This window comes from Equus caballus, chromosome 1 (genome assembly GCF_041296265.1).
Source record: "Equus caballus isolate H_3958 breed thoroughbred chromosome 1, TB-T2T, whole genome shotgun sequence".
NCBI classification, from domain to species: Eukaryota; Metazoa; Chordata; class Mammalia; order Perissodactyla; family Equidae; genus Equus; species Equus caballus.
In genome coordinates, this window is record NC_091684.1 from 188584942 (window position 1) to 188645889 (window position 60948).

At 39.6% G+C, this 60948-nt stretch overlaps 1 long non-coding RNA gene across 1 annotated transcript; it reads right to left on the bottom strand.

The window, feature by feature from the left end:
- Positions 1-19218: 19218 nt before the first annotated feature.
- Positions 19219-57385, bottom strand: LOC138925189 (uncharacterized). The gene is made up of 3 exons (XR_011441072.1): positions 56883-57385; positions 19797-19936; positions 19219-19415 (listed from the first exon to the last, which is right to left on the bottom strand). It is a non-coding gene; the product is annotated as an uncharacterized lncRNA (long non-coding RNA).
- Positions 57386-60948: the final 3563 nt, after the last annotated feature.

Consider the following 60948-nt stretch of genomic DNA (forward strand, 5'->3'; position numbering starts at 1 on the left):
CATTGTCTAAAAATGTAAATGAATTCAAGAAGGGTTTAAGTCAATGATTATGCTTAATCAGCTTTCATTTCTGCAATCTCCCAATAGTTTAGATATATTCTCTAGTCTTTTGAAATGACATTAATGTGCCCTCCCACAGAAGTGCCTTAGTCCCACGATTAGAACACAGGATCGGCTATGGGGTGTAAAACAATTTGCTGCTTGCTATGCTCTTATGGCTCCTTCATTTTGTAATAAACCAGTTTGGTAAAGCTTGTGCTTTACAAAAATCACTTGAAATAGTCTCATAAATTAGGAAGGTCAGGGTACTCTAAACTTTCAACATAATATTCCATTTATAATTCTAATGTCATGGAAAAGCACTTCAAAAATGCCTTAATACACCCGTAATAAAGTACAAGGAGAAAGCCACTGCAAATTAAGCTTGGAAATGAGGGATAAAAGACCCGTGTTCAGAAGGTTTGAGGGCCACAAGGGTAACATCTGAAAGACTTGGGGCGAGACTTCATTTCATTTTTCCCAACAGTTCAGTATAAGAGATGATAGTAAAAGTAATCCGAGTGAGGCTTTGAACAAGCAGAAAAAGGAACCACACAAGCAAAAAGAGGAAGAGAGAACAAGGCTCAAACCCAACTTCTCAATTATAGGCAATTCAACCCTTCCTTGGTCCTTACATGAGAAGTGGAATTTGTTCTGATAGAACAGGGAAAGATAAGAAAAGGGAAAATGGGGAACTAGAAAGAAAGATAAGCTAACGGCAATAACGAAAATTAATCATAACATCTGGGAAAATTTAGACAACCTTTATGGGAGCAGAGACACAAATTCCACTGAGACTAATTACTGTATTTTCAACTTTGACTTTACATGGAATATGAATCTAGAGAGTGAAATACATGTTTACCTTTAATGAAATCACGTTTAGGTAATAATGCATTGCTGTCTCGCAGATGGGTTGAAAAAGTTTTCCATTACTGACAATTTTGCCAGTACTCGGCACTTTCATCAATCACTGCCATACTTACTAATCTGAAGTTTAGGACTAATGCTAAAATAATTTACATTTTTATTAAAATACTCACTTTCCTAGAGAATTATTTCTCTCCCAGTAGTATCTATCATGCCCTGAAAAAGAAATGGGAAGCAAGACTTTACATGTTAGCTCAATACTTGCAAAATCCAGGCTTCCCTCCCTCGCTCCTTCTCTCCTCCACCCAAGTACAATTCTCCAGGTCAGAGTGGAACCAGCTCGTTTCTGGCATGTCTAGCCTTTAGATGAGAGATGCAGACATAACAACCAAAGAATAAGTCTAAAGTCGATGGTAGTTTTTATCCTTAGTAGTTGGATGATATTGAATTTCCTAATTTTCTACTGAGCCTTGAGAAAAAAAATGGCCAACCATTCTGGAAAAATATTGATGTTTACAAAATATACCCTTCGAATATCTGATCTGAAGATAAAAGTGTATTTTTAAATCAAGGAAAATTTTCAAAATGAGTATGATTCTATATCTTGGGGACTGACTTTTAAACCTAATAATTGCTTACACATAAAACTTAATCTATGACATTAAATACCAACTGTATAATTCAATTAACTTGATTTTCCCATTATAATCATCTGAAAAAGTTTATTATTTCACATTTTACAGTGAATAAATTCTTCTATTCTTATGAGCAACCATCCCAAAATATAGTAAATATCACCAGCCATTTAAATAAAATTCCCTAAGGAAGCTCACACATTGGGAGTGATGTCTCAACACTTGATGTATTAGCAGGTTGTAGTGAGCAAATACCCTCAATACTAATAAACACCTCAGATCATTACGTGGAGAGGGATTCTGATGATAACATCAATGTTGTAACTATATCACTTACTCCATCTGTACTAACTCGTTTCATGGATGCCTCATTACTTCCTTTTCCCCAATTACTCATTAAGAGGGGACATCATGCACTTACTGTGATGAAAAAAATAGGTCACAAATAAATGAAAGTCAAAGACTTGTAATGGGAAGAAAAACTCTCCTGGGAATGTTAGTGTTAATTTTCACTTGATAAAAAAAAAATGTAGTATAATTTTCACCTGAAAAGAAATTTTGCCTTGAGAATAATACATTTGAATTACATGGAGTTTTTGTCCCTTGGAGTTCAGAGCTCCTCATTATCTAGAGAGAGATGACTAAACTATAGAATAATAAGCTGATATACATGAAAGGAAATGCTGATATGTTTGATTTAATCAAAAGATTATAAAACATGATCAGATCTTTCAGACAAGAAAAATGACTCCTTTGAAATTGGACATCAAACAAAAATCATACAATGGAATTGCATTATAACTACATAATCTTTTTAAATATCCACTCCTTCACTCAACAGATATTGGCTCACCAAATATTTACTGAGCCCCACCAGGTGCTAGATACTGTACCAGGCACTGGGAATAGGTAGATAAATTAAGACAGTCTCTGCCCTCATGATGCTTAGAATCTATAGAGGAAAAGGTAAGTAGACAGATTCTGGAATCCTGAGAGAGAAGGACTCTGATAAGGTGTACTTTCCAAGATAGTCTCTAATCACTGTTATAATAGAGATGTTGACTTAGTCCATTCGAGCTGCTGTACAAAATACTACAGACTGGGTGGCTTATAAGCAACAGAAATTTATTGTTCACAGTTCTGGAGGCTGGAAGTCTGAGACCAAGGTGCCAGCATGTTCAAGTGAGGGCCCTCTTCTGGCTTGCAGACTTTTAGTTGTATCCTCACGTGGTGGAAGGGTCAAGGGAGCTCTCTGAGTCTTTTTTATAAGATCACTAGTCCCATTTATGAGGGCTCCACCCTCATGACCTAATAACATCCCAAAGGCCCCACCTACTAATACCATCACCTTTGGGGGTTAGGATTTCAGCGTATGAATTGGGGTGGGGGGCAGGGGGGCGGGCCACAAACATTCAGACTATAGCAAGTGTGTTGCCATCTCTTTTAACAAAGTATAAGACTTTTCCTAAAAGCTCTGTTGGATAATGATCTCATCTTGGAGATGAGGAAAGAAAAGCAAAGTGTCAGTCTATCTTTTGAAAATTTTCTCACCACATACTATTAATATCACTTGTTTTGAAAAAGAAATAAAAGATATGTTGATGTTCTGTGAATCTGATAACATTGAAGCTGATGAACAAGACCTGACAAAAAATAGTTTTGATAACCAGACTCTATCTCCTTAAGCAATTAACTTCCTTCTTCTGTGCCTTAAAGAGAAATGAGGATAAGAAATAAGTCCACCCCATTCTACCCTACAGCTGAAGAGTAAATGGCCTTGAGGTCAGAAGGACCAGTCAGGAGTTAGCATGAGTGTGAGCACGGAGGAGGGGGATGGACAGCTCTATGAAGAAGGCTGAGTCCTGACCACAGAGATATGTAACCTCTCCCATTCAGATTATTTCTAATTATTTCTTCTCTAATATTCCCCAAATTGGACTTTAGGGAGAAGAGAGACAGAGATTACACACCTGAGTCTGCCTCATCTAAGATGCTTTTATCTTGTGGGGGAAAATGCTCCGGGTGTCCCTCAAAGTTTATGGTCCTGATCAGGAGGGGCAAATAGGAGGCGGGTTCTCCATACCACCAAGTCAACTAGTTGTTTTGCAACTTTGTCAAGCACCTGGTGGAAAGATTGCTCATTTTGGTCAAAACACGTAGTAAATGAGTTAAGTAACTTAGAAAAAACTTGGCCAGAAGCCATTCTGCAACAAGCACTTAGCACATTGCAAATGTGTTCCTCCTTACTGGAAGCCAGGCTCTCAGAGGACAGGGACCTCTTTCATCATTATGTCTGCAGTGTTTGGTCCCAGCATTTTCCCCCGCATGAGATGCTTCTGTACTCGGTTAGTGTTGAATGACTGAATGAGTGAAAGGTTCTCTGAGGTATTCATAGTAAAGTCAAATATTGGCTTCTGGCTTCCTTATTTTACTTTTAAGTGTAAATATATAGAATTAATAAAATAAAGAGCAACTCCACTCTTTACAGCAGAAATGGGCAGGACAGAATCACTTCTGACCCAACTAATCATGCTATCATGGAATGGTCTTAGGGTTCCTGTGCACTTCTCCAGGTGGTGACACCCACTCACCATATACCACGTTGCAGGTTTCGTGAATGGCATCAACTATTTCCATAAGGTTTAGTCAAAAAAGAAGAATTGGTGATCTTCTCTTTGCTATTGATATAACATATGGATAAGATCATACACCCTGTCTCAAGTTATGGCTTCTGGACATATTCTGATGGACTGACACTAAATCAATAGGACCATGGCCAGAATGTGGCCAACATGGAAAATTCACTCCTACTCCAACCGTCTCAATTTTTTCATTTTTCCTCTAAGATCCATGGTGAGCTGTGAAATTCCAGTGTTCCCACACTCCATTACAAAGGCAATCTGATTGGGGTGTCTTACTCATCTTGTATCTCCTCTTCTAACTTCTAACCCTAATCCCATTCCAGGACGTGGACATCACTCATATTCACCCAGATAAGAAATTGGGTTAACCACAGTTCACTTTTTTTCCTTCAAAATGTTGTCTTTTAAACCTTGGAACAAGAAATCTATATTTTATTTTATTATTCAGCATGGCTTCCAGTAGTTTCCATTCTGAATTCTACATTACAAGTAAATCAATTCTAATTTTCTCAAAACTAAAATTACTTAAGAAAAATTTCAGTGATAGCAAAGATTGATCCAGCATGAAAACCGAAACAATTTAAAATTCATTACTTGATCTGTTCCCTCACCCATTCAATATTAGAAATAAAATAACTCTTCATGCCCTCTCAAATTCTATGCCACTGAAATTGAGTTGCTTCATAATTCTTTTACACCAAAGACTCCTTTTTTCCAAACGCAAATATGCAAGACAGAAATAGTTTCTCAAACAACACAATTATGTTAAATAATTATTTAATAACTGTGTAATTCAAAGTCTCTCAACTTTCAGTCAATATAATTTATTTGGTGAAACAATAAATTTTTTTTAATGATCTTTCATCTGGCCATATTGACAAGTAGGATCTTTTTTTTTTTTTCGTCCCCAAAGCCTGAGCACATAGTTGTATATTTTAGCTGTACGTCCTTCTAGTTCTTCTATGTGAGCCACTGCACAGCATGGCTACTGACAGACAAGTGGTATGGTTCTGCACCTGGGAACTGAACCCAGGCCGCCAAAGTGGAGCACACCGAACTTTAACCTCTAGGCCATCAGGGCTGACTCGACGCAATGAATTTTTTATGTTCAGTCTAAAATACTCAAAAATTTTCAACATAGCTTAAGCTTCTTTTATACATGGTACTTTGAACTCATCTGTTATAATTAGATGGGGGGGGTCTTTAAAATACATTAAATTTAGCATAATCTTTCTTTCTAAATTTTTTTAATTCTAATAATTGCAGATATATTATCTAATGTGCATGTTCATGTACATATTAAATATCTATTTGGGGCCAGCCCAGTGGCACAGCAGTTAAGTGTGCACATTCCGCTTTGGCAGCCTGGGGTTCACTGGTTCAGATCCCAGGTGTGGACATGGCACTGCTTGGGAAGCCATGCTGCGGTAGGCGTTCCACATATAAAGCAGAGGAAGATGGGCACACATGTTAGCTCAGGGCCAATCTTCCTCAACAAAAAGAGGAGGATTGGCAGTAGCTGTTAGCTCAGGGCTGATCTTCCTCAAAAATAAATAAATAAATAGATAGATAGATAGATATCTCTTTGACACAAATGGGGCAATTATTATAACCCCATTTCATTGATGGAGAAAGTGAAACACAAATGAGTTGTACAAATCAGTATAAGATAGAAGTAATGGGATCTGGGTTTCCCAGTTCCTAATTAAGCGCAGCTCTTCTGATTATTAACTTTTAAAGATTCAGATTCTAAAATGAATTATGTGAATACATCTTCAAAGTCAAAATTTGTCTCAGCTATCAGTCACTTGAAGTTCAAAGATGTTGGTAATTTTCATGTTCACACTGGTTCAGTTGCTATAGAGATCAAGTTTAGAGCACTGTGAATTCAAGTCATTTAAAAGCACACTGATGCTGCTGACCAATACGGATAAACGAGAAACTGTGGGTGTAGCAGTAAGCAAGGATGATGAGTACAGAATGGGAAATACTGAGTGTGGGACTCAGAGAGAGATTTTCAGGTAGTTATTCAGTAGGCAGTTATACATATGGACTCTTATGATGCACCAGTCAATTAGAAAGGCACTTGGGACACAGACACAAATCCCAGCAGGGAAACAGAGGAAGAAGTAGGTATTAATACTGTCAGGGTCCAGTTAGGGCATAGAAACCACACTAGTTATTTTTAATAGAGAGAATTTATTATAGATAATTGTTAGCCACACCTTGACTAGCTGAAAAGGCAGAGGGAGAACTCTAGGGTACCACAGAGGTAACAACTGTCCGAAGCCACTACCCCCTAGAGTTGGAGAAACAAAGGGAAGAGGATGAGATTATTAAAATTTAGAAGTTTGGAGAGGGGATCTTGTGAGCCTGGGACCCAGACCGCTGAGGATGAGGCGCTGCTGGCCTGATGCTGGGGTTTCTGAGGGTTGGAAGAGACTGATCCTGGCAGTGTTAGTGAGACTCCAAACTGGATTCAGCTGCTGCTATTGGACCCAACTGTGGCTGCCAGAGTAAAGTGAGGCAAGGGTGACGCTGACAAAATTAGGAAGCCGGGGCGAACGGACAGAAAGGAGCAAGTCCTTCTCCTTCCACCAGCTGTGCAGTCTCCCTGGCGCCCTCTGTTGGCAGAGCCCAACACGGAGACTGCTGACCAAGCAGAAACGCGGTTTGCAGCGTCTCAGCCTCAGCACCACAGAGGAAGATATAGAAGGATGAGCGGTTTGGAGCTGAGAGGCAATAGCTTGATAAGTGACACGTAATGGTCTATTCCAACTGGGAGGAAGAGGTTCAAAAATGTTTTGATAGATGAAGTTGAATTGAGTCATAGATGCTGCCCTTTATTGAACAATGACAATGTGTCAAGCATGGTATCAAGCACTTAAAGTCGGTTAGCTCATGTAATTTAACCCTCACAACAACCATTTGAAGTTGATATTATTACTCCCAGTTTACAGATAAGAAAACTGAGGTTCACGAAATTTAAGTGAATCTACCAAAGCTATATAGTCAGCCATTCCTCTGGTCTAAACATTTGTTTTCCTTTACAACTTGAAGGAGAGGTTTCCAAACAGTGGTCTGTGGACCCTGCAAGCTCCAAGGTTACCTGAGGGGCCTCAGTGGGAGGGCAATCAGGCGAGGGTGGCCCCACCCCTGCTTCCAGCCGCAGCCGCTCTACTTGTACCTACTTCACAAATGAAGGAGGAGCAGAGGGAGTGTGGAAGCCAGGCAAGAGTTCACTTGGAAGAACGGAGTTTGCTGCTGGAAAGGCTTGACAACCTCTTCCTTAAAAGCAGGTTGGTATCTTTTTTCCCCTCTCAAGTTCTTCCTGAACAATTGCTGCCTGCTTAGTTTACCATCGCCTCTCTCTCATTCAAGTTGGACTCTCAGATTAACGGTGAGAATTGCTTTCTTAACATCATGTTGGTCCCATCTAATTGCTCCTTTCCTACATTGATGGCTCCTGCTAAGAAAAGAGGCTTTAAATTCATGGCAGAGTTTGACAGCCTCAATAGTGCTTGGCCCTCTGTGTTCTATCTCCCTACTCAAGACTGAAACCCAGATGTTGCCTTCTCTCCCAGCCAGATCCAATGTCACCTGCTCATTACCTCTCTCAGCTGATGTATGACTTCTTCATTTTATAACCCAGCCTTCTGCCACGTCTCTGTAGCTTCTTAAAGGAAACTATCTTTTCTCTAGACAGTCTAAAATCATAATATATATGTAACAATTTTAAAAGGGAGCCCCACAAAGAAGTCTACTGAAACCCTATTCGGTCTGCTCCTCCCCCAGCAAGACAGGAAAGTCAGACTGTAGCGCAGAGAGAGCCATGGAGAAGGTAGTGTGTCTTCATTTCAAAGGAGAACTTTGTGTTCCGTCAAATCCAGTCATTAAATGAGGGATTACTAAAAAGTAGCTGTCCTTGACCTAGAATTTGTAAATCTTTTCATTTATAAAAGTTAATTTTATTTCAACTGAGTCTATTCATTATGTGGGTGCTATCAATGATATCTTTTGGAAATGAGGTGGGGTATAAAGACCATAAAATTTGAGTCATAGTTGTAATTAGTTATTAATATGCACATAAAGAAAATCTTTGTGCATCTTAAGCTTCGTCAAAGAATTTCTGCAAGTATATCAAAGAGACATAGCATGACATTGGGTAAAGATGCAAATTAATTTTAAGCCATGTGGAGCCATTAAGAATGAAGATGAACATGCCATAGAGAGTTAAGGGCAATTAAAAACACTTAGGGCCTTTTAATTTGTACAAAACAAACTATAACACTTTATCATTATAAAGCATCTAGCCTTCCTAATATTTAAATGCTCACGTAAGAGTTAGAGAGAATACCCTAAACCAAAGGAAAATAATTCCTTAGAGTTACTGTGTGTGGCTTTATCATTTCCAAAATACTTGTCCTGATCACTCATTTGAGCTAGAGAACAATTCTTTACCCAGGAGAGGTAACTGTATCCTCAATTTACGACACCCAGAGATATTTGATGATAAGCCCAAGGTCACACAGAAAGGTAAAGAATGACACGTAGGTCTTCTGACTTCCACTGCATCCCACACAGCATCCAGCAAGGCAAGTGGATGTAGGAATGTGACTGTACCTGCACATTAGTGTAAATACACACTCCTGTGTGCACACACAGGCTGTCCTTATAGCTTACGTCTAAAATGACCAGGAAAATTTAAATTCACTCCCAAAAATGGCATTTGGAACAGCTTGATTATGTGAAACCATAAACTCCCATAGCTAAACGTAATGTTATATATGCATTTATCACATTCTGCCAGGTATTATTGTATTTTTGTACATCTCAATTTCACTATTAAACCACAAACTCTTTGAAAGACAGGACCATACTTTATATTAAGGTTTTTCTGTCCTCAGAAAATTTAGCAAAATGCCTTATACAAAGTATGTATTTAATATGTGAGGTGAATTATAACTCAGTATAACTATACCACATCTTTTCAGAATAAAAGAAATTTAACCATTTTTACAGAGTAGTCAACGGAGGCAAAGCCTTTGTGTGAATTAACCGAGACAAGTTAGTGTCAGAGTCAGAACTAAACTCCAAAATCTAGACAACATAACAATGAGTTTTGAGATTTAGAAGCCTTTTCATAGGTTTCTGTTTTACCTGTTACTTCTGTTTTAGTAGCTCTTGCTGTAATCAAACCTACGGTCAGAATCCTAAATCAATGCACATCCAGCTTACTGACATGTATGTATGGAGCCACTGCTAGATTCTTAATAAAACATATTGTGTGAATGAATGAAGGACGCCATCAGCAAGCAGCCCAGCGACACCAGAGAGATGCTGATCTGTGTGGCTCAGGCTCCAGGCATGGATTTCCACACAGAGCCAGATTATCAATGGCTCCTCCAGCTCCTTCAGGTCTGCCCACTGATCCGAAAAGTGGGCAAATGACATGCCACACCACTTACGTCTACATTGGCCCGCAAAAGAGAGCCACTGAGGCTGGAGTGAATTGAGGTCTTATTTTTATAGCAAAGTCGAAGCTCAGAGCATCAGCTTCATTTGCCTGACAGCCAGTGTAGAGAAGAAACATTCCCTTATTCTAGATATCTCCTTGTAATTCCACTTTCATTTCCCCAGTATGAGATCAGTAAGCATCTGAAGCTGTCATGGCCAGGCCAAAACTGAATGAATGAGCATTCGACCCAGAGACAAATATGTGTACACAGAATACATCCCTGGACTTTACAGTATAAAATGTTTTTCATATTATATTCTCCAATTACATTCAAACCCTGTAGTTAAGAGCTTTTCATTAATTAGAAATTTCATTTAAAGAAGAGGAAAGAGTAGCTTGACTTTATTTCTGAACACGTAAACATAAAAACCATCTCTACTTTTTAAATCCCCTATTGGAATTTTCCAAAAAGTTCTTTGGTTTTAATTTATCCTGGGCCTTTCCATTTTTTAACCTAACACTCAGGAACCACTGCAGGCTGTGTGCCCTACACGAAACCACCCTCAGTGTTTCTCCGCAGCTCTCCTGACGACAAGTTTATCAGTGTGTATTTGAGTAATAAACTAACAGAGAGGTTAAGGAACTAACATAATATCCGTAAATGAATTCTTCTCAAAAGCAAATGTGAGCAAATGCCACTTCACTGCACACATTACCTCCTTATCAAAATTATGTCAAGGACAGTTTTTAAAACCATCCAAGATCTTCTCAGAGTTCAGTTCGAGCCATTTGAACTGCAGTGTCATTCCACATCCTCTGCTGTGCTCACTTTGTCTCATGTCACATCAGAAGATGTTTTGAAAGAACCGCAGTTTTCAGATATTTTCCTACCAAGCACAGCATGTTAAAATAAACTGAATACGAGGGAGAATGCAAATAATCTAAAAATTTGGGAGCGAACCACACATAAGTATTACAATCTCAGTGCTCTCCTGAGCATTTACAGACTTGTCCTCAATGCTGGGTTTGTCTCTGTTATACCTAATAAAAATTTACTTATTAACATCAATATAGTCCTATACTATCCCATAAAGACTTTTTTTTTCTCCAAAAGGAAACTTTGAAACACAGGAAAGAAAAACATGACTATTAGGTAATATAACAGATGGCAGAGTGACATTCTAGCCCAGCATAGCTGTGAGTAATGTAGGTGCAAACACCCATTCAATAGAAAAATCTCTACAGCACCAAATAGAAATCCTGACCAAATCTTGGGTTGTTACGACAAGTCTTCATTATTTTTACAACCCCAGAAAATGGTATCCATTTGGAATCTCATGGTTCAGCCATACCCAATGGTGGAATAAAGATAGATACCCCTAAACAAAATATTTACACTATAATGGGCGTCTTCTCTGAAAATGGCCTCTCTGAGCCCTGACAGCTCTATTTCCACCACACAACTGTGCAATCAGGGTTGGTCAGACTAAGGATGGATGTTGAACCCAGTTAGTATAATCAGATTTCTTCAACTGAAAATTTTGAATTGGAATCAAATAGCCAGTCAGCAACATGCCCACCTGGGCACTCTGGAGCACCTCAGAAAATGAGTCAGTGGTGGGGCTGAGGGTTGGGGGGTGGATGGAAAACAGAGAAGGGAGGTGGCAGCTTCCCAGTCCTTCCAGCTCCTTTTTGGAGTCCCTGCTGCTTTCCTGCTCCAGTGGTATGTTCCTGTCTCCTCGTAATAAATTCCCCTGTGTTGCTTAATTCTCCTTGAGTTGGCTGGAGACCTAAAACCCAGAGCCTTAAGTAATCATCCACCCATAAATTAAATTAGTTACTCCTATATTTTTATTTACGCATCCATAAGTCTACAGCTTATCTCCTCACCCAAAGTACAAGCTCCCTGAGGGCAAAGACTATTCTTCATCCTCCTTGTGCACACTCACCACACACACAGTATACTAATATAGTGAATACAGTAAGCTGACTTTAAATACTTGCTCATTACTTATGGCTCTACGATGACATCATTTTCCCTTTTTATTCAAGAATGCTATTGTTTATAATTATGATCCATTGTATGACCTACACACAAGTACATATGTTGTTTTTGAAGTGTTTCCTCAGTATTTGCAAACACCAGGAATTAACCTCCTGGCTCTATTTCCCAACTTTGGGATGACAGATTGTGTTACGTGCTGTTCCTTCTATTACTACTGCAACTAGTCCATGTTAAAATGCAAACTCAGAAAAGCAAACAGCAGCTCTTGGGAGAATAGCTACACCGCCCAGAAGGGCAGTCAGATCCCCTCCCCCTGGGAGAAAGTTTGTGTCACCAGATGAGAGAGAGTTGAACTAGGTGAACCCGTTGCTGAGGAGAAGGTGGTGGGAAAGAAAAGGGCAATTTTAGCGAGCCCCCCCCCCCCCCGCCGCCACCTACCTTTCTGAAAGTGTCTTTCTAGCCTGTAGCCATCACCTCTTCTGTTAGAATTGTCTGTCTGAGCTATTTGGGATGGACCCCTGACAGTTCCACTTGCATTATTTAACCCAAGAGTGACCAGGAGCAGGTCTTTGCTTATTCATTTGAGGGACCTCATATTCGTACCTTCCTATTCCCAATAACAAGAGTCAATGTTGTTGGTACTTTCCCCTTCAATCAGGCAGCAATCTCCTGGTAGTACTCTTTAGTTTACCTCATTTCTTTTCAATTTGTCCTCCATAAACTACCAGTTCTAAAGTCAGGTGTTTCTGCATCACTCCTTTACTCAAAAATCAATATGGTTCTCAGAGGCCAAAACTGATCCCATTAAACCTAATTTCCTACTATGCCCATTCATCCATCCAACAATACGTATCAATCACCTGCAAGGGCAGGCACTTGCTAAGTGAACACAGTGAGGAACACGGCAAGGTAAACAGGGTGCAGTTCCAGGGTGAAAAGTGGCATAATAGAGACGTATATATGGTGCTAAGAAAGCATACAGAAGACATACCAAATCCAGTCTGGATGGGTTTATCAGAAAGGGTTTCCTGGAAGAAATGATACCAAAAAATGAAATCTAAAGGGCAAGCAGTTATTAGGAAGGTGAAGACAAGAGGGAAGGGGCCTCGGGAGAGCAAGAGGTACGGAGATGAACAAAGGGGAGCATTCCAGGCAGCAAGAAATATTTGCATGGGCCAGTAAGCACGTGATGGCAGTGGAGATGCAGCAAGGTGGATGAAGACAGGTAGAATCAATAGGACTTGGTAACAGATCAGATGTGGGAGGTGAGGGGAGAAGGAGGTACCAAAACTGACTGCTAGATATCCAGCATGAGCAATTGTGTGGACAGGAGTGCCCGGTAATGAGATGAATAAAAGTGTTTGTTGAGAAGATCATAAAGCCTAAAGAAACATTTGTCCAATCAGCATCTTTGGTACAGTTAAGAACATTTTAAAAGTGGAGCTCTTGAGAAAAATGCATCAATATATTTATGAAAGGATATGCACCAAATAGTTAACAGTCGCCAATTCAGTATGGTAGTATTATTACTTATCTATATGTTCTAAATGTTTTAGTATGAACACATATTGCTTTATAACAGGAAAAATACAGGGGTATTTTAAACAAAGTATTATAAAAATCTTAAAACACACATATATGTTGTAATAAGGCTTATATCATCCTTATATGAGATAGGACAACAAGGCAACATTGCAGCAAAACATAAGAATTTTTATATTTTCCTGGGACCAACATGATCTCTATTTCTTCTTTAAAAAAATAAAAGAATTGCATATTTGTAAAAACACAAATGAGGTAGCACCATCTGGTATTCCGCTCGAACTCATCTGGTGAAGTGCAGCAAAGTCATATTTCCAGGCTCACATTATCCGCTCATCTGTTCCCTCCGGTGTTAACTTCCTCTGCACTGAAGGAAGCCATGAGCCAGGCTGATGCTCACGACCCAACACAGCCCGTCAAGAGTGCTGAGAAATGAAGGCAAAATTATTCCTCACAAAGATCATGAACTTAATTATTTGAATTTGTTCACTTCCTCCCCGGGCTTTCTGGCTCACATCAGTCAAGTTATTTTACCATTTGAGGAATGAACGCATTTTTTTATTTTTTCATTATTTTTTGCCTTTATCTCAAAGAGCTTGAGGAAACTACAGGCTATTAATTCCCCTTTAGAAATGAAGAAAACACTATATACTCAACTCACAATATTCAGTACTTTGAAAAACTGTGTTTTTAATAATCCAATATCAGAGAATGGCTATGGGGAAGAGATAATGACCATCAGCTGATTACTCATTTTGGCATCCATGGCAAAAACAGACTCCCTGTTCACCAAACAGGTTTCATCTTCTTTCTGGATGCACAACTATGCTGGGTACAGCGACGAGGCTATGTGGATGAGGATCAAGGCAGTGGAGAGGGAGAAAAGTGATGGATTTAAGGTTATGTAGAATTATTAGGACTCACTAACAGATTGGATGTGGGAGGTGAGGAAAGAAGGAGGTATCAAAAATGACTACTTGATGTATAGCATGAGCAGCTGCGTGGACAAGAGTATCTTCTAATGACACAGAGAAAATTGTTAGACCGATGAGGGGATCATAAAATATAAAGGAAAACTTCAGTCAGTATGACACCTTGGCAGGGGTGAAAACAATGGAATGTGAATAGAAATTGTGTTTGCCACTTACTACCCTGGTCCATAAAACCCACACTACCATCCTTCATTCTTACTGCACCCACTGGCTAAATGCAGCAGACTCTAAGGCCCCAGTACCTTGGGGAGCCAGAAAAAGAAAGGAGATGGGTCCCTGAATGACCACATGGAAGGTGGATCGGTTTCCTCAGCTGCTGTAACAAATTATCACAAATTTAGTGGCTTCAAAGAGTGCAAATTCATTCTCCTACATTTCTGGAGTCAAAAACCCTAAAATGAATCAGCAGGGCAGCATTCCCTCTGAAGGTTCAAAGGGAGAATCTGTTCCCTTGCCTTTTCTAGCTTCTAGAGGCCACCCGCAAGGCTCATGGACCCATCCCCCATCTTCAGAACCAGCAGCACAGTATCTTTCAATCTCTCTCTTGGTCCCTCTGTTTCTGTCATCACATGCCTTCTCTGTCCGTCCTGCCTCCCTCTTTTCCTTTTAACAAGCCCTGTGATTACACTGGGCCCACCGAGATAATGCAGGATAATCTTCTCTTCTCAAGATCCTTTACTAAATAACATCGTCAAAGTCCCTTTTGCCATGTAAGGTAACATACTCACAGGCTCTTGGGGATTAGGATATGGACATCTTTGGGGTATCGTAGGCATTATTTTGTCTACCCCAGAAAGTATTTTGGATTCACATGAGTGAGAGAAAAACTTGCATTCTGTTAGTCCACTAACTTCAGGGGGTTTGTTTCTTACTAGCTGATATTACTTTAATGAATGGTATATACAAATCCAACAATAATCATCTTCCCCAGCTGGACTGTAGTCAGGACAGCAACCACACTTTACTCCATTTTGTTACTTACAAATTGCCCTACGCATCACATGTAATAATACTACTCATAATATTACACATAATGTGTAATAATACTCTGAAAGTGTTTACTAATGATGATAAGGGCATCATGTTAATGATAGCTAGAAATAGACTAGGAGTAGGTCAAAATTTTACTTTAACAAATGGCTTCAACCTTTACTCATCTTAAAACTTTAATCAAAACTTTTAACACCTAAGGGAAAATTGGCTAATTTATGTCTTACCTTTCTTTGCCTGAATTATTTCTGGTAAAGGTGTTGCCAAGAAATGAAATGGCACAAAAAGAAAAAAGGACATACAAGGATACAGGTGAGACCGACAACTCATGGACAAGGTCTAAGTAATCATATGCTTAAGGTTTTTCTCCCTTTCATGAAATGTAGGACTGTGGAATTATTACTTTGTAGTCAAGTCAAGCTTAACGTTCACAGAGTTTACTTTCTTAAACTTTCTATTGTAGTCATGATTGGATTATCATCAAATGTTGTTTTTATGAGAAGAAAACCAAAAGATGAGGTAGGGTCATGTTTCCGCCAGACGTTCATCACCAGCAAATTCCTCATTACTCTAATGACTGTTCACTGGGAAAAAATTGTAATGTGCTTTCTTGTTTTCCAATTTAGAAAAAGAATCAGACTTTAATGTGAATGCATTTTTAACATTTTTCCGTGCTTTAGGGAAGCTGCTTTTAGGAGGGAAAAGTAATGAATGTTTTTAATCATACTAAAATGGTTTGCCCAGAGTCTGTGGTTTAATTCAACCTTTTAAAGACAACAAAATAGAAAAGACAGAGCACATTTATCAGCGAGGGCTCCTCCCTTCTCAACATGGCTACCTACTATTTAAACATATTTGGAAGATAAAGCTCATTTAGGGCAGTAGGAACAAACAAGCCTGCCTGGTTAATTTCCACAAGCTTTTTTTTCCAGATAGATCTGTACGGATCGTTGCCCCTCTTCTGAGAACGCCTGACTCCATCCCTCCAAGCGTTCCCATCCTCAAGACACGCCTCGCCTGTTCCACAGACACAGTCCCTTCCCCTTCTCCCTAGCTTGTTCTTATGTGCCCTTCAGGTTTTCAATAAACTTTTAATGTCATCGATGAAAATGTCACTGCTGAGAAGATTTACGTCTCATTGTTCTACACGGGCCTTTAACGGCAAAGTCAACAACCTGCTTCCGACAAGCTTGTCCTCATATTGAAACCAAACAGAAATCAAAGAATAATTTCTGTCCCGTTCTTTTTCCTTGATTTGAATCATAGTCTCAGAGATTCCATCTAAACATGTCCCTAAGGATGCACCGATCACCTCACCATCTTCTCATCTCCTCACTGCTTTCGAACGTGCCGCAACCAACTCTCAATGCTACTCTGATAATGCCTTACCCCGCTCAGTCTAGAAGATAGCAGGTGATTTCTTCTAGGGAGAGGGGATTTGAAGGGGAGACGGATTTGAAGACTATAATAGGGAGAGTGATAAAGGTTTTTACACACAATAAGAATTGATGTGTAAATATTGACTGGTTCTTGGGAAGGGGAGAATGGATACAGAAATAAACCATCTGAGAGAAGGGTTTTTCCCCCTGCATACATCTATCACCACCACAAGGGATCTGTACAGCTTAGCAATTGATATCCATAACCTTAATGAACTTCCCAGAAAATGATATATTTCATTATTATCATGTGTTTGACCACTAAACATGCTTCAGAATATATGTAAGCAGTTACATTATACCACACTTCCAAGTTTTAAAAAATCTCACAAACTAGATTCTGGCAAACGAAATGGAAGCCTGATGTAATCAACTGCGTAATTTGTACAAAATCCACCTGCCTCAATCCTAGTAATTTTGAGTAGCCCATTCACCTCTCCGTCACTTCTTTTCATTCTCAGCAGCCTCTGTTTTCTGGCCTATTTCATGAAAAGGAAAGGAACTGTGCAAATGTCCTAGACAGTCGTTGGAGGCACTGGTGGATACAGGCCAATGAGTCCCTCTTGGGCACCATCCAGTTCCGCCTGGCTCACAAGTTTTGGGTCCCCTCTGGGCAGTATTGGCTGTTTTCTCTGCACTCTGCGATCATGTGACAAGGTAGCTGCAATACCTGGCAAAAATTTAAACGTGGCAGCTATGAAGTAGCTCCCTTACAATTTTGAGAAATACTCTTTAGACCCCCTCTTTTTCTCATTGCATCTGTTAACTTCCCCCTCTCAAGAACTACCCCCAAGAATGCACAACAATAGACTTTATTCTAAAGACTTCAGAATTCTTCCCTAAAAGGTGTGATTTAAGGACTAAAAATATTACTATCCAAACTAATTAGAGGGAGTCATGGTCTAATTCAGTTCCATGATGTGAAGCTGTACTGAGTTGGTTTTATTGGAAACACGCAGTCTATTATATTCCAAATTCAATTGCACAATTCCACAGCAAAGAACTGGGTAATCCGTATAGCTCTTCAATTTTCTTGCTAAGATTCAAAGTTTTGCTTATTTCAGGTTACGAAATATGAATTATTTCAGTGAATCAACCTCTAATTTCAAGGAGATTTGAGGAACAACTCTTTAATTAGTCTTTATCATGCCCGCTTAAACCTTGCCAGCCGTCTCTCCCCTGAAAGTAAATTAAAGTGAGAGGAGAAAGAATCTGAATGACCTGCCATAACACAGCTGGCTACTTGACAGATAAGACTTCATAAGACCCATCATTCTGAAGAATGACATAATTTTAGTTCCGAGCGCTAAGCGTGCTCAGAAAAAGTTATAAGGCAGTACAAAGAGAAGTCAGAGCAATAATTTGCATCTCTGTGAATAGACTATCTAAGTAAATATTTACATCTGATAAGTAATGCAAACTCATTATTTATCATCCATTTTTAATAGTTTTCCTGCCTGGAAAAATTTCTTTATCCAGGCAGATATTCAGCTTCTCCATAATTTTTTGTTATTACCAACACAAAGCATATTAACTTTTACCACCACTATGTATTTTTTAATTATTATTATAAGTTTTCAGCCACAAGTCACAAAACAAGCACCTAAAAACCAGGCCTTATCAGTTCCAGAGTGCCAGTTTAAAAAGCAATTTTTATTTTCTTTTAACCATCAGAAAGCCTTAGCAGTAGAAAAAGACACAAAGTAAATAGACTAATATTTCTATTCTGTGACTCATCGAAGAAGCAGCTGCGGTTATGTGCTCCAAGATACCGTGCAAAGTACTTTGCATGGATTATCTGATTTAACTCTCATAAAAACTCTCTAAGGATGTTCTATATTATCTCCATTTGATCAATGAGGAAACAGAGGCACAGAGAGGTAAACTAACTTGCCCAAGCCACACAGCTAGTTAGAAACTGACCTATAGTTTAAGTCCAGATTTGTCAGACAAAGTGCTCAATGACTATGATGTGTTGTGTCTATGTGCAGACACAGGCTCACCTGCAAACTGGCATGTGACCCCCTGCTCACGTGAAGAGGCAGAGGTGGTTAGCTGTCTACGATTTGTGCCTCCACCCATGCATGATGCTGGTGAATGTCCTCTGGGGGACTATGTCTTCAATGCCCCGTCCATCTAGGTGAGGCTGTAATACAGCCAGGTTGTTACCAAGGGAACGTGGGCAGAGCTCATGTACACCACTTTCAGTTCTGGCCCATAAAAACCTCCCAAGAGATCCTCCATGCTCGCCCGCCACCCCATCTCCCGTTTGACGTCAACTAGGGTTGCCAGATAAAATGCAAGACACGCCATTAAACTCGAATCTCAGAAAAATAACAAAGAATATTTTAATGTAAGTATATCCATGCCATATTTGGGACATACTTATCATTATCTGGGCATTGGCATTCGAGTTGCCAGATTTAGCAAATAAAATGCATCAAAAATGTAAATGTCCCAAATATGGCATGGGACATACTTATACTAAGAAGTTATTTGTTATTTCTCTGAAATTCAAATGTAGCTGGCATCTGTTGGTTCCCAAAGTGGCCCCTGTACATGGAGGGCAAGGAGAGACTGAAGAAAGAGGCAGACCACTCCCGATTGGTAGGTGGCAGGTTTAATAAGCAGGGAACTTACATACGAGGCTTGTCTTGGGTGGCTGCAAGATGAGCGGATATCCACATCCACCCACCAGAATCCAAAAGCTTCTGTAGAGGCCTCAAAGGGTTCAGTCACATACACCATCTAGATGTTCTCAACAACACCTTGCTGTCTCAAGACAGCATCTTGAAAACGATTCCTTCAGTGGGAAAGGAGACAGAAGAACATTTCAAGGTCGGGAGAGGAGCTGAGGAGCCTCTGATTGCCATGGTCCAACTTGAGGGTCAACCAGCAGCCACATCCTCTCAATGACCTCCTCCAACAGGGTTCAGTATTTTAATTTGCTAAATCTGACAGCCCAAATGTCAACACCTCCAGTAACCTGAGAAGCAGCCACATGCTGTAGGTGTCAGAGCCACCAGCAACATGGGCCTCATGACTGCATCCTAGGGCACCTTCTCCTTGGAGCTTTACATGAATGAGAAGGAAAGCTCAACTGTGTTAAGACGCTGAGATTTATGAGCAAATACAATGCAAACAATACTACAATGATTTATTGTAAAAAGTGCCAAGAGCTTACCATTCAGGCCTTCCAGGGAGGCAGCACAGAGAGTGGAAATCACTTGGGTTTGCAGTCGCACCAGCATGTCCTGGGTTCAAATTTCTGCTGCATCGCCTCCTAGCTTTGTGGCTTTAATTTTCTAGCTTCAGTTTCTTCAACTAAAAAATGGTAAAGCCAATGCTTTCTTGAGAAAATATCATAAAAATTAAAGAAGATAATAAATGCAAAAACCTTAGAATAATATTTGGCATATAACAGATTACTGATTTTTATTATTAAAAATAAATAGGCTAACTTTACATTTTTAATACTTATTAAGCTGCAAATGATTCATTCTAGGTCTTTTTAATTAAAGTTCATTTTATTGTTTATAATTAGTTGTTAATTCCGTAAGACTTGGTTTTATAACTAGCTAGTTTTACCTCACTGTCTTTGAACTCAATAATTGGCTTTGCTGGTTTTTAAGCTGAGATAATCTTTTCCCTGAGTTTTCTGATTGGACTAGCACTACTAAACGGACTGGTATCTCCTCGTGTTCGCCAACACAAAGCCCAACAGGCACTCTGGACAAAATCTGAAATCTGCCCTTCCTCTTATTGCTGATCAGCGATTGATCAGCTCTCCTGGTAGAATCTGAAAGTCCCTTTCATTTGAAATGGGATAACCATCAAATCACACTATTGCTGTTAAAAGCCAGGCTGCTCACCATCACAAATGCCGAGATGAAGGGATGCTCCCCAGACATTCAGAACCTGGCCGCCCCTAAAGCACAAAATGTTGGCCCTCTTTCTGACTTAGCTTGCTATATAACAGGAAAACTGAAACCTAATTTGAAATCACTTCTTTAAAATAATATTTGTTGCAATGACATTTTAATCAAATTTTTTTAATTTTGAAAGTGATCTAATTAAGCTACACTTTCAGATATAAATTCTTCCCTTAACTCTCTTCTCAAAGAAAATACTAAAACTGGAAGTGAATCCCTGATCCCTTACTGATTTGGAGCTAATCATTTTGTGCCAGTTTCTAACCTTAGTGATAAACCCTAAAGACAACAGTTTACGTGTACGAGCCTCCTGGAGTTGTATGCAAAGCTCTGTGCTTTGTGCTTAAACGCACTTCTCTCAGATCCCAAAAGGTCTTCAGGAGCTCATATAGGTGTTCCATAGGGCTTATGTCATTGAAAGCAATAAAGGCGTGTTTCAGTTTCTACTACTTTAAAAAATCAATAAGTAAAGTATCTAATTAACATTTTCCCCTTTAAAAACAGTATTTTGAGAGCCTCCAAGTACAATTCAAGACAGTGGAGATCCGAAGAGCACACCCATCTTCCAGTTTCCCACACCGCCGTGTGTGGCCAGCTGCCAGAGAGCATGTGGCCACTAAACGGTTGTAGAGCACTTTATTTGTAGTTGTCAACTGCTTAATTTACACCCATAACGGACTATCGGTTAAACTCGAGAAGTTTAAGGAACATCAACATTCACACCCAATTTAAAGAAGAGCATAAAAGTGATAATAATTCTCAGATCTCACCTCCAAATGATCTTTTCCAAAATTCTAAACTGCATTCATCTGATAAAAATTCCTATCTAGCACCTCAAGATGTCTCCAACTTTAAAAAGAAAGTTGCTATTACATTAAATTTGGCTTTTTGATTCATTGGACAAAATGGTTATCCACATCTGTAAGGGATTACGGACAAGTGCTTACAAAATAGCAGGCAGAAAGTATTTTGTATCTCATCGCATGGAAACAAAACACGAAAAAGGTACAAAATAAAGCAACTGCTTTTGATTTAAAGCACAAAATGCAAGAACGCCAAACATCAGATTTTTTTAAAAAAATTTTCTTCTATTTTAGATCCTGCAAACAAGGTGATAGGGCGTTATGTAGGGCCTGGGCCTTGCTTGCTCAGCAAAAGCCCCCAGGCCCATTGCAACCATGCGTTCTTCCGGCTCCCTTCTGGGCAGGCAGCCCAGCTACCGGGATTTGCAACCATCTGGGCCTGGCCAGCCCGGATCCTCCCTTATCCCATGTGAAGAACATTGCGTCTTAAAAGGACAGAGAGCCCCTCCGTGTCAGCTACTATTCCTGGGAATGCTGGTCGTACCAAGGACAGCCCCTTGGCAAGCACGCAGCCTTGTTCCTCTGCCGACTCAAGCAAGTTTCTCTCAGGGGGCAGCAGCGGTGCGCAACTCTATGTCTAGCCGGCCACGCTGGACACTCTCCCTGTACATAAGTCCCAATAAATCTATATGTCTCACCCTCAGTCTCCAGGTCGTTTCTTCGGTCACTCGGCACGATACCCCGCCGTCCTAGCCCAGCTGGGCCTGCGGCCTTACACATTACGCCTGCAGTTTGCTCTTGGAAGGGTCATGGGAAAAAAACTTCTTTGTCCCATTCTGCCACCTCTTCTGAAGGTTTGAAATTCATTCAAAATTTTAAAATTTATCTAAATTTAAATATCTATTTTATCCCAAAATCAGCCACAAAATAATGTCATTTTTAATTTATTTGTTGAAAACCCATCATCTAGCAATTTAAAGTAATCTGTATATTTCTTGCTAAATACATCTAAATCCTTTTAGATCATTACATTCAGAGTGTGTTACACTTAGAGTGCATTAAAAATACTGCAATCTTTAATATTCTTACCTAAAATAAGATTTTTTTAACTTCACATTACTACCTCATCATATAACTTTCAAAAATGGAATGAAATGATGAGATTTTATATTACCGTGAAAGGAGCTGGAACATCAGATAGGTTCACAAATGCCCTAGCTCCGTTGTGTTCCTCATGGATCAACGACAGCAATGGGAGACACGCAGTTTGCAGTGTCTCGGCTCCAGCAGAGACACTTGTCTCTCAGAGCAGAGTATACAAGGGTAATTTGGAGCCAAGAGATCATAGCTTCATGACTGCTATAACTGGAAGCCATAATTTGGAGTTTCCCAATGGACATGATTGTTCAATTTTCTCCAATGAATGAGCTTAGAAGGCAGGTGGTTATATTGGTCCAGGATTGCAAGTTTGATAGGCAGGTGCAGTAGGAAACAGAGGGCAAGTGAGTTGAAAGTCCTGGCGAGAGAGTAATTTAAATTATTCACTGGATAGGGTAGGTCCAAGATAGGTTTTTTTTTTTTTCCAGTGGAGAGAAGCTAGATTTTTTTGAGGGTAGAGAAGTGTTGGTAAGAGAACTTGTGAGTAAGATACTGAAGTGGTGGGCAGGTAAAGATCGTTGTAGAAAGAATGGCAAGGAAACTGTAAATTAGAAAGCTGAAGAGATCGCCCAGAGGGATATTTAAAATACCCAGATTGACAGGAGTTAGTGGTAGAGAGGAATACTGTAATCTAGATGCTGGAGTTCTGACTGATTTGGGGAGATTAACCAGAATGCATCGTTAAGAAGAGATTTTGGAGTTTAAATAGCAAGGCTTTAGGTCCAAGTTCTTCCATGTACTAGCTCATCATGGACAGATTATTCACTTCCTAGGGTTAGGGTTATCTGTAAAATGTCATTAATAAAATTTCATAGGATTTTTGTAAGGATTAATGAAACCTACTTAAAGAAACTTACAATAGTGTTTGAATAGAGAAGCCTGTGTTTCTCTACGCCCTTTAATTTCTGCTTGTACACCTGAGCTCATTTCTTTCTTGTAAGACCTTGACAAATACACCCAGCGGTTATCAACACACACTACTAACATTCTCCTTTCCAGCCTGTCCCCGTGGAGTAACAAGACACAAGTCTGTCTTCTGAGTTAGCATAGGCACCCATCTTACCAAGTTTTACCAAATGGATTAGGTGGAGCTTCATTTTCCAGCCTCCAGTCTCAGTGTTCTCACTGGCCATTGCTCAGCCTTAAGCCAATGTTACGAATTTTAGCTGTTTTCATGGCAGCCCGCTTCTGGGTGTGAAATTCTATTATGACCAGGATATTTAATGCTACTGCTAGCATTAAATGTTTTGAGCATAGCTGAAAGTGTTGGAAGAAAGGACAACCCCGGAACGATGAGACAAGAGGGAGGAAAGGAAGAACAAACCTGAAGGCAAAGCAGGGAAGTGACACAACGGGCAGGGACGAAGAGATGGGGAAGGTAATTAACCAGCCTGAGCTCCTGTTGGAGTCTGGGGACAAATGAACTCCTGGAGTGTTGAAACTGGGTGGGGCTTTAGGTGTCGTTTGGTTTGATGGCTAAGATGTTTCATTGATCAGAATTCTGGTTTCACTCCCTCTCTGGGCCTGTCAATTCTGAACCTTTAAAGTCAGCCTTGCTGCAGGACTTCTGAGCCAAGTTTTGACGCCCAAGCTCTGTTGGCAAGAACAAAATTCACAAAAAAGAGGATGAAACTGACTTCTATCGGACAAAACCTGGGATTGAGTTTTGTCAGAAATAATTTTACTGCTTGAAAGAAAACTGAAAATCTGTTCCAGAATTATGCCTTTCAGCAAATTTCCATAATTCTGCCATCATACATAAAAACTGATTCCTTAAATCTTCAAAAATAAGAAGTATTACTGTCATCACTATCATGTAATCACCATCACACCACCACCTCCACCCATGGTTTTCATGGCCCATCGTCACCATCTCTTTCTCCCCGTGCCTCTCATCATTAGAGATTTTTGAGTGCTTACTGTCTGTAGGACACTGTGCTTGGTGGTGGGCTTGCCTAAGCACACAGGCGCAGTCTGAGGCAGGTCTCTTTATTCCTCTTAGGACATGGTGGCAATGAGAAACGTGGGTACTCTTTTTTTTATCTTAAAGCCTTATGTGCTCATGAAGTGCTGACCACAGATTCCCTCTCCCACCTGCCCCCTGGGGGGTTCTATGGGGTCAGACAACATTCCTTCCCATTGCATTAGTTTCAGGGATCACGGTGTCAATATTAAATTGAACTCTCCCAATACCCCCAAAGCTGTTATCAAAAAGGAAGGAAAGAAAGGAGGAAGAGAGAAATAAGAGGTTGCATTCAAATGAGAAAATTGATTAGTTCACAAATTATGAATAAAAAGGCCCACAATTTACCAGATCCACAAATTCCTCAGAACCTCTGAATATATTACCTCTTTAGAAGAATAAATATTAAATACACACACACACATGTGTGCGACAGCTTATACGGCTCTATTCAAAGAATATTTAAAGCCATTTACATTATTAGTACTAACTTAGCTTTCTTTATACCCAAGCTGAATAAGCAGAATCTGCCTCTTTGTGACTCCTGTCCATTTGTTCAGCTTCCACCCAAGGAGATAGGGCCAGTCTCATTCCTCAACTATTCTGGGTTCGTTATCGTGACTCCCATCAACCTGTTCTCTGATCTGAACACTCCACGTTCCTTCTACTCGTCCTTCACTGAGAAGACTTCAGGTCTTTTGGCTGCTTTTCTCTGAAGTACTTAGTCCATCTTGTCCACGTCAAAAGCAGCATTCCTGACAACAGAGCACCCGTGCAGAGCGGACCGGCACTCTCAACACCGGACCCTGTACTGCCAGGACAGTAGTCCCCTCTTATCCAAAGAGGTACGTCCCAAGACCTTAAGTGCATGCTGAAACCACAGATAGTACCGAACCCTATACATACCATGTTATTTCCTATACATACACACCTACGATAAAGTTTAAATTATAAATTAGGCACAGCAAGAGATTAACAACAATAACTGATAATAAAATAGAACAATTATAACAATATACTGTAATAAAAGTTATGTGACTGTAGTCTCTATCTCCCAAAATATTTCATTGTACTGAACTCACTGATGACGATGATGACATGAGATGATAAAATACCTGTGTAACAGGATAAAGTGAGGTGAATGACGTAGGCATTGTGACCTAGAGTTAGGCTACTGCTGACCTTCTGACCATCCCTCAGAAAGAGGATCATCTGTTTCTGGAGCATGGTTGTCTGCGGGTAACTGAAACAGTGGAAAGCGAAACTATGGATTAGCGAGGACTACTGTATTGCATCCAAGGATGACATTGCTCTTTGTTTCTTTTTGAAATTTTCAGCTGGAGACCCAGTTTTGCATTTGCTATGAAAGAGCTACCACCACATCAACTTTTGTGCCTGTGGCTATTTCTGCCAGTGGCTCTTCCTCAGCAGTTTCCAGCCAGCTCATGTTGTGCCAAGATGCGCTGCGGCGTATTTGGAGTGATGTGTATTTAGATCTTAGAGTTCATAGTTATGCTCTGCAAATAAAGTATTGTTGTGGCTGCTAAAACATTTACACAAGAAATGCTCTCCAGCTGAATGAGTTAGCTTTGCTGAGTATGGTCCTCTCAGGAGCTCATTCTAGAAGGTGTAGGACTAGTCTGTACAGTGCTGTTACATTTCCTGTCTGAGGTCAGAATTGTATTGTTTTGGACTATTACAAGAGTTAGAACATAAAATAGATATATAGCATGATTTTTTTAAAGACAAGAATCAGAAAAATCTTTGTCTATAACTGAATTAAGAGGTGACAACATACAAACCAGCAAGATGACAACATCGGACCAATGTATCACAAGTCATTTTAACTACACAAGCAATAGAACAGCTAATGTTTGCTTACTGCTTTTTATTTGCCAGAGACCATTCTAAATGCATTATATCTATCATCTCATTTAATCCTCACAATAACCCTATGAGATAGGTATCATTATTATCTGCATTTACAGATGAGGCAGTGGAAGCCCAGAGAACTTCAGAATGTGCCTTATGTCCTACAGCCGGTGAGTGACAGAACGAAGATTTGAAACCAAGCTATGTTGAACCCATACCACCTCCTGATTCCCATTAGTTCCAGTCAAAGGCATCTGACTGAAAAGCCCAGTGACAGTAAGCACTGGGAGAGTGTGGAAATGGGCTAAAAGACAGCGGGCAGGAGTGTCAGCTGGGAGAAGCTACCAAGAGAGATGTGGCGCTCTCTATCACCAGCCTTACATTTACCCACAGAAACCGAACAGGTGCGACACGTATGTCCAGCAAGGTCAATTGAGGCGATGTAAATAATAGAAAAAAAATAAAAAAGATCTACTATTCAACCAGGGGGATTGGGTAAATAAATGATGGTACATTATACAGTGAAGTTATTGTACAATCATTAAGAACTAGGATTTAGATGTCTACAGACATAAAAGGTATAGATACAGTTTACTGAATATGCATGTACAAAACAGAATCTAAAATATGATATTGTTTATAAAAAGGTACACATACATTTCATATATATACACATACTCATTTTTAAAAGGTCAGAAAGATATAGACTAAAATGAAATCAAAACCTATCTCTGTATGGTTACATCAATCGTCGTTTTTCCATTATAATCACCTGTATTTTTTCACTTTTCTACATTAAACATGAAAGTTTTAGTCTTTTTTTTTTTATTTTTTTTTTAAGATTTTATTTTTTCCTTTTTCTCCCCAAAGCCCCCCGGTACATAGCTGTATATTCTTCGTTGTGGGCCCTTCTAGTTGTGGCATGTGGGATGTTGCCTCAACGTGGTTTGATGAGCAGTGCCATGTCCGCGCCCAGGATTCGAACCAACAAAACACTGGGCCGCCTGCAGCGGAGCGTGCAAACTTAACCACTCGGCCACGGGGCCAGCCCCTTAATCTTATTTTTAATGACTGATAAGCTGTATACTATCTTTCAAATAAAAGAAGAATCCAAAACAGTCAGGATAATGTGATTTCATCTTTGTAAAACTTTGTATAGTTTATATCAATGTTATATTACATTATAAGAATATAGAATAAATTCACCATTATCGCTGAGTGGTAGGATTAGGGATTTTATTTTTCGTCGTTTTGCTTGTCTGTATTTTTAATTGTATGCTGCTTTTATAATTAAAATGTGTTATTTTAAAAGGATCTATTATTAACAATAAATACTAATGAGTTGTATGAAAAACAGAGTTCAAAAATCACATAACCACAGCACAAAAAAAAGTATTAGTGCTCAAAATGGGTTAAACAAATTTAAATTGTTAATTCTCTCCTAGTGCTCACAGACTTGTCCGCTGTGATGGCCAGGAAAGACTAGAATTAGAACACTAATACAACTGAAAAGACAAGGATTTCAGCAGCAACCCCGAAATGTCCTTAATACAGAACACACCAGGAAAGTCATCCATTTGTTTGTTTCTAGGACTTTTTTTAAGTGACAAATGGGAGGGAGACATTATAGCTTTATTATCATATGAAAGAGATTCATTCAATAATAGCCTTAATATTTGCTAAATGCAACTACCTTGAGATTTCTCCATAACGTAAAAATTAGCTTTTCAGCCAAATATGTAAAAATTGCTTATTGTACATTTGTGTAATAATAATTCCATGTTGTCTGTGCAAGAAAGTTGTCAAAATAAGGAGGCATAACTTGCTAAAATACAGACTCTAATTGAATCCCTGCGTAGCTCTTATGTTCTTTCCAATAGTTCTACATGAAACTGACCAACAGAAGGCAGGAACAAGAAAAAGAAGAGCTAAATGCAAGCTGAACAAAGCTCATACAAGGGGAACAATTTGTTGTCAAAGAACAGGAAAGGATATATGCTATTTAAGGTTAAATAACAAACGAGGAACACTAAAGAATCAATAGTTTTGACAACTTAGGGCAATTACTCTGTAGAAAAAAAGAAAATCAAATGAGATTTAAAAAATTCACAATAATAAGAAATTCAGAGTTACTTGAGTCTCACTTTATTCTAGTAAAATATGTAGCGAATCTGTCTTGCATTGAAAATGCAGAGGTGGAAGACAATTCCAAGAGAAATACCCACCAAAAACCACAGTGGCCTGCTAATTTTCTCTAGGCTAGAACGTGTAATCGATACTCTTTCCAACCATTTGATTAAATGATTAAAGAGTTAAAGATGCCCAGATACTAAAAGCTTCACTTGCCTAAGATTAATGGGCATCCTTGCCAGAAAACAGACCATTTCCAAAAATAATGAGTAAGTGGAACCAACAGAGGCTGGATTGGGTGAAGTTTTGTTGCCTTATAAGCAAAGAAGAGAAATACTTTAAGAAAAGTCTTTGTAATATACGGTTTCAAGGCAGAAGTTATCATTTCCCCCAAAAGAAGCAGTGCCGTGGTACAAATCCAAGGGCACGAGTCACATAGAACACAATGGTGCTTCTGGAACAAAATGGTGACCTGATACTGGGCAACGCAAACAAAAAGCTGACAAAGCAGACCCAATGACACAAAATAAATGCCATAAAAGGGCACACAATTTTAATGTCCTCAACAAGAAAGGATTGGACATTCTACTGACCAAGCTAAATATCTCAATAAAAAGCATTGCTTAAATACACAAGAAGATTCTTTTTGTGTGAAAAAGTGTATTGTATTCTTTGTCATATAATTTTTCAACTGACTCCCTGTTTGCAGACCTAGCCTCAGCATAGGAACACGACTACATCAGGAGGCAATCACAGCGTTGGTCCAGACAGGTTGGTTCTATCCTTCGGCAGTCAGCCACAGGATGAAGGTGAGGAGGGTGGAAGACACCAAGCCCCGCCAAAGTTTCTCTTCAGTATGCCCAACATTAGAGTCGCTCCATGGAATTAAATCATTATACCTCTTAAATGCCCCTGTGAATGCAACTAGGAGACACACAGGCATTTATTAGTTAACATTGCACTCAACTGCAAGTACCAGTTGCCTAACTCACCCGAGAGAGATTTATTTATTTCATGCCACAAGTCTTGGAGGAATCTCTACAGAGCTTGTATGTCACCGACGACCCAGGTCCTTCTGTATTTTTGCTCTGCATTTCTGGGTGTATGACTTTCTTTCTCAAGCTCACAGAACGGCCACTGCAAGTTCTATTTGCTGTTTTTCAACAAAGTAGGCTGGTAACTCCAGAAACCAGACTTTTAAAAGCCCCCTCTCTCATTTTTCCCAGACAAGTGTAAGACAGCTTTTGATGCATATGATTACTGCCTACATTAGTTTCAGTTGCAGACTTAGAATAAACCGTTCCCCTGAGCTGGCAATGACATTGCAAAGAAGAAATTCAGGAGTTCAGTTACCAATGCCTCACCTTTCAAGATTCTTTAATTTGGAAATGGGGAAAGACCTCTAGGTAAGAGCCAAATGTCTCAAAGCCAAGGGTAAAACGCCCATATCACTCACCAATTGGGACGGGCCACCAGGGTGAGCCTGGAACACCAGCCTCCTTTCTATGCCGACTCGTAAGAGCAGGAGCAACCACAAGGAGACGAGCTCTGATGATAGATCAGAAGCTGTGGTGAGCACTTCATGCTTATTGCCTGAAATCTGAGCAACACCTGCGTTCAAGGTACTTCTGTTGGCCCCATTTTAAAGCTGTAGTACCTGCGGATCAGGTTTAAGTAACTTGTCAAAAATCACACAGCCACGAGGTGACAAAGCTAGATTTAAACCTAGATTATGTGAGTCGAGGAGGAGACTGAGACTCAGACATTCGTAGACCCTTTCTCAGGACAGTGGCAATAGGCTAACAGTGTTAGTAAAACACCTGTTGCTCTCCCAGCTGAGAAGACTTTCAGCTGAACTGGAAGAAAGGGCAATAAATTGCAAATTCAACACAGACCCTTAGCTTACAAAAACTGTTTGTCTGAATAGCACCATTTTATAGGCCCAGGGATCCTGAGCCACATGGCTTTCAAAGATTAAAAATATATATTAGTTGCTAAAAGCTTTTGTATCACTATTGTATCTTCCCATAGATTAAATATGAGCCAATATAAATCACCATCATCAACTTCACTTAGATATTGCATTCATTCCACAATTTGTCTTTTGCTACAAGAAAAGTCCTTGTTTGATGACCACACCAAAAGGATGCGCCCCACCCTCCCCCCGGCACCCGCCAATCTGCTTTCAGTTTCACTAAAGAGCTTATGAAATGTATGGTTTGATAAGTTTAACCAGAAATTTTCAATATTTTTACAAGTCTTTATTACTTAAAAAAATCTAAATAAAAGGGACAGAGTTACTAAATCAGGGAGATAGTACGATTTACACTCAGCATTTCCAATGGCATGCCTCCACCTCTTTTTTTCTTTTAGTATTTTTACCCACAAAATAAACCCAGAGTGCTGTCTACTCTGGATGTAAATAACTGCTCTCACCACAGTAGAGAAAGGTGAGAGGGCAACCTGGGTCGCAAAAGCACAGAGACGATTTTCTGTCCTTCCAGGTCTACGCCGGTTGTCTAGAATTTTGTTTGACAGATTCTGACAAAGACACGATGTGGGCTCTTAAGTGATATTCCTGTCCTTTACTTTACAAATGTCAAACCATCCCCCAAAACAGCCGGGAGCTAAATTGTGAACCATAACACTCTTACAGAAAACCATCAGAATAAAAGCTGCTGCTTTCTATGCCTAAGTCTTCCCACAGGGTGTAGGAAATAGCGATTATAATATAAACCTTTCCTTTGCCGCCATCCGCACATACAGGATCATACTGTCGTACCAGATGCAAGTTCATGTGAAGTAAATGAAAAAGAACATGCTGAAAGATGTTCAATCACTCCACAGGGGCTCATGATCTGCAGGCTGGGAACACGACCTGGTGGAAGACACTTGGAAGGATATCAGAGAATACTCACAAATACTTCAATGGTGCTTACTCTGCTGCTGGTGCTGTTCTAAGCTTTATTTATTTATTTGCTTATTTACTTATTTATTTAGAGATAGTGTACTTAATGAGCATATATATATATATATTCACATATTTAATTTTCACAACTATCGTTCAAAAGAACTACTATTGTTATCACCCCCACTTTACAGGGAAGGAAACTCAGATGCAGAGAGGTTAAATGACTTGTCTGAAGTCACACAGCTCCTACAGCCGGGATTTGGCCAGGTCACTTGGCTCCAGGGTCCATGCTCTTAACCCCAAGGCCACACTGATACTCTACCCAAGCAAGGACTCTTAGAAAAGACTGCTATTTACTTCTGAACTACTTACAATGATTACATCTTACAGAGGACAAAAAAGAGACATGCCCATTTTATTTGGTGCCTTGCACTGTATGAAGATTATCATGAGGAATATTTTCATGAAATGCAGTGGATAACAATCTTCCAAAGTAGATGGTGTAGGAAGTTAGCTGAGCTATCAATGGGTCTGAATTTTATGATTAATTTAGACAATGTATGTATGTTTTTTCACCTGTAAACAAAAAACAACGAATAATAAGGGCTGGTCCAGGGGCGTAGTGGCTAAGTTCACTCGCTCCTCTTCAGCAGCCCAGGGTTCACTAGTTCAGATCCCAGGCAAGGACCTGCACACTGCTCATCAAGCCATGCTGTGGCAGTGCCCCACATGCAAAATAGAGGAAGATTGGCACAGATGTTAGATCAGCAACAATCTTCGTCACCAAAAAACCCCCAAAAAACAACGATTAATAAATTTGCTCAGCACTCACTAAAAAAAATGACTTACAGAACCATTCAACTTTAAAGTAAATCTGAATTTTATGCAGAAAAATATTGTGAGATTATGGAAAATATATATACGTTGGTCCCTGCCCCCAGTTTCTGGCACAGAGCTCCTAAAACCGTTGTAATTTCCTAAGTGATAAGAACACCAGGAGCATCTCTTGTTCCAATATTTGGTCTTTGACACGGGACCCCTAAAACCCTTGTGAGTTCCTGAGTGATAAGAGCACTAGGAGCATCTTTTGTTCTGTTGAAATGGCTCTGGGTGGGCTCCTGGATGTCTCCAGGATGGGGGCTGGTCACCAGGAAAGCCAAGCCTTGATTAGAAGCTTGGAATTTTCAGCTCTGCCCCCTGCCACCCCACCCCACGCACTTCTCCAGAGAAGAGAGAAGGGCTGGAAATGGAGTTAATAATTGATCATGCCTATGAGAGGAAGCCTCCATAAAAATCCTAATAGCACGGGTTTCAGGGAGTTTCCAGGGGGGTTAACACGTCCACACTAGGAAGGTGATGCACACCAACTCTACAGGGATAGAAGCTCCTGTGTTCGGGACCCTCCCAGAACTCCCCCTATGTATCTCTTCACCTGGCTGTTCATCTGTCTCCTTTATCACATCCTTTAATAAACTGGTGAACATAAGTAAGTGTTTCTCTGAGTTCTGTGAGCTGCTCTAGCTAATTAATCGAGCTCGAGGAGGAAGTCATGGAACCTCAGATTCATAGCCGATTGGTCAGAAGCACAGGTGACAACCTGGACTTGCGATTGGCATCTGAAGTGGGGAGCAGGTAGATAGTGTCAGAATGGAGTTAAACTGTAGGATATCCAGCTTGTGTCACCCAGTTGCTTGGTGTGGGAAAAACCCCACACATCTGGTGTCAGAAGTGTTTGTGTGGTAGCAATGTGAGAGTAAAGGAGACACACAGGAAAAAAAGACACAGGAGCTGGGGAAGTAAGTCTTTCCCTACTCAGGAGGGAGAGACCTGGTGTTTTTCCCAATACAAGTGTATGTTTGGTTCCCTGAATTTTCCAGATCCTCTAGTTCCACTCTATCCCTCTTTGCTCTAACTTGGCCATAAGATTCTAAACATTCTACCATACATGCATCCTTGCCTCAAGCAGTCTTGAAAGCTTTTGAGTAAATCACAAAGAATGCGCAAATTAACAATTGCAATTTATAAACTACAATACTGTCCGGCCAATAGCAGTTATAGTAGTTTTTTTGTTTTGTTTGTTGCTTAGAAGAATCTAAGAAAAGCCTGGGAAGATCGATGCTATAAAATTGCAGTACTCTAGTACTTGATAAATTCAGTTAAAAACAAAAAATATGCACACTATTTTAAGGATAGACCAGGCACATACTTTTATGTTCCAGGTGTTTGAACATAATGCTAATTTCCCAAGATCACCATCAATCTCCAAAATCCCTCTCCATCCTTTCCCAATACTCTCCTTCGTGTTCTCTATGTTCCAGACCAGCCCTATCCAAAGAATTTTCTGTGATGAAGCAAATGTATTGTATCTGCACTGCACAACACAGTAGCCATTAGCCACCTGTGCCTACTGAGCATTTGGAATACTTCTGGTTCCAATGAGGATCTGAAGTTTGAGTTTTATTTCATATTAATTAATTGAAATTTAAGTAGCCACATGTAGCTAGTGGCTACCGTGTTGGACAGAGTAGCTCTAGACAAAGAGACCTACTCGTCCTTCCCCACCCTTTTACTCATGTATTCCATAAATATTCATTGTTCATCTGCTCTGGGCCCGGCATCATGCCAGGCTCTGGGCAAATAAAGGTAAAAGAGACACTTCTGCCCTTATGAATGCTGAGAGAGACAGCTATTGCTCAATTACACAAATAAGTTCTTGATTCCCAATCATAGTGCTATATCTTATCAGTTCTAGGATGTTCAGTTTTTTCATATACTAACATTTCTAAAATCAGGATGTGTGCCTTATATCAATGGCATTTTACAACCACAGCCAGTCAGGCTGCTCACGGCAAATTGCCATTGCCCGCGCATACAGGAACTCGGTCACTATTGCTAGTGGCACAACCAAAAAGAATGCAACCCTGCAACGTTTCAACCAACAAATTAAATAAAGATCATTTTTAAAAAGGATACGAGTCCTGGTCATCATCAGAAAATATTCAGTTAACACCTTCTGTTAAGATCAGGAAAGCACTTTCTGTTGATACCTCCCAGTAAAGTCAAGAGGACACCGGGACCAAAACTTGCAAATTAGAGGTCAGTGGCTTGGAATAAAGTTCCAAAGACAGGAGTGAAGCGCTCTGTTAAGAATGCTGTGTCACCGACGCACTGGAAGGTACCAGGATAACACTACGTAGAAGAACATGGACGTCATCCATGCTACGTGGAATAGTGATTCAGAAGGCTTAGATCCTAAAATTCTACTGGGAATACCTGACCCACGTTATTTTGTTTATATTTTCCTTTTTACGAATGCACAAGAACAAAATATGACAAAATCCATGTCCACGTAAATCTAAAAGAGCTCTCTCAATAAGCATCAAATAAAAATTATTAAAAGCAAACATCATATCATGGATTAATTGGTAGTAAGGTTTTTTCCCTAATATTACTTAAATTAATGAGTGTTTTTCAATATATGGCATCTTAAAATCAATAGAATTTGGTAAATGCAATACTCATGCTTCCAATCTTTTTTTTTTTGACACTTTTCCCTCTACCTGGAATGCCCTTATGCATCTTCCTGTTCCTGGCAAGATGCCAACTCATCTCCAATCTTCCTGTCTTTTCCATCACAATTAATTTCCCCTCCCGCCACCTTGCATTCTCACAGTAACTTCTCGGGACCTATGCAGAGCACTCAGCATCATTTTCTTGTACTGTAGTTACCTATGCAGGCTCTTAGCTCCCGTACTGGAGTACATGGAGTCCACACTCCTTAAGGGCCAATTGCATGTTTTATTCAAATCTTATATCCCACTTAAGATACTACTTTGCCCATTGGAGTATTTAGCAAATGTAGCAAGGCCCCTTTGGGATATAATGCCACAAAGATCCCCCACAGAGTGATGTAATGTCCTTCAGACTTGGAGTATGGCAGGTGCTGTTTAACAGTAACCTTCTGATTGGGTCAATATATGGCATGGATGAGATCTGTAGAGAACCATTCTGACCAACATATGCAGTGTCTGGGAGCAATGCTGCAAAAATGTCAGGTCTCAGTGCCATGTACACAGATCCCACGGGGTTAAACATAGGTAACTGCACACATTTTGGTGCAGAAGGGATTACCTCTGCTTCTTCCCAAAAGCCAAAAAATAAAAATAAAGGAATAAACACTCATAAACCCAAAATTCTAGGAAGCCACGTAAAGAAAATGACAGTAAACAATGTTAACAAATTTGGGAAACTGATAAGCAGATGGGAAAGAAATTTTCAGGAATGAGAAACAAAGGCTGCCTCATAGGTGAGGTGTGGCCCAGGGCTCACAACAGGAGGTTCTATTGAAATTCCGCATCAAGGCTAGAGTCCCAGGTCCCCTCCTTCCAGCAAACACTGCATAGGCAGAAGACAGGAGAGAGGCTGAGCTGGAGGAGCTCTGAGCTCCAGGCAGAGCTAAAAACCAATGAGTATTTATTTACTCATGAGTACGTACAGTAAACTCATGAGTACTTACAGTAAACATATAACACAATTCTTTCCTCCAGGGTGGTGATCTGAAGCCCTGAAACCACTGTGCGTACTCTGATGAGATTGATCTTCATAGTCATAGATGATGGTTTGACAGTTGGTACCTATACAATCCAAGCAAATCGATTACATTCTCTGTGACCTACTTAGCAACATTATGACCCCCTTATAAAAATATTTACAAATGAAATTTAAGTTTGAAAATTTGTTAAAGTTTTTGAAATTTTTCTAATATGTTTTCTTTTCCTCAGATAGGGTTCAAACAATCGCATTAGATGTTATTATTGTAAAATGGGTAGGCATGGTAATTCAGTACTAAAAATATAGAACATTTTTTACAAGATGGAAGTTGGAACATATGCTACTTTACTTCCATAATTTTTTAAGATTCCCTAACAAGAAAATGGCCCAGACTAGCTGGATTTTATGCTGTTAGTTCCAGGAAGACATCTGTGGTTTTCATCATTATCCATTAATATTAGCTGTTGATAAGCATCACTAAGTGATTTTAAGGTTTTATAAAGCAATTTGGCCCTTGGGGGTTCTCCACAATGCTGCGCATATAGCAAGAGCTGGCAACAGTTCAGGAATGGGATGGTCAAATCGCTGACCCCTTTTCTTTAAGCAAACAGTCAGGGGTACAGAAGAAGGAGAGTAGCAATAAAGGAAAAAGGCAGAAGCCAAGAATCTTTTTTTCCCTCTAAATGACATCAGGTTCACTTAGGGACTGAACTTTTACGTTACAATGCAGGGTTGGAAAACAACAATTTTGAAACAAACGGTATGTCTACGGAGGGCAATTGTAGTTGACCCTCCCAACGGCCTTGCACCTGTTAGGTGTTTTCCCCTCCCCTGGACTCCCAGCGAGCGTTAAAGCCCAGACCACCAATGACTGCCTCGAGAACGCTCCTCCTTCAGCCGGGGTGCTGAGACCCAGCTGAGGCTTCCCTCCCTTTGAGCAGTCACACAGAAACAGCCTCTCTGATCCCTGCCTCCGCCTCCTGGCTCTCAGCCTTGTGACAGACACCTGACCCAGATATGCTTCCCACCCTTCGATGAAAAGTTTCTCTTCTACTAATAATCAGACAGAATAATAAATTTCAGCGGCAAGAATTTAGGTTAGACATAAAAAAGAACTTCTGTCTTATTGCTATGAGATACTGAAATCAACTAACCTTCATAATTACAGTATGCAGTTCCCTTCCAGGCTTTTTACCTATAATACATTTCTCTTTAGTTTCTAATAACACATGCTGCTCTAATTTTGCTTGAATCCCTCTTATAAACTCCCTTCTTGCTTAGGGAATTAATTAGAAATGTGTTCCTGATAATTGCAATCAAGAATCTTAACTAAGATAACTAAGGAACTGAAGTCTAAGTGTTTACTTATTATTTATATACAATCATGCGCCACAAAACAACGTTTCAGTCAATGACGGATCGCATAGAAGACAGTGGTACCATAAGGTTAGTACCATATAGCCCAGTCTTTGTGTAAGTACATTCTGTGATATTCACACAATGATGAAATCACCCGACGACGCATTTCTGAGAACATGCCCCATCGTCAAGTGGCACATGACTGCAGATGATATTCAGACTTTCTAAATCTCCAGAGAGAGGCCTGTCCAGTGGAAGTCCTAAGCAGAAGCATCTGTTTAGCACAGCAGGGACATCTGGCTTGAGGCTTTGGGCCACATACAGCTCTTCAATCCAGAGTGATGAAGAAACAGCCGACCCAAACAATACAGGGCTGGGGCTCAAGGAAACTAAAGGAAATGCCACATCTTTTAGAAATAACTAAAAAGACAAATTGTATTTTACTTTAGGTACATTTTATACTCTGTCTCATTTCAAGAAGGATTTGGAGGGTTACGAAAATACACAGAGTATTATGATGGTTAATTTTATGTGTCAACTTGGCTGGGACATAGTACCTAATTATTTCATTAAATGTTATTCTAGATGTTTCTGTTAAGGTATCTTTTTAATGAGATTAGTGTTTAAATCAGCAGACTATGAGTAAAGCAGATTACCCTCCATAATGTCAGTGGGCCTCATCCTATTAGTTGAAGGCTTTAATAGAAAAAGACTGGTCTGCCCAGTCCTTGCCACCGCCTAAACTGACAGCCCTCAGACGGGAACTGCAGCCCCCATGCTCCCCTAGGTCTCCAGCCTGCCGGCCTACCCTGCAGATTTTGGACTTGCAGCCTCCACAACTGTGTGAGCCGATTCCAAGAGAGAAGAGGAGAGCGGATGTTTGAATTACTTAGCTATCACACGAATGCTTTCTTAGATTGTTTTCATCCAGTTGTTTAATATGGCATAGATACAGTCCAGACGTTTATGTTAGTTCTAGATCTGTCTACTGGCAGAGACTGTCTTTCATGTTAGCACTAAATATAGCACTATAAAATCATTAAAATTTTATTAAAAGTGTACCATCAAGAAAGGTTATATAATTACTGCAAGCCTAAAGGACTTCTTAGCTGTTATTCAAAAATTTATTAAGTCCAACATAAACTCTTCTATTCCAACAAGCTATTTTTTTCAATTCTGAAACTATACTTAAGATGTATATAAAAATTATATTTAATATGTATAAGAATTGCCCCCACTCAGCTTCATCACCATCACTTTGTACTAATTGCCTTGTTTACTTGAATTACTTATTCAAAACAGCATTTGATTATTCAAAATAATGTTGCTCAATTTTAATTGAATCCTCGAGCAAGCCAGCATGCAGCTTCTCGGTTTGCATGGTAATCATCAACGCATCCATTGTGCATTCTTATGAATAGGACACGGACTAAAATGAGAGATTTGGTTGAAGATATGTCTACCTTTTTTAGGCAGAAAAAAGGAGGAGAAGTAAGATGCATGTATAAAGAGACTTATTTCTAAGAGTCTAAATGCTTTAAAATGTCATATCAATTATTTTCAACTTTCCAGGGTACCTTTACTCTAGAGAACTAAAACATATCTGTTTGTACCTGAGGGAGTGACATTTTTATCTGAAACCAAAGGGTGAATGACCTGAAGCCCACAATAGCTAATTAGTTGGTCGAAAGTCACAAATGGGTCAGTGGAAGAGAATTTTCCAGAACCTAAAAGGCCAAACTCCTTCCTTGTTTAGTGCAGTTTCTGTGACTTATGCTACATACTTTTACATTTATAAAAGTAATTAGAAGGACTACAATTGCATTTCCAAAGAATTTGTATGCTATCAGCAGTTGCAAACTGACAGCTGGAGCAGGATTCTGCTCTACATTTAGAAGTGTGTTTTTTTGTTTTTTGTTTTTTTGGCCAGCACAGTGTTGTGATTTTTTGTTAACAGATTTGAGTACCTGGCCAGGATACACTGCCCAAGGCCCCGGAATCCTTGCCACTGTCTAAAGTCTTACCTAGAGACTTCACTCCTTCAGATGGCCTGCTGATGCCAGAGGCCTTTGAGCTTATGTCTTTGATCTATATAGACTATGGACTCTATTTCCTACTTTAATCTTTATTGCTCTTCATCTTTAAAGCCATTTCTTAGGTTTTAAAATATCCTTAGCATCATTCCTTCAACCTTCCAACCCAGTCTCACTATCGTAAATGCATGTGGTCAAGTGTATTCATTCAGCAAATATTTATTGCATCTTTATTGGTATGGCCTGTGCAGCTGATAACCAACAAAATAGGCAAACAAAACATCCTGTCTTCCTGGGGTGGATCTTCTCATAGAAGAAATAAACGTAAACAAATGCTGATTAATGCTTTGCGGTGGGGGGCAGGGGGGCACTATTTTGAAGAGGACATCAGGAAGGCCTCTCCGAAGAGGTGACACTTTGAGCAGAGATATGAATAAAGAGAAGGTGTGGGTCACACTAATGCTTAGGCAAGAACAAGAGCAAAGGCAAAGAGACAGAAGCCCACTGGATACGCTTGCAGAGCAACAAGAAGAGGCACAGAGCACAGAGGAGAGACGTGGGAAACTAGGTCAGAGGGCTGACCAGGGGTCAGTTCACACACGGTCTTGGAGGCCACATTAAGGACTTGGAATTTTTCTCCAAGTGTGATCAGAATTACTGGAGATTTTTAGCAGGGAAGTGACTTGATCTGACTTGATACTTTTAAAAAAATTGATCTGGCTGCCATGTTTACGATAGACTCTGAGGGGGCAAGAGTAGAGAGACAGAGAGAACCATCTGGGAGACTACTGCACTGATCCAGATGAGAGATGAGTGGATTGGACTCCTGGGTAATGGTCCAGGTATGGGCTACACCTTGGAGCAAGAGGTGAGAAGTGATCAAATTTGGGATAGATGTTGAAGGTAGAGTTTACAGGATTTCGTGATGTGAAGTTAGAGAATAACAGATGAGTAAGGAGGACCCAAGGTCTGTGGACTGGACAACTGGTTGAACAATTGTGTCAATTCCTGAGATGAGGAAGTCTGGGAGAAGAGAAGTTTGGGGAGTGGAATAAGGAGTTCAGTTTCGGTCAAGTGAATTGTGAGATGCCTATTTGACACCCAAGTGGAGACATCTCATAGACAATTAAATACAGGATTCTGGAATTCAAGTGAGAGGAGGGCTATAGGCATATATTTGGGCTTATAAATATATAGATGGCATATAATGCCATGGAAATGGAAAAAACACCAAGGGAGTGAGTTTCAACGAGAAGAGGTCTAAGAACCAAGCACCCCTGAGGTCATGTCACCATTTAGAATTAAGGAGGAAGAGGAGTGTCCAGCAGTGAACGCTTGGAAGGACTGGCCAATGAGGCGGGAGAATGTGATGTGATGGAAGTCAAGTGAAGAATAAACTAAAGTGTACTCCAGTGGACCAGCAGAATCAACATCATAGGGACTTAGAAATGCAAATTCTCAAGCCCCACCCCAGACCTACTGAATCCAAAAGCTGTGTTTTACCCAACCTTGCAGGAGATTCTGATGCACACAGAAGTTTAAGAACCAAGATAATTCAGTAGAGAAACAGAGTAAAGGTGATGTTGAAAAGGATAAGTTCCCCAGCGGCATTTGCCAAGACCCAAACCAAATACACACTCATTTAGACTCTATGAGCTATGCTAGATTTCAAAGTATTTTTTTCTTTTGCACTATCAAGTGATGTTTATACAATTAGCAGCTGTGTGGAACAAATATCTTTAGGATTCTCCCTGTATTTTAATTTTCACCAGATTTGTCTTAACACATATAGTAGCTATTGTTTCAAGAAACTGGCTTTCCAACACTTCTTTTGCAAATAGGCCCTACTCCCTTTTGCAAACAGATCTTACCACCCACCTCCCTTTCACCATCCTCAATCACATTACAGTTCACATTACAAGTTGCAATATAAAACAAACTCACAAGAAAAAAATTTAACACAGGACAAACGTTAAATTCGTATGTATTTCAGATCATTGGTTCCCAAATCTGCTCATCAAAATCACTTGGGGAGTTTGGTTTATTTTTTTTTTAATGTAGAGAACTGGTCTCCACTCCAGACCTAAATCAAAATGGAATCTTGGAAGGAGGGCCCAATGTATTTAAAATAAATTTTTTTTTTAATTTAGGGGGAAAAAAACCTTCCCAGTTGATTTTGGAGATTAGCTGGGCTTGGGAGCCATTGTTATAAACTGTCAGCACCGTAGAAGTTCAGGGACCGTAAATCTGTCAGGGCTGGGCAGTCAGGGAAAGCTCTGCGGCAGAAGTGGGGTTTGACCGAGCAGAGTACACGGTCAACTACAGTACACTGTTAACTGACAGGCGGGGAAAGGGCGTGGGTTCTCCAGGAATGACCAATAATATGACAAAGGTAAGACAAGATCAGCTGGTATATCTGTGGGCCGATGAGATGATTACACTCCCCAGCAGGCAGAGAGGTATGGTGAGAAGTGATAGGAAATAGGTTAGACAAGGAGGCACCTTATAGTTAGTTTCAACAAGTAACAGCTCAAGCTTCAAGATGGACGAGTGTGACACCAAGAACAGGAGAAAGGGAGTCACGACCTCCCTGAGGTTTAGCCCAGCTCTGAACTAACCAGTGAAAGCCCCTAGACAGGTGGTTCTGGGCTATGATTCTGGGCAAAGATTTTGTCCCCATTTGCGATTCTCAGTAAAATGAAAAGACGGGACTAAATGACCTCTAAGATTTCTTGCAGATCTAACCTTTATGATTCTATTTGTAAGTCCCACTATTTCATCATTTCCAATGAGTCCCTTTAAGCATTCTTTGCTGGTCTTTGAATTTTACTTCTATCCATTATGGAGAGAATAAATTGCCAAGTAATGTGGGCAACAGCGGGTGATTTTTTTCATTAATCTCACAACAGGAAGTCCTACGTCTACATTCTAGCAACAATCAACCTGGAACAATACACACCTTTCTCCAGGTTTGCTCTGGAGACTTTGTGACTTTCATATAGACTTTTTTTTACTACGATAAGGCCTAAAGACACACAGACACACAAAAGATGGATTCATATGCCACATTAACCTAGAAGAATAAAACTCTGCAGCAAATAACATGTTAGATAAATCTGACACGACAAGCACTTCTGCAGTAGTAGCCATTTTCCCCAAGGGACTTAGTGATATATGAAGACTAATATACTCAGGGGATAAAGACTACACCTTCTATTTCCAAGTACACTTGACACAACCCCAAATCAATTTTCTCCTGTTTTTGACGTTAGTTCCAGTCTGTCAAGATCCATCCCTATTTGGCCTCATCTCCAGCCATGTCCCTTTTTCTATCTTATTAATTAATGGCTACCGTTGCAAATCTCAGAGACAAAGATTCAACAGAAGACAAAAAGTTGTTACTGAGATAGAGAATTCTGTATTACCCACTTTAAAACTGTCTTGCTGAAAGCTCATGAGATTATTCTCATGATTCTCAGGAACAATGCTTTCATTATTTTCTGTAAAGTATAGAATACTGTCCAAAGGAGATTTCAAGGACAAAAGAATTATGATAAAGATCTACAAACGAAGCAAAAAGCAAGATGAAGTTAATAAAGCCTCTTTTTCTTAAATCTGCTTAGTGCCATGACTCTACTATATTAGGGATATCTGACAGCTTATCCGAGTTCCAAATAAAAGACTTACAGGATAAAAGCTGTGGAGGAAATAGAAAGAGTTACTCTGGAAGCCCTAGTTCTGTTCCTCTTACATGATTTGTGTCCTGACAAATGAGCTCTTTCAAACTGGTGCCAGGATGTAGCGGAAATGACTTCCTATCTATAAAACATCTCCAGGTAAAGAACACTGTACCAAACCCTTAATTGTTTACTGACCTATGTTTATTAGGTTTAAGGACTCAAATACATATTTATATTTATAAATTATAAAAATATTATATTAATATTATTTTTGTAAATTTATATGCTAAATATATAAAAACAAAGTTTCAAAAGCTAACAAGCTGGCAGATAAGGAAAATATTGCAAAACAATAAAAGCTAGTATATACTTGTTACAATGGACACAAAGCTGACCACATATGTGATGAATAATGGTCTTTCTTAGCTGTAAATTTTCAGGGATAGTTTTGTGGAAAATCAGAATTGAACTAGACTTTGAGGGATCAGCAAAGTTAAAGATCTAAATATTTTGAGGGTGCCCCCTGAACATCTTGTCCGTTCCACCACCTCAGTGGATTTTGCAGTGTTCCATTCTCTCCGTCCGCTCTGTCATGGCCCTCGTTCCAGCCCCATCATCTCTCACATGAAAACCTGCAACAGCCTCAGTTCTGCTTCCTCTTTGGCCCAATCCAGTCCATCGATGGTGTCGGCCTCCTTTCCGTTCCTGAAACACACCAAGTGCTTTCCACCTCATTGCCCTTTATTGTTTTTACTGCTGTGGAGGGTCGGGCACATAGCAGCTGCCCAATAAATACGTGCTCAATCAATGAATAATTGTTTTTTCTTCTGCTTTGTAAGCTCCATAGGGACAGAAGCCATGTTTGTTTAATCCTCCACTGTGTTCCCAGAAGCCAGCATAGCACCTAACACAGAGTGGGCATTCCATAAATAGGAAGAAAGAAAGAAGGAAGGAAGGAAAGAAAGACTGAACAAACATTAGATCTGCTACATGAGTTTGGCTTTAAGGACGTGTTGTTATCCTTGTCATTATTATGATAATTCTTAGCTCCCTTTGGAAGCATATAACAACACCATGACACATCATGCAACAAAGATAGGAAAGACTATGTTACTGTTTGCCCTATTAGAATTGTCTTATAACTATCTAGTTGACTAAATGTGCTATTTCGAAAAATAATGAATAGTCATAAAAATTCTATAATTGCTCCTAAATTAGCCCCACAGCATTATCACTAACACCCACTCTCTGTATTTCCAAATGCTAACTAATAACTAAATATGCATGTTTTCAGTCATTTTAACAAGGCTTTTACTTGAATATTAAAAGCACTAGGTACATAATAGAAACTATCTTATTAACATCCTCATACGGTAGTTTGCTTCCTATAAAATAATTGCATATGCTCAGAGAAACATCGTGTTTCTAATGCTGGAGGTAATATTACTTTAGTGACACTGTCAAAATGAATTGTACTTTTTTATTACAGCAAGACATATGCCATTATCTGTTGGATTTAACAAACATGCACCATCAAGGCTGTTTCATATTTAGAACCCCAGGGTATACCACGCAGTAATAATGAATTATCAAAGGAAAATTGTTTTGCACTCTTCCTTGTAAATTATTCTCTCTTTCCCATTCCCTATGTGTTGAGATTTTTTTTTTTAAAAAAGGTAACATTTTTAAGCATAGAGATGTGCATGGCACTTGACTAAAGTCAATAACAAAATCATACTTTGTTAGCCCATTAGGAACTTATATACAGTATAAAAACAGTATAAACACAGAAAACAGAATGAGAGAATTTTTTTGTTATAATGTCAAGAGAGTTGTAAAGACCTCTTTTATGGATAAAGAATTTAAAAGCATATTACATATCTTGTGGGGCATATATAAGGTCTGCAAAGCACAAATTTGGCCTCATTTGCAACAATAGAAATTTCAATCTCATAAAGAATTCCATTAACTATATTTCTCAAATAGAAAAACAAAAATTGAATTTACTTTAAGATGAAAATAAATGAAACTTGAATATAGGAAATTGGAACTAAAGTTTCCTAAAATTGAATATCTGTGATTTTGTTTTAAGAGTACCGGTCCAATTTTTATGAAGCAAGATTTCTCCAAGCACAGCACACTGCCATCTCAGGATTTCTTTCTCTGGGATTTAGTTGACCCTAATAATTCTCTTTGCTGTCAATTTTTGGGATTACTTTGATCTTTTGCTGATATGATGATGGTGATAATACAGACCTTCTATGATAGCAAATCATCCAGTCTCATTCTTTGCTTTTCTTCTTGACCATTAAAAATAACTGTGTAGGGGCCTGCCCCGTGGCCTAGTGGTTAAGTTTGGTGCTCTCTGCTTCAGCAGCCCAAGTTTGGTTCCTAGGTGCAGACCTCCACTAATTGTCAGTGGCCATGCTGTGGCAGTGATCCTCATACAAAATAGAGGAAGATTGGCACAGATGTTAGCTCAGAGCAAATCTTCCTCAGCAAAAAAATAAATAAAATAAATAGTCTACATGATATTCTAAAATTCAATAGGTTTACAAATTAGGCTCTCTATACCAATTTTAATAACTTTCTTCTAACTAGAGAGAAATTGGAAAATATATGAGAGCTCTCAAATCACACCACTATTCTGCCTTCAAGGGTTAATTACTGGTATGACATCAGCATCATAATGGAGGGAGTTATTCCCCTTGTCTCACTCCTCTAAGTTACAGCTGAACAGACATTCATTAACCAACAGAGGATTCCCTACAAAGCACAATAGGATGTCTGAGAGATCCATGCAACCATACATCTGGAGGTAGGGGGACTGGATCCCCAGGAAGCAGTGGAAGTAGGTGAGAAAACCTCTCCCCTCCCCAGTGGCAGTGATCTAGGTCACAGGTCCTCACACGGCAGCCATCGGGACTGTAAGAGGAGGCAGGGGCAGCACAGCCTGCACATGAACACTTTCAGAGTGGTAGCCTGGCCCATGGAAGCACTTGCCATGCTCTGGAGGCCCTGCTGATGGGAACACTCACCACCAAGTGATGCAGCCTAGCCCCTGCAAATGAGCCCCCACCAAGCACAGCAGCTCAGCCAAGCCGCCTGCAAGTTCAGAGCTAGCCCACATGCAAAAGAAAGTGCCCCTCCTCCCCCAGCTAGCACACTAGCTTGGCCAGTCCCCTGCCAAGCACAGTGGTCTCACGCCAGAGCAACCCGCCAGCAGAGCACAGAGGTCCAGCCTGTGAGTGACCTGTCAAGCAGCAGTGGCCAGTGTACAAATTCAGAGGAGCCCTATCAGCACAACTTCCAGCAGATGAGGCAGGATCAGAAAACACAGGTCTGCCCGCCCAAGAGGTGGCATGTGGAATCTGCGATCTGATTCTAATACAAATGCCTCAGCAAAGGATCAATTCATCCAACGCCATGAAGAACAACAGTAACATTTCAGAGCAGAAGGAAAATGACAAGTCCTTAGAAACCAATCCCAAACTCACAGAAATTTACAATCTAAATGACAGAAAATTCAAAATAGTTGTCATAAAGAAATTCAACTAGTTACAAGAAAACTCAGAAAGACAGTTTGATGAGCTCAGGAATAAAATTAATGAGAAGAAGGAATACTTCATCAAAGAGATTGAAACTGTAGAAAAAAAACAAACAGAAATTCTGGATATGAAGAACACGATTAGTAACACAAAAAATAATCTAGAATCCATAAAAAAATAGAGCTGATGTTATGGAGGACAGAATTAGTGATTTAAAGGCTAGAAATATAGAAATCCTTCAGGTGGAGGAGGAGAGAGAACTAAGATTTTTTTTTAAATGAAGAAATTCTTTGAGAAATATCTGACTCAATTAGGAAGAGCAACATAAGGATTATAGGTATTCCAGATGGAGAAGCAAGGGAGAAAGGAGGAGAGAGCTTGTTCAAAGAACAATAGCTGAGAACTTTCCAATCCAGGGTAAGAAACCAGACTTACGTATACCTGAAGCCAAGAGAACTGCTAATTACATCAATACTAAAAGACCTTCTCCAAGGCATATAATAGTAAGACCGGCAAGTCAACAACAAAGAAAAACTACTAAGGGCAGTAAGGCAGAAGAAAATAACCTGCAAAGGAACCCCTATCACGCTTTTAGTGGATTTCTGAGCAGAAAACTTACAGGCTGGGAGAGAATGGAATGAGATATTCAAAATACGGAAAGACAAACACTTTCAGCCAAAAATACTCTATCCAGTGAAACTAGCCTTCAGATACAATGGAGAAATAAAAGTTTTCCCAGATTAAAAAAAAAAAGCTGAAGGAGTTCATAGCCACTGGACCTGCCTTACAAGAAACATTGAAAGAAACCCTCCCATCTGAAACTTAAAAGCTAAGGTTTACAAAACCTTGAGCAAGGAGATAAATAGACAGAATCAGAAAATTGTAGCTCTATATCAGATTAGGTTAGTAAACACTTAATTATAACATAAAAGACAAAGGGAGGAAAGTATCAAAAATAACTATAAACAGTTTAGTCACAAACTCACAACATAGAAAAGAACAATTTGTGACAACAATAACTCAGAAGGGGAAGAGGAAAGGGATGGAATCTCCTTAGGCTAATGGAGATAATAGACTATCAGAAAATGGACTGTCCCATCTATGAGATCTTTTATACAAACCTCATGATAATCACTAAACAAACATCAGAGCAGAGCCACAAATCATAATGAGAAAACCATCACAGAAAACCACCAAACTGAAATGGTAGTCAGAAATACAAGGGAAACTAAATAATGGAAATACAGAACAACTGGAAAACAAGAGATAAAATAGCAGTATCAAGCCCTCATATATCAATAATCACTCCAAATGGAAATGGATTGAATTCTCCAATCAAAAGCCACAGAGTGGTGGGATGGATTAAAAAACAAGACCCAACAATATGCTGCCTCCAGGAAACACATCTCAGCTCTAAAGACAAACGTAAGCTTAGAGTAAAAGGATGGAAGACAATACTCCAAGCAAATGGCAAGCAAAAGAAAGCAGGCTTGCCGTACTTATATCCAACAAAGCAAACTTCAAGATAAAAAAAGACCCTGAAAGACAAAGAAGGGCAGTATATAATGATAAAAGGGACATTCTGCCAAGAGGATATAACATATGCACCTAACACGGGAGCACCAAAGTATGTAAAGTAACTATTAACAGACCTAAACTGAGAAATTAACAGCAACACAATAGTAGGGGACCTCAATACTACCCCTCTTACATCAGTGGATAGATCATCCAGACAGAAAGTTAACAAGGAAACAGTGGCCTTAAATTAAATACTAGACCAGGTGGACTTAATAGATATATATATAACATTCCATCCAAAAACAGCAGAATACACATTCTTCTCAAGTGCACATGGAACATTCTCAGAGATAGACCATATGTTGGGAAACAAGGCAAGTCCCAATAAATTTAAGGAGATTGAAATCACATCAAGCATCTTTTCTGACCACAATGCTATGAAACTAGAAATCAACTACAAGAAAAAAGCTTGGAAAGTCACAAATATGTGGAGACTAAAGAACATGCTACTGAACAACTATTTGATCAATGAAGAAATCAAAAAATACCTAGAGACAAATGAAAATGAAAACTCATCATACCAACTCTTATGGGATGCAGCAAAAGCAGTGCTAAGAGGGAAATTTATAGCAACACAGGCCTGCCTCAACAAAGAAGAAAAATCTCAAATAAGAAATCTTAAATTACACTTAATAGAATTATAAAAAGAAGAACAAACAAAGCCCAAAGTCAGCAAAAGGAGGGAAATAATAAAAATTAGAGCAGAAATAAATGAAACAGAGACTAAAAAAACAGAAGAAAGGATCAATGAAACTAAGAGCTGGTTCTTTGAAAAGATAAATAAAATTGACAAACCCTTAGCCATACTCATTAAGAAAAAAGAGAGAAGACTCAAATAAAATTAACAACAAAAGAAGAAAAATTACAATGAATACCACAGAAATACAAAGTATTATAAGAAAAAACTATGAAAAACTATATGCCAACAAACTGGACAATCTAGAAGAAATGGATAAATTCTTAGACTCATACAACCTCCCAAAATTGAATCAAGAAGAAACAGAGACTGAATAGACAGAGCACAAGTAAAGAGATTGAAACAGTAATCAAAAACCTCCCCAAAAACAAAAGTCCAGGACAGATGGCTTCTCTAGAGAATTCTATCAAACACTGACAGAAGATTTCATACCTATCCTTCTCAAACTATTCCAAAAAATTGTAGAAGACAGAACACTTCCTAACTCATTCTATGAGGCTGATATTAACTCTGATACCAAAACCAGACAAGGACAACACCAAGCAGGAAAATTACAGGCCAATATCACTGATGAACATAGACGCAAAAATCCTCAACAAAATACAGGCAAGTCAAATACAGAAATACATTAAAAGGATCACACACTATGATCAAGTGGGACTTGTACTAGGGATGCAGGGATGGTTCAATATCTTCAAATCAATCAACGTGATACACCACCTTAACAAAATGAGGAATAAATGTCACATAATCATCTCAGTAGATGCAGAGAAAGCATTTGACAAGATCCAACATCATTTTTTATAAAAACCCTCAATAAAATAAGTATACAAGGAAAGTACCTCAACATAATAAAGAGTATATATGACAAACCCACAGTCAACATCATATTTAACAGTAAAAAACTGAAAGCCATCCTTCTGAGAACAGGAACAAGACAAGGGTGCCCACTCTCACCACTCCTGTTGAACATAGTACTGGAGGTTTTGGCCGGAACAACTAGGAAAGATAAAGAAATAAAAGGTATCCAAATTGGAAAGGAAGAAGTAAAACTCTTGCTGATTGGAGATGACATGGTTCTATATATAGAAAACCCTAAAGAATCCCACCAGAAAACTATTAGAAATAATCAACAACTACAGCAAAGTTTCAGGGTACAAAATGAACTTATAAAAATCAAAAATCAACTTACAAAAATCAAAAACTGCATTTCTATACACTAATAACAAACTAGCAGAAAAAGAAGTCAAGAATACAATCTCATTTACAATCACAACAAAACGAATAAAATATTTAGGAATAAACATAACCAAGGAGGTGAAAGACCTATACACTGACAATTGTATGACATTATTGAAAGAAATTAAAGAAGATGTAAAGAAATAGAAAGATATTCCATGCTCATGGATTGGAAAAATTAACATAGTTAAAATGTCCATATTAAATAAAGCAATCTATAGATTCACTGCAATCCCAATCAGAATCCCAATGACATTCTTCATGGAAATAGAACAAAGAATGCTAAAATGTATATGGAACAACAAAAGACCCTGAATAGCCAAAGGAATCCTGAGAAAAAGAACAAATCTAGAGGCATCACAATTCCCAACTTAAAAAAATAATACAAAGCTACTGTAATCAAAACAACATGGTACAGGTACAAAAAACAGACACACAGATTAGCGGAACAAAATTGAAAGCCCAGAAATAAAACCACACATCTATGGACAGGTAATCTTTGATAAAGGAGCCAAGAACATTCAATGGAGAAAGGAAAGTCTCTTCAATAAATAGTGTTGGGAAAACTCAACAGCCACGTGCAAAAGAATGAAAGTAGACCATTTTCTCATACCATACACAAAAATTAACTCAAAATGAATTAAATACTCAAATGTAAGATCCGAAACCATAAAACTCTTAGAAGAAAATATATGTACTACACTCTTTGACATTGGCCTTAGCAGCATATTTTCAAATAGCATGTCTATTCAGGCAAGGGAAACAACTAGAAAAACTAGGGGCCAGCCCCATAGCCTAGTGGTTAGGTTTGCATCCTCTACTTCGGCGGCCCAGGGTTTCACTGGTTCAGATCCTGGGCACAGACATGGTACTGCTCATCAGGCCATGTTGAGGAGGTGTCCCACATAGCACAACTAGAAGGACCTACAACTAGAATATATAACTATGTACTGGGGAGCTTTGGGGAGAAGAAGAAGGAAAAGAAAAGAAAAAAGAAACAAATGGGACTTCATCAGACTAAAAAACTCCTGCAAGGCAAAGGAAAATATGAACAAAATGAAAAGACAACCCACCAACTGGGAGAAAATATTTGCAAATCATACATCTGACAAGTGGTTAATTTCCAAAATATATAAAGAATTCATACAACTCAACAACAAAAAAACAAACACCTCAATCAAAAAATGGGCAGAGGCTCTGAACAGACACTTTTCCAAAGAAGATATACAGATGGCCAAGAGGCACATGAAAAGATGTTTACCATCATTAATTATTGTGGAAATGCAAATCAAAACTACAATGAGATATTACCTCATACTCATCAGAATGACTATAATTAACAAGATGAGAAATAGTAAGTGTTAGAGAGCATGTGGAGAAAAAGGAACCCTCATATACTACTAAGGAAAATGCAAATTGGTGCAGCCACTATGGAAAACGATATGGAGATTTATCAAAAAATTAAAAACAGAAATACCATACAATCCTTCTATCCCACTATGGGGTATTCATCTAAAGAACATAAAATCAACAATACAAAGAGATTTATGCACCCCTATGTTCATTGCAGCTTTACTCACAATAGCCAAGATATGGAAGCAACACAAGTGCCCATCAACTGATGAATGGATGAAGAAGATGTGGTATATATATACAATGGAATACTACTCAGCCACAACAAAAGACAAAATGGTCCCATTTTCAATGACATGGATGGACTTTGAGGGTATTATGTTAAGTGAAATCAGATAGACAGAGAAAGACAAACACCATATGATTTCACTCATATGTGGAAGATAAACACAACGATAAAGAGAAGAGATTAGTGGTTACCAGAGGGGAAGGAAATGGGGGTGGAGGAGCCAAAGGGGTAAAGGGGCGCATATGTTTGGTGATGGATAAAAACTAGACTATTGGTGATGAGCATGATACAGTCTATACAGAAATTGATATATAATAATGTACACTTTATTACACAATGTTATAAAACCAATATGACCTCAATAAAAAATCTTAAAAATAAATAAAATAAAAAGATAGAATTTTTAAAAAAATTAATCAATGGTAACATTTTCGTGCATCTTTTTCTATTTAATGCATTTTAAGCAGTCGTTCATGCAATTAATCAACAAACATTTATTGATTGCTGCTATGAGCTATTCATTGTTCTAGGCATTGGCAATACTGCCGTGAACAGAACAGTTAAGATGCCTGCTCCTGGGGCTGGCCCGTGGCTGAGTGGTTAAGTTCGCGCGCTCCCCTACGGCAGCCCAGGGTTTCGCTGGTTCAGATCCTGGGCGTGGACATGGCACCACTCATCAGGCCACGTTGAGGCGGCATCCCACGTGCCACAACTAGAAGGACCCACAACTAAAATATATACAACTATGTACTGGGGGGATTTGGGGAGAAAAAGCAGAAAGAAAAAAAAAAAAAGATTGGCAATAGTCGTTAGCCCAGGTGCCAATCTTAAAAAAAAAAAAAAAGATGCCTGCTCCTTTGGAACTAACATGCTGGCCATGGAGCTAGATAATAAACAAATCGGTATACAATATAAGAGTGTAAGTACTCTGAATAAAAAGGATTTCAGCTAAATAGTGTCATTTACAGAAATGGGAACAATGGGAAAGGAAAATATTGAAAGGAATCACAAGTCTGGTTTTAGACGTGACCCATTTACACGGGCCATTAGGTCATCTTGGTAGCAAGGGTACCATATTGTTTCTAATGGTCTGTGGTCTGCTTCTCCACTTGGACTTTTATGGGTATTTCCCCATTCAAAAATATGTATTTCTATATGGTGATCTTAAAAACCTAGAAATCCATCTATTGCTGAATATTTAGTTATTTCCTTTTTTATCATTATAAATAACTGTTAGCAGAAATTCTTTTACCTACATATTTACAGAAATACCTGATTATTTTGTTACAGTAATTCCTAAACATGGAAATACTTGATCAAAGGATATGCCCATTTTAATGTTTTTGGTTTATATTGCCAATTTTTTCTCCAGAAAGATTATGCCAATTTTCATAGACATAAATTTGCCACTCTGTATTTTATCTTTTCTTTTTTAAAAAATAAAGCATTTCTTTGCTATACTTGATATAAGACAAAAATTATATTGGGCTGGCCTGGTGGCGCAGCAATTAAGTGCACACATTCTGTGTCTCAGTAGCCCGGGGTTCGCCGGTTCGGATCCCAGGTGCGGACGTGGCACCACTTGGCACGCCATGCTGTGGCAGGTGTCCCACATATAAAGTAGAGGAAGACGCGCACAGATGTTAGCTCAGGGCCAGGCTTCCTCAGCAAAAAGAGGAGGACTGGCAGTAGTTAGCTCAGGGCTAATCTTCCTCAAAATAAATTAATTAATTTAATTAATTAAAAAATTATAGCCAACATTTATTGAGAAATTATTTCTTGGCAAACGCTGTGCTTCACACTTACATGTATCATTTCATTTGAAAGTTAAGAAACGCAAGATTTTAAAGACCTAAATAAATTGCCAAAGGTCCCTCAGCTATTGTCAGAGCTGAGATTTGAATTCGAGTCATCTTGTTTCATAATCTCTTTCTATTAAATCACAACACTATATGCAATTTGGTTAACTGATGATTGATTTGCAATTAGTGTTTAATTGACAATTGTGATATTAATACATTTTTATACGTTTACTGGTTTTTGGTAATTTTTGTGCTGTCAATTCATTCATGCATTTATCTATTCTATACCATGAAGAACTCTATGGAGATGATGTTGAGTGAAAACAAACAGGGGCTCTAACCTCATGGAGCCCAAAGGAGGAAAGATGGCAAATTCAGGTTACAGAAACAACTAGGTCAAGCAAAGATTTGCTTTTTAAATCTATTCCCAGTATTGGCAACTATGGAAGATCAGGGCCAGGACTACTGCTTGGAAGGGCCCTCAGCTGGAATCTATAATGAAAGGTGAAGCGTCCTAGGCCCTGTGGCTCAACTAGAAACCCCACTCTTAAATCTCAGAAGGCAAGTCTGAGTTCTGGAGCAGCCACAGGACAAGTATGTCATTTTGAGATGAGGATTAGGGTGTAAAGATGTGACTTTCTGGGGGCCAGCCCAGTGGCTGAGTAGTTAAGCTCACATGCTCCACTTTGGCAGCCCAGGGTTTTGTCAGTTCGGATCCTGGGCTTGGACATGGCACTGCTCATCAGGCCATGTTGAGGTGGCATCCCACATGCCACAACTAGAAGGACCCACAACTAAAATTACAACAATGTACTGGGAGGATTTGGGGAGAAAAAGCAAAAAAAAAAAAAAAGAAGAAGATTGGCAACAGTTGTTAGCTCAGGTGCCAATCTTAAAAAAAAAAAAAAAAAAAAAAAGATGTGACTTTCTGGATTGGAAAGTGTGATGGTTAATGTTATGCATCAACTTGACTGGGCTAAGCGATGCCCAGATAGCTGGTAAAACACTATTTCTGGATGTGTCTGTGAAGCTGTTTCCAGAAGAGATTAGCATTTGAGTTGTTGAACTGAGTAAAGCAGATGGCCCTCTCCTGTGTGTGTGGGCATCCTCCAATCTGTTGGGGGCCTAGATAGAACAAAAAGGCAGAGGAAAGACGAATTCACTCTCTCTGCTTGAGCTGAGACCTTCATCTTCTCCTACCCTCAGATGTTGGCACTCCTGGTTTTTGGGCTTCTGGACTCATACTGGGACTTACGTCATCAGCCCCCCAATTCTCAGGCCTTCCAACTCAGATTGCATTACGCCACTGGCTTTCCTTGGTCTCCAGCTTGCAGATGGCAGATTGTGGGTCTTCTCAGCTTCCACAAGCGTGTGAAGCAATTCCTATAATAAATCTCATCTTATATATAACTAGATCTAGATATAGACATGGATACAGATATATCCTATTGGTTCAGCTTCTCTGGGAATCCCTGACTAATACAGAAGGGAAATAAAATATGAGCATGAGGAAACTCATAGCCCCTCTGCCTGGCAGGCCCCTGACCTGTGCAAGCCACGTGAACCAGTGGACCCATGGTGCACCTTTGTGTGGGAGAAGGAAACTACACAGCATGTCATCCACTTTACCAAGATAACCTTTGCTCTTTCTAGTTAAGAGTCTCCTTTGTACAGACCCACTAACCTGCAGAAATCTTGGGTTTCCACAGCTCGGAGAAGCAGCATTTTACAGAAGGAAAGCAGAGTCTCTAAATCAACAAAATTATGAGCAAAGTGACCTTTGATCAACCATATCTCTGGAGACTTAAAAATATACAATTAGAAATGATTTCCTGAAAAAAGAAAATTGAACAATCCCAGTCGATCCTACCAGGAAAGGAACACAGAAGGTGTGAGCTGAACACTGGCATCCACACCAGAACAGACCTGAGAGTATCGTCTTCAACACACTGAGGAGTTGTTCTTATCAGCTGCTTAGTGGGAAGAAGCTAGAAGTTTGCCAGCAGATCGCTGGACAACCTGTATAGTGTTGTATTTATCATTATTTAGCTACTATAAAGTCAAGTGCATGTAGTTTCATTAGAAAATATGGATTCGATCATTCTCATTGAGCCCTTTTGTCATCTTCCTAAAAAGCCACGCTAAGAACCTCTCCCTCAAAGTATTATTTTATGTGGATTCCTGGACAATGAAGTCAAGATTCTGGCACCCAAAACGAGCAGAACCAGACACATAGCCTCTCTCACAGAATGCTGTCTTCAGCCTTATTTCTCCCGGGCATGGACAGTACTCTTTCATAGTCATCATTCCATTTATTCCTTACAACAGTCTTGTGAATTCAGCTAGAACAGATATTATTAAGCCCCCATTAAGAATGAGGAAACTGAGAGGCTGCCCCGTGTCCGAGTGGTTTAAATTCACATGCTCCACTTCGGCAGCCCAGGGTTTTAACCATTCAGATCCTGGGCGTGTCCATGGCACCGCTCATCAAACCATGCTGAGATGGCGTCCCACATAGCACAAACAGAAGGACCTACAACTAGAATATACAACTATGTACTGGGGGACTTTGGGGAGAAGAAGAAGAAAAAGAAAAAAACTTTAAAAGAATGAGGAAACTGAGGCCCAAAATGGATGATTTGTCCAAAGGTCACACAACCAGTAAGCGAGGCCTAGAATTCTGGCTTCTATTCAACCACAAACTCAGTTGGCTTTTTTCATTTCGTCAGATTTTTTGTACTTCATCATGATTCTGAAGTTAAAAAAATAAAAAAGCATTACATTGGGACTCAAGTTCAATAAGCTTATCATCAAACTTTTGAAAATGGAGGTACCACAGTTGGTCACAGAGGCTGTAAAAACTCTCCCTACGCCTTTGAGAGCCTTGTTTACTGCTCATTGATCGCCATGACAATGCTACCATAAATAACCCCGGATAGATTGCTATGTATAATCACGGAAGACATCCATATGCATGAGTCACCTGTCAGCTTTCCAATCCCATCATTTCCAATACCTGTCAACATGTCATCAAGGACTCTCTCAGTTTGTGACACAAACAAAACTTACTCTCTCAAGAAGTTGAAAATCATGCAGTGCTACACAGATTTGTGGTTGAAGAAAACAAAATAAGAAATACCCACTATCTAGGGGAAGAATGTGTACGGATTTTCTGAGATTTTCCAGGTCACTCTGAACTATTCTTTGTCCCACCCCCACAGCGCAGGGATCCAGTCCTAAAGACAGAAATTCAAATCCACTTTTCGCTTGTGATTGAATAAAATCCACTGACTCACTTCACATGAACCACAAGAGGCAAGGCATAGGATTCTCTCAGAATCTTCTAGAACAAACTACCAAATGGCAACTTACCCTGAAGTGGTGTAGATCAGCCAGAGCAGTTTTTCAGGAAAGGCTTTCGTCACTTGGGCAGGATTAGTTGTGATGGAACAGTATGACCAGGAAGATGTATAGACTGAGAGGCCATCGATATATGAGGGCAGGTAAGAATCAAAAGTCAAGACAGAAGGGCCCGCCTCTAGGCCAGCAAGTAAGCAGTAGGCAATTACTCGAACCCAGGAACAGGACAGAGGATGAGATTCCAAAAGGCTAGAGCCAGGAATCAAACAATTCACAGTGCGAGGGCAGTAGGAAAGCAGTAATCCCCATAGGCAACCCACAGGTAGCAGGAAGCAAGTAGCAGAGGTCCCAGCCTGAGGAGAAAAGTGAGGGAGGTCAAGGCATCATGTTGTAAATCTGACTCTGATATAAGATTTGTCTCATCCAAGGCCTCTGAGATATGGCTGCCAAGTCTCAGCGCACAGTTGCAGAGAGGTAAGTGGCTCCACCTTCCTAGGAGATGGCTTCTGGTGGTTCTGAAAAAGATAAGCCAAAAATAAAAGCTCAAATAAGAGTGAGTGACATTTTTTACTGATCTAGTAAGTAAATATGAGTAAATGCATGTGCCGTTTAAATAAGGTTAATAATACACAAAACTGTACCCCTAAATCTATTTCACTCATGTCTGTAGAAAATGACTAATGTGGGTAATAATAACAATGATAGTAATAATAAAAACTAAAATTCCTACCTGCTGGGCATTTTTGGTGGATAACAAGAAAATAACCACAATAATAATAATAACTAATTTTACTGAGCTGTTTTTAACCACAAGCCTCTGTTTCTAAGTACGTTACACGTGATGTCTTCCATTTCTCTCAAAAATTCTCAGGCAGGTACTATTACTACCTCCATTTTACAGATGAGGCACAGAAGCACTCAGTAATCTTCTCAAGGTCACAAAGCTAGTGAGTCTGGATTTGAACCCTTGTTTTCCAGCCTCAGCAGCCACACCTAGGAGGAAGGACTAACGCGACACAAGATCTTACGATGGAGCAAAGGAGAGAAAAAAATGTTCACTCCACACTCCAAAGTCTCCCTTCTTCTCAATTCTGATTCCTTCCAGCAAACAGCCTAAAATTCTTAACTTCCCTTTACCATCATTTCTGACATCTGAAAATGCTAAGTGTGGAAAAGTGGCAAGGAATTAACATTTACTGAAGTGTATGGCATTACTTAGTGCCAGGTTCCATGCTCACTACTATACATATGTGACCCCATTCATCAGGCGCCTTTAGAATCTTCAGTCCTCCGTTCACCCCCTTCCAGAGCCAGGGCAAAAGGTCACTGTGTCCCCATTCTAGCAGCCATTGTTGCTAAAGCCAGAGGGCAAACTCCAGGTCATGCCAAAGGTCATGGCCAGAACGGTGGGTTTCAGAGGCTGGGGTAGATCAGAAATGGAAGGCAGAAACAGGAAGGGAACTCGTGACAGTTTCAATGGACACTACAGAAAATGAGCTCCATGGCAGGTGCCTAGATGCTTGTGTGTTCATGATAGACCTTGGACTGAGCGAGTCAAAAGTATTTGAAAGGCCTGGGATAAAAGAGACGAGTTCTTTGGACTTCTCAATGTTGGGCCAAGTTTAGCTTTCCACATTTCTTGTGTGATGAGTAGAAAATTCACTCAAAACTATCTTTCCAACCAATCACAAATATATGGGAGGAGTAACTTCTTGTCTATAATCAGATACTGAAAAATAACAAGAAATAGAGAAGATATTGAAAGGGAAGTGAGGAATGAATATCACCATGAGGGTGAGGGCAGGGGATGATTAAGTGGCTGTTGCCATTCTACTTTAACCTTTCTCCTGAGGGCATCACACGCATTAAGAAGGGACAAGAAAGCAACCAATTCAACATCTGTCACCACTTTCCCTTTAGTGTTCAATTTGAAATGACTTTCTATTTTCTAAATGAGAGTTAATTATTCAAGGGAGAGCTGGCTGCATTTACATGACTTTGACTTGGCCCAGACCAGTATTAATCAGCCAAGGCATCAACGCTGAAGCCTGCAGTTTCAACAAGATGGAAAAGGAACATTTTGACAACGGTTCAGGGAAGCTGCCTGTGGTAGCATTTCCTTCACCAACAGTAACAAGATCAATGAACACAGCCACTGGGTGGTGCTTTGAACATTACCCTCAAGCTGATTTTCACAAATATTGCTAAACAAGGAGCCAAAAATCATATAATGGGACATACCATACTGAATATCTATATTGCAACAGACCTTGTCTTTTAAGGAATGTGGGAAATGCTTCATGTTCTACTTGAATCTTCATTTCTGGTCTTCATTATCAGGGGGTAGTTAACCCAACTGCCTTTGTGACGCAAATCTATTTTGATCATTAGCTCTGACCCTCCTCAATGAGTCCAAGGACTTTCTCATTTCTGCTCCTTTTGCTCACAGGACTCCATGATCAGCATTTATAACCCAACAGGTATTAAGCCAAGTGACCATCTCCTTCATGGTTATCCAGTTACTCAAAGAACGCTCTGCCCTCTTGTCTCTCCCACTGCATCCCCTCACATGTCCTTGTCTCTAACCTCATGGAGCTGTGCATCTTTCTCTAAACACATCGTGTCAGGCTATATCCCCACATGAAATTTTTTCTGTGTGCTCACAGAGAGAGAGAGCTCTGCTTTCTCTTCCTCTTCTTATAAGGACACCAGTCCTATCAGACTAGAGCCCCACCCTTATGACCTCATTTAACCTTAATGACCTCCTTAAAGGCCCCATCTCCAAATACACTCATATTGGAGGGTAGGACTTCAACATATTAACTTAGGAGGAACATAATTCCATCAATAGCACTCACACACTATCACCAGGGAAGGCTCTTCCCTCTCTTCTCAACTGAGAGATATTCCCTCAAGCTTCCAGATTCCACCTAAGTGTTATCTTCTCCAAGAAGCCTTCTCCAATTCCAGTCAGGAATAGCCCATTCCCCTTCCGGCACTGATTTCATTCTCCCTCATATCATTTCTTGTTAGCTGTTCCTGTGTGTCTCTCTCTCCTGATACACTGTGAGTCCCTTGGGAACGAGGACTCTGTCAGACTCATCTTGCATTGCCCATAACCCCGAGCACAGTCTCCTGTGTCACAGTCATTCACTCTTTCTGCATCTGCTGGGTTACCACATGACTATACACAGCAGGCATTCAACAGATAAGAGTAAAGGAATTTTCTCTTTCTGCTACTGACATTTCCTCTGGTTCCTCTTTAATCCTTTTGTCCTCTTTCTGAACTCTCTTTCTTTCCTTTTTCTCTTTCCTACAACACCAATTAACATTTTTTCAAGCTCCCCTAAAAGTACAGCTTGCTCACTCCCCCCTTACTTCCTTTCCTGTATTCTTTGCAAACAAACATCAAATTCTTCAAGCATGAAGTTATATCTATATGCCAACAACTCCCACAGTCTGTCTGCAGCCCAGCCCGCCCTGCTGAGCTTCGGTCCTGTATGCCCAGATCCCTGCTTGATGTCTCCTGTGGATGTCCCATAAGCAGGCCAAACACAATAAGCCGCGTAAGCATAAATCACCCCACATCAAATCAGTCTTCAAATCCTGTGGATTAGACTGCCTCAACATTTCCCTTTCTGCCACTTCCTTAAGAGCCTGGTATGCTACTTGCTAGGATGATGATAACAATGAGAGTGGGTGTGTGGGTGAAGTCATGGTGGAGATGATGGTGGTGATGATGGTGACAGCAACGACAGCAACAACTTAACTGTTTTGTGCAATTGTGGGTCTAGGCTCATTCCCACTACACCCCTAAATTCTCTTTTTGATCTCACCAGAGCAAATACAATTCCCCAATTACATGTGATATTTCCTGCTCTGTTTCTTTCTATCCACCACTCCCTCAGCCTACAGTATCATCCTCCATCTTCTGCATGCAGTTCGTTCTCATCCACCCTTCAAAACTTAGGTTAAGCCATCACCTCCTGGAGGAAGACTTCCAGGATATCCTTTGTACTCCAATGGCACTGCAAGCATACCTCTACCATCACACTTGTATTTGGCTAAAATTTGGGAA